The 63,058-nt window shown below is 42.7% G+C and overlaps 2 protein-coding genes across 3 annotated transcripts in view; one reads left to right on the top strand and one right to left on the bottom strand.

Moving 5' to 3' along the window:
• The window catches only part of ADPGK (ADP dependent glucokinase), a 14,071-nt gene extending 3,648 nt beyond the window's left edge, over positions 1–10,423 (top strand). The window contains exons 3-7 of one of the 2 annotated variants that reach the window (XM_075713841.1): positions 1,033–1,095; positions 1,357–1,477; positions 5,505–5,701; positions 6,520–6,618; positions 7,609–10,423. In XM_075713841.1, coding sequence (XP_075569956.1) covers positions 1,033–1,095; positions 1,357–1,477; positions 5,505–5,701; positions 6,520–6,618; positions 7,609–8,160 — 1,032 coding nt within the window. In that variant the 3' untranslated portion in view covers positions 8,161–10,423. The remainder of the gene's footprint in view (positions 1–1,032; positions 1,096–1,356; positions 1,478–5,504; positions 5,702–6,519; positions 6,619–7,608) is intronic. The other variant, XM_075713840.1, reaches the window with a different exon arrangement.
• A 7,187-nt stretch (positions 10,424–17,610) lies between these two features.
• On the bottom strand, positions 17,611–60,598 carry BBS4 (Bardet-Biedl syndrome 4). The gene is given in 15 exon segments (XM_075714315.1): positions 17,611–17,755; positions 19,180–19,390; positions 19,766–19,907; positions 23,761–23,830; positions 24,306–24,477; positions 24,607–24,759; positions 26,019–26,087; positions 27,570–27,624; positions 33,173–33,300; positions 35,115–35,168; positions 37,050–37,122; positions 37,730–37,841; positions 38,617–38,680; positions 42,576–42,655; positions 60,439–60,598. Coding segments are annotated over 15 exon segments (1,683 nt in total). The 3' UTR covers positions 17,611–17,615.
• Between the last annotated feature and the right edge of the window lie 2,460 nt (positions 60,599–63,058).

Raw genomic sequence — 63,058 nt, forward strand, 5'->3', positions numbered from 1 at the left:
CCCAAGACTGAAATGTCACTCCAAGATGCCTCTGTAAGAATACTGTTACATGTGAGTCGGATGGGGCTGATGCTGCAAAAGGCTCTAACATCTTGTAATGAGGCAGGAAGTGAGGAAAAAGAGCCAAGCATTAGGAGTTGTAAACACTCCAATCAGCTACTTAACACAGGATTTAAATTCCATCTAGGACTGATGAAAAGAAATAAATACTTTTTCTGAAGCCTCACTTTACAAAAGCGAAGTTTTGTTGCTCTAATTTATACTGCGTCTTCTGAATCTAACTTGATACATTGCTTGGCAGTTAGCTAATTTCTACAAACTGCTTAATGCTGTCTTCTATGCGGTTCGCCAGCTGCTTTTGAAAATGAGGAAAAGCTCTAAATGTTTTCTGTTGGTCAAGACTCTCCTGTGTTGACTTCTCACCACGTTTGATATGTTGGCTTTCCGGAATCACCTGATTACTAGCTGTATCCTTCTATAGCCTGTTTTCTGCCGCCTCTGAGTGCCTGTGATCATCGTGACAATCTATATTCTTCGGTTTCAAAGCTCACATCAGAGTTTTCTTACTTGAAGGTTTGACCTTCCTTACCTGAAGAAACTTTCATGATTCTGCTCACTTCATGTGGGCACAGGTAACAGGTTTAACCTTGATTTCAAACTGGAGGAAGTATTGTTGCAGTTTTTAAATGATTGCTTGTCAGCCTTGCTAAAAAACACCAGTTACCAGCTGCCACAGAAAAGTTGCACAGAAGTAGGGGCTGTTTATCTTATGAATGAATTGATTTGTACAGGGCTGCGAGTTACCTGAAGGTGACTATGTAGGCGTAAGAAAATCAGAGAACACTCAACTTGTTGCAGTCTCACAGAGAATTGTAAAATTGTTTTCCCTTCAGCCCCAGAAAGCTTTATTAACTTCTGTAATGCTAGGCCCTTGTCTACAAAGCTAAAATCTCTAGCCTATATTGAGGACTAAGCATGTATAAAGCTATCAAAGCAAGGGAATGCCCATACTTGCCTCTGTTCGTTTTACAGCTTTATGTAGGAGGAAATGCTGCTCTCATTGGTCAGAAGCTTGCAACAAATCCAGACCTGAAGGTATGTGTTCCAAAAGTTTCATGCTATTTGCTTGTCTTTAATGAGGCTCACATTAATTCCCTGTAGATTTTGGGGATCTTGCAGTTATTTCTTAGGTTGTGGTGGAACATATGGTTGGTCTTACAAGTTGAAAAGCATAGCCGATTTTTTAAAATCGAGGGTTTTTTTTTTTAAATCAGTTGTCTAGGTGATGCTTAAATGCACTGAAATGGTGGCAAGGGACACGGCAGGGGATCCTTGATTGTTTTTCTTGTTTTCTAGATCCTCCTTTGTGGCCCAGTTGGTCCTAAACTCCATGAACTACTTGATGACAATGTGGTTGTGCCTCCTGAATCCATGCAGGAAAGAGATGAATTCCATCTTATCTTGGAGTATCAAGCAGGTACCTTGCCAAAGGCTGGATGTTAGATGGGAACCCTGAACATCACTAAGATAGTCCTCGTTTTAAAGTTGGGTTTTTTTGAATCGGTAATTCCAGAAGGACTCTGTAAGTTATCAGTACTGGCAGCTGTCACTGGGCTAATCCAGTAATTCCGTGCACTTCAGGGAGCTGTGGTGAACAAACATCTAAAAGTCTTTTGAAACTTTTTTCTTTTGTGATATGGTTACTGTAAATACTGACTCATGCTGCTGTCTTGCCATCCCTTTGGTTCTGCATGCTTTTACACTATAACCTATAGAAACCAAGTGGACTTTTCATTTTGTTGTGATGCATAGCCTAAGCAGACCTGATGGATGTAATTCTAAAGCTGTATGAACACTAAAATAGTCCAGTAATTTTCTCTGAAAACAGAAAGATACCATTTAACCATACGCAGATGAAATTCGGGGTAACCCTAATGTAATCAGTAAAACAAATCTGCATGTATTTTCTTGCTGTTTTCAACCTGCATAATTCCACTGATCCTGTCTCAAGATATAGGTTCAGAAAGAGTTACACTGGTGTGACAGAAGAGGGAGTATTTGGCAAGGAGGGAAGGCAAGAACCACCCTAATTCAACTTCTTCAGCAGCAAAACTAATGTGGAGCTGCACCAAAAGCATGCGCTCTGATGGACTTTTGGCTAAAACAAGGTTACTATAACTGACAAGTGCTGTTACACAGTAGCACCTGTAAAAGTACACTAATCTCTAAATAAATCTTAATTCTTGCTCCTGGAAGCATCCTCATTGGATGATACATTAGTATATGATGTCTCCTTTTCTCAGCACCTCTGTTCTCAGGCGGCAGCTGCCCTCCTGATGCAACTCTGGGGATCTTTGTCCTAGACAACACTTTGCCATAAGACTTACCTTAAGAGGAGGCAGCACTGATGTCTGTTGATGCTGTTTTAGTGGCTTTTCCACAAATGCTGGTCATATTCTCTATAGTATAACCAGTATACAGTCTGGGAAAGCTGAGTGAACAAGTATGCAGGCTGGTTCTAAGGTGGAGATTCTGCCTATCATAGAATCATAGAATGCTTTGGGTTGGAAGGGACCTTTAGAGGTCATCTAGCCCAACCCCCCTGCAGTGAGCAGGGACATCTCTAACTAGAGCAGGTTGTTCAGAGCCCCGTCCAACCTGACCTTGAATGTTGCCAGGGATGGGGCCTCCACTACCTCTCTGGGAAACCTGTTCCAGTGCTTCACCACCCTCACTGTAAAACATTTCTTTCTAATGTCTAGTCTAAATCTATTCTTCTTTAGTTTAAATCCGTTATTCCTTGTCCTGTCACAACAGGCCTTGCTAAAAAGATTGCCCCCATCTTTCCTGTAGGCCCACTTTCAGTACTGGAAGGCCGCAATAAGGTCTCCCCGCAGCCTCCTCTTCTCCAGGCTGAACAATCCCAACTCTCTCAGCCTGTCCTCGTAGGAGAGGTGCTCCAGCCCTCAGATCATTTTTGTGGCCCTCCTCTGGACCCGCTCCAACAGGTCCATGTCCTTCTTTTGCTGAGGGCCCCAGAGCTGGATGCAGTACTCCAGGTGAGGTCTCACCAGAGAAGAGCAGAGGGGCAGAGTCACCTCCCTCGACCTGCTGGCCACGCTTCTTTTGATGCAGCCCAGGATACGGTTGGCTTTCTGGGTTGCAAGCGCACATTGCCGGCTCATGTCCAGCTTTGCATCCACCAGTACCCCCAAGTCCTTCTCCGCAGGGCTGCTCTCAATCCCTCCATCCCCCAGCCTGTATTGATATCGGGGGTTGCCCCGTCCCAGGTGCAGGACCTTGCCCTTGGCCTTGTTGAACCTCATGAAGTTCACACAGGCCCACCTCTCCAGCTTGTCCAGGTCCCTTTGGATGACACCAATGTGATTGAGGCTAAAAGCTTCACTTTCTGCTCTGTGTGTTTAAGGTTACCTGTATGGGGCTGGGAGAGGTGCAAGTGAAGAGCAGTGGTGTTCAAACAGTAGATGACCTAGTTACTGCAGGATTTTGGGCTGGTGTCCACTTTGTTATTACCTGACGAAGGAAGCAGCTGCATGGTGTATGTAATGTCTGTTGTGTTGGTTGCCCTTGTTCTGTGCCGTGGGTGGAGAAGGAGCTGTTGTCCTTCAGAAAGGAGTGTCAGTGTGCAAACCTGTTGGGTTTTGAAGTAATTGAAGACTTATGGGGGATTTTCTGCTCCTGCTTGGTGGTGGCACTTAATGCAATTGAGTATTGCCTGTTTCTATTGGTTTTGAGGCTTAGGGCATGCCTGCTTGCACACCACCTCCATGACCTAGGGTCACCTGGAGAGCAGTGGGGAAAAACATGCAGCGCACCTGATGCTGCTGGTCTCCAGACCAGCAATGAGACCTACAGCTGAGGCAAGCGAAAACTCTCTTAATTTATCAAGAAATCTTTTAAAACTTCTCATGGTGAGGCTGTTCTTACTCTACCCGCTAACATAAAATGCGACGCGGTGGTTATTTTATTAATGCTGCCTTCCATGGCATGGTGGGCATGGTGACAAGCTTTGGAGATGCTGTTCGGTTCTGCACGTTCTTGGAGGGCAGCTAGAATTTCCACTTGGTGCTCTACTGTTGGTGAAGGCTGGGGTTTTGGCTGATTAAATATTTACAGGGGTGGTGTGACATGCTGTCCCTAGATGCTGCTTTGCTGGAGCAAATGTGTTGTGCTGCTTGGTTTCAGACAGGCGTTAGCTTCCGAGCTGTTCTTTTGATGGCCCTTTGCTCCTCCGCCAGCATGTGCGATATGTCGCCACCAGGCAAAACTCTTATTCTTTGCTGTCAACTGATGTGAAACCAGTCGTTTTCCTTCTGCCTGGGGAATTTAAATATGGTCTTGTGTCACTTACACACCTGTGGAATATAGCTGTGGATGTTGCTGAGGCTTGAACCATTTACAGATGTCTGAGGCTTGGGCAAGGCCAGTGTTTCCGGAGTGTCTACTTTGATTCATGAGTACAAAAGCAATTGTGTAGAAAACTGAACTGGAAGCCGTATCGAACTCTTATTGCTGTACCAAGCCTGAAAAAGCCTCTGCAATTGGGATATAGATGCTACACTTGGGATGAAAACTGTTGCAATGCAAAAGCTGCCATGTTTCAAAAACAAAACCAGCCATGAAATGGGAAGAAACAAAATGAAGACTTGATCAATACCATGTCTCAGGGACGTGGGAAAGGATTGTGCTGGAGAACTGAGCTTAAGTTGTTCTTAAATGGTTTTTATCTGCAGTGAATGTTGAAATTGGTAACAGGAGCTTACTCCCAGCGTGTGATGAGAAGCTGAGCTCTAAAATATGTGCTTTTTCTCAGTAATAACTGCACGAATTAACCACGCAGCTCGTCTTGAGGGCTGAAAACATGAATGGATCAAGTACTGCAAACTGTCATTCAGCAAATTATGCTGCTTGGAAATTCTGATTTAAGCTAATGTCCTAATAATCTTTAATTTATAATTCATTTATGCATTTAAGTGCATCCAGGTTCCTCCTTCCAATTCGTGCTTTCTTATTTTGACAGCAAAAATTATTTAACTTAGATATTAGTGACCAAGCTTCTAGTTCAGTTCAATTCTATTAAATTAAGGGGGTGTATTTCAATTAATAATGCTGCTTTGGAGAAATGCAGACCTTTGCAGGGTTTCCCATCCCTGTTTCTCCAGCTATGTGACACTCGCCTAATTGCATGCTAAACTAATACAACTGATTAAAACATCACAAAGCTTGCAAAACCAAACAAACATGTATTGAATTTGCCTTCTGATCAGACAAGCATCTAAATGAGGCAGAGGGATTGAATGAAGAGTATGAATGAGAAAAAGAGCAAGACTTCTCTTGTGGCTGGCAGTAGCTGTTAATTGGGCACAGTCACATTGTGAAACCATGCCTTCAGATTCCAACAGGATATCCCAAAACAATCTCCAGATACATGGTTTGATTTGCTTCTCTTCTGAGTTAACTCACTTCTATTTGTTTCACCCTAGGTGAAGAGTGGGGACAAGTGAGAGCACCCAATGCCAACCGCTTCATCTTTTCCCATGACCTATCAAATGGCGCCTTAAATATGCTGGAAGTGTTTGTGTCCAGCTTGGATGAATTTCAGCCAGATCTCGTGGTACTTTCAGGACTTCACATGATGGAAGGACAGAGCAAGGAGATGCGGCAGAGACGACTTATGGAGGTAAGATACTTGAACACCACCTTAATTTCCATTCCAACAAATGCTTCATGGCAAACTTTTGGGTTCCCAGGCTTGAACTTGTAATTAGGCTGTGTCTTCACAACTCCCACAGTATTGCATGCTAAAAGAAGAATGTGAACTGTAGGAATGGCGAAAGTCTAATCCTGTAACACTAACGTTTCTTAGATTCAGTGGGTTGTCTAGGGGAAAAAAAGGTATGGTCTGGTTGTCTGGCTGGAATACGTTGACATAGTTACTGGAGCTTATCTAGTGGCTAAATTACACTTTTCCTATCCTAGATACTAAGATGATCAAGGTTACAATCAAGACTTGCATTCTTTAAGCAGCATCTGTGTTGGATAATCTAAGAGGCAGCTTTATCATCTGAGCCCAGAGGAGCTACACCAAGTTTTCTTTATATTTACAGATCATTGCCTGTCTTACAGCTGAGTGCCCGTCCTGATGCAATGCACTGGCCTTCTTTTTTTTTTTTTTTTTATTTTTCTCAGTTCTACAGCTGCTTCAGATTTGTGAGGTTTCTGAATTAGCCCATTAGAAAAGTGCTGAGTTGGGTGCAGATTAGGGTTAGATACAGTTTTGCTGCTCTGGGATTCTGAAAACTAGAAGCTGTTTTTATTTCTTCCCCTTAGCAGTATGTTCTGGCACTTGTCAGACGTCTCATTTGGAATTGTGTTTAAATTCATACACAAGAAGATTAAAGGACATGTATCTCTGAGTTCAAACCCCTTTGTTCTTTCTGTTTCTTAATGAATATGTGTTTTAGGGTGGGGTGTTTTTCTTTTCCTGTACCCCTGTAGGCTGTGGCCTCCATCTCCGATATCCCTACTGACATTCCCATACACCTGGAGTTGGCCAGTATGACTGATCAAGATTTTATGAGCAACATTATGCATCAGGTAATGAAAATGAAAGGACATGCTCTTTTTGTTTCCTTTTCTTCAGTAACACAATGCACAGACTGGTAGATGAATATAGAAATGAAAACTTAAAATTAGGGCTATCGATTTGAAGATGAATTGAGAACATGGGTTTAATGTCTGTTATTGCATTCTGAATGCTTCTGTTTTCTCTACTGAGCTTACCAGAGTCTCCTGTGCGAAGGAGAACTGTAATGCCTTAGCAGAGGACAGATTTGTTTTCTTTAGCTCAGAGAGAGTATTCCTTTTAGAAAGGTCTCTCCAGGAAGTTTCATTTAGGAGGTATCTTAAAATGCTCTCAGGTGATCGTCAGACTGTTTTCAGCAAGGAGTAGGATTTTTTGCAGACCTGAGTTTATTCAGCAACTGTATTCAGTAAAAATACCATGCAACACAGCTGGGCTCTATTCTCTGGTACAAAGATTTTTCACAGTCGTGGGAAGGTGACCCAGGGGAATACTCACAACTCCACAAATACAAGTAACTTTGGTTTAGGTTTAGCAGGCCTGCAGATTTCTAGAAAAAAAACAGGATTTGAATTTGAGCTGAGTTTATAATTTAAAAGAACCTCAATATCTTTGCAGAATTTCTTTCCTGCAGATCCTGATGGTTCCTTGTTTAGCTTGACACAGCTCTAATCTCAGTGTTATGAGTGTTTGATGTGGATTTGATGTTTTGTTACTCTTTAATGTCAAGGTGTGTGTCTAGAAAATTAATTGCACCAAATGAGCATGCACCCTTGGCTGAAATGTTTTCCTGGCTAAGTAATTCTTGCAAACTTGTTGAACTGGGGAAGCTTGTGCAGTGACTTTGGCCTGCATCTCCCCAGGAAACTGGGTGCTCCCTTCTGCCGAGCATGCTGGCAATAGAGCCAGTAACACAGAATTGTAAAATCAGTACCCTGAATGAGGAAGACCAAAGTCTGATTCTCTCTCTGAAGGAAAAACTGTTGTTCCTGTGTTTCTGTTAGCAGGTCTTTCCCCTGGTGAACTCCATTGGGCTGAACGAACAGGAGCTGCTGTTCCTCACGCAGTCTGCATCTGGTCCCCATGCCTCCCTTCCTTCCTGGAGCGGAGTTCCTGATGTGGGTGTAGTCAGTGACATCCTCTTCTGGATCCTGAAGGAGCATGGGAAGACAGCAGACCGGGCCTCTGATCTCACACGGATCCACTTCCACACCCTGGCCTATCATATCCTTGTCACAGTGGATGGGTATTGGGGCAACCAGGTTGCTGCTGTGGCTGCTGGAGCTAGAGCAGCAGGTACTCAGGCCTGTGCGACTGAAACCATTGACACCAGCAAAGTCTTTCTTAAGGCTCCTTTGGAGTTTGTGACCTCCCAGATAGAGGCGCCTTCCAAAATCTCTTTAAATCCAGATGAGCCAGTGGTGCACTGGCACAGAGAAGGCATCTCATTCCATTTCACTCCCGTTTTGGTGTGTAAAGATCCTGTCCGGACCGTGGGACTTGGGGATGCTATTTCAGCTGAAGGACTGCTATACTCAGAAGTATATCCTCAATAGAAGACAAAGACCCTCATTTTTCTCCAGTACTGTATGGTGTCTGAGGAACCATGGTGTTCTCATTAGGATTTCAGCCAGTGATGGTATAGGAACAGAATTCAGGGTGTGGTGTGTTTTCTGGATATAACTGAAAAAGAGCCAAAGAATAATTCCAGGTATAAACTGTCAGATACATTCCAGTCACTTGGCAGTGACTCGAAAACTTCACGTTTAGGTGCAGACGTTTTAGTATTTAATGTGAAAATTGGCTTTGCTTTGTCTTAAGCATGTGGGGAGGGAAACAAATATCAAAATCCCTGTTTGGCGTAGGTTTGCTGTTTGTAACTCTGAATGGGTCTTGTCTGTTAGTGCAGGGAAGTACAGCATCCAGGAGAATTTCCTGTGTGTGGATCCCAGGGAGAACACAGCAGTGCTCGGCCCTGTCTTGCCTCTGATAAATTAAAAATAAAAGGCTCTTGCATTATCTCCTCACAGCACATTGCTATGTGGCAAGAGCAAACCTTCCACTTGCTTGGTGTGATGATGAAATCTTTTACTGATGAAATTAACTCTCAACTTCGGTGCCCCCAGCACTGGAGGGAGCCAGAGTCCTGAAATGTGATGCACGCTGTACCTACTCCTTAAATGCACAGAGAAAACCTGACTCAAGGCTGCGCAGATTATTTTGGGAATCTGTTGTCTCTGTGACTAATGGTATTCAACTGAGCCCTAGTAGTCCGTGCTTAGTTTTTGGGCAACTAGAAGTGAAGATAATCAGGTTTATATCTGGGGAGACGGCTTTATTTTCTTGCTAGGTAAACCACAAAAGGTTACCTGTGTTTGCTGTACACTAAATACCAGGAGTTCCAGCTGGGGGGGCTCACAGCTGGTGTTCTTTGGTAACAGTGGGTGCTTATATCTGGTATTTTACAGAAAAGCTATTGAGTGCTGTAGACTAATTTTTTTGTTTGAGAACGGTTGTGCAATTTTCTTCATTTTTCCCTGCCTTCCATCAGAAGGGTTAATTTATTAGGGGAGTTCCCTCCGGAGGCTCAAAAGCTGCAACAGCATTTTCCAGGTAAGACTGAAGTGAGGAGGGCTTTTTTAGGGTTTGGTTTTGGTTTTTTTTCTTTGACTAGGTCCGTGATAGTTTCTTTGCTCTGGCCAGCCTTTGAAATTAAAGAAATAGAGCTGTGTGTCCTTGTTAAATGCTTTGCTTATATTTTTTTCCTCTTCATAGTGGCACGTAATCACACCTAATGTGGATTACAGAGCACCAGCTTTTTTTTTGGTCTCTTTCCAGCATGGTTTTGTCTCTTTCTGCTTCCAGGAACTTCAAGCATGTATGCATAGCTTATCATACACATGTTTTTTTCAGTATAACTGAATTAAATGCAATCAGCATGTCTATGTAAGCCTGTGCTGTACCAGAATTTGTAGGAGGTCGATTTAGGTCAGTCTTTGCATCTGAATGGAGAGGAGGAGAGTCCATATCACTTAGGCTGGAGTGATCCGTTTCAGTAATGCTGTCATATTGCTGTCAGTGATGTTCTCCAGTTGGAAAATGCCATCGTGAATGCTCTGTAAGGATAAAAATTGACAGTTGTTGTAACTTGTACTGACGTAGCACACAATGCTGTCTGTCAATGTATATTTAACTTCTGCTTTCCCTCTGAGTGAAGTCTTCTGTGTTGCACCAGAGGAGAAATACAGTCAGTGCTATGTTTTCCTGCAGCTTATCCCATCCTGATCTGCTGTTGCATCTCAGCATTTTATCTCGATATGGGATCTTTTTAAGACTGGAAGTATTTCTATCCAGATTATTTTTTTTTTATTATTGATAAATTGCAGCATGGGACTCAGAGTTCTGGTTTAGTCTTCCTACAGAAAAAATAAATCAAAAAATTCTCCTTTCAACCATCTAAAAGGTCTGAGGCCATTAGCAGGGTTATTTTGCAACGATTGATCATAGCCTTCTGGCACACCACCCCTAGGACCACCAAAGGCCATACATCCTACCAGCTGGAGAACTAATCCTTTGCTTACACTAGGTCCCACTTTCCTGACAAGCTGTGTGGATTGTTGGGTTGGAAACAAAACAAAACTAAATACACACAAGCTGTCAGCAGCAACAGTCCTGTTGCTGTATTTCACTTCTCTCTTCCAAAAATATTTGCAGGGATGTGAGGCTGATTGGACTCACGTTGCCTTATGGCCATTTAAAATCACGTAACTGCAATAACAGAACTTGTCCAAGGGTAAGTTATGCTTGGACTTAACAGGAGTGTTACAGGCCTAAATTATCTTATTCTTCTTTTTTTTTTTTTTTAACTACTTTGAATAAATAACTGATGTAAACAAGTATGAAAAAGGGTTTTGTTGCTTAGAATTCATCTGGGCCTAAAAACTAAATGCTAATTAATTACACTCCTTCTTCCTGCTGCTCCTGTTCTTTCTCACCAGGTAATATTTCTTCTTTGGCTGCTGTCGGTGTGCTGTGAATGCCTGGCACTGAGTCACTTCTCAAACAACAGTAGCTTGTGATGGCTAGACTGCCACTCTATCTATATATCTGCTTTGATCAGGCATATAGAGCTCACCTGGTCACCAAATTCACTTACCAAGGATAACTTAACAAGTGTGTCCTGTTAATCAGATATGCCATTGGTATCCCTGATTAAGTTTTGAAGCAATCTATATGATAATAAAACTGAATTGAATGGTGGGATCCAGCAGCCTGTCTTCATGTTTCACATGCTGCGAACATGATGTGCTTAGCTTCCCTCTGCCTTCCAAACTTAATTACAGTAAGGGTTACAGAGTCTCTTGAAATCCTGTGCTGTCTCACACCTCTGCACAGCTACAATAATGACAACAAAGAAAAGCTGCTTTGTCTTTAATAGACCTTGCTGAACAACAGAAATGGAAATAGCTAGTGGAGGTTTTTTGGTCTGTATAGGTGAAAAAAGCTAGTGAAATTTCTATTGATTGTGGCTTTTGTGGTTTGGTTGGTTTTGTGTTTTTGTAAAATACAGAAGTCCTTTGTAGGTAAGATATTTTTAAACAAATTTATCTAATGGATTATAAAAATCCAGATCTCTCTTCACCATGCAGAAACAGTAAAGTTGCAAAAATACCAAAGCTTCAAAACCAGGCTTGAAATGATCTCTGCCTTCCCCTGATCCTCTCTGTCTCTACAAATTCTGTTTGTTCTTATGTGATACTCATACCTTGAAATCCACAGTGATGGATGACTCAAACCTCAGCTAGCCTTGTACTCCCAAACAGAAGGGTTTCCACTGGAAATGTTTATTCACTCATAGTTTGCTGAAGATGCGATAGATGAGCTCATCATTGTGACAGTAAGCTAGTGGCTCTCTAGATGATAAACTTGTGCACGTTGGTATTTCCTCTTCTGTGTGCCTGTAGCCAGTGCAGCCACATTGGTTTTGTGTTTTTGTCTTACCCTTAATCAAAAATGAGCAATGCTTCCTATCTTTTCTGTGTATGTTGCTTACTGAAGGTTAAGTAAGTGTTGGATTATTTGAGATGCATGAATCACAGGAGGCTGGCAGGCTTTGAAAGGATACATTCCTTCTCTGCTGTGCCCTTGGTGATGTGCAATTGCTACCTGGCCATGGAAGAGCCAATCCCAAATGCAGTACTTTCCAGTTTAAAGGCTCTTTACTCCTCCCTGCTCCCCCTGCCCCCACCCTGCCTCCAGGGGAGTTTCACAGCATTGCTAAGGAATTACTTGATTTTCTCTACTGCTGTTTCTTGGTTATCTCCTGTTGTGGTATGCGAGATCCGGTTAAGTAAGTTTGCTCTTTTCTCATGAGTTCCTTTTTACAGAAATGGTGCTGAAATTTTCTTCCTTAGCCTTTATGCATTGCCTCTAGCAAAGACATCATCAACTGCTTTGACCCTTGTTAGATGTTGCCTTAGAGCCCAGCTCCACCTCTCAGCTACTGGAGTCCAAAGCTTGGATAGCAGCAGAGGACTAGGTCCATTTCCAAAACCTAATGGAAAACTGTCAGCCAAGTGTGTGTATTTGCCATCAGTTATCTTCTGCCTAAGTTTATTTTAAGACTAGTTAGCCTAAGGAAGGGGTTGCTTTTTGTAGCCACCTCTGTAGTACACCTCCCAACGACAATAACAGAAATAAGTAGATTTTAAACTGTGAAATCCGCTGATGCTAGTTGTGGCTGGATTTCTTCTTATTCTGTAATGATATACTGAATTCTTAGGAATTATGTGCCACAGGGTGACCCTTCAGTCGCGTCCTGAGAAAAAAGTTAAAATTGGTACTGGATCAGTTTTTGTGAGGATGGTACAAGGCAATGTAACTCTTTCCAGTTACCCTAAAAGTTGTTTACACTTCTGTGCTGTTGGGCTCTTTTTTGGAGCCTACAGCTTAGGTGAAGGCTGATGCTGTTGTCAACAAGAGAGCAGCTAAACTGTCTCTGCATTGATATTTGGCACTAGCTGCTGATACAAGTGCTTGGAGCAATCTGTCAACTACTTCTGTCACACAGTGTGCTGCATGGCTTTTTCTAGTGTAAGGAAACTCATCAAGTTTTTGAGTACATTTGGACGAACAGTATAAAAATGGAGGAAAATACTGAATTTACATTTTTATGGCTTTAGCTGGATTGTTCTTATGTCCTGCATTAAATCAGTATTTGAATGTGAATGTTTTGTTTCAAGCCATATTAACTACACTCTTCTCTAGTGCAATTAATGTTTCGGTAAAAGCATACAGTAAAGTTTTAAACCTGTGATCATCCCAAAGTGGTTGTTTCATGTTTAAGAAAAAATTAGATGTCTATAGACTCATTGGTTAAAACCAGCTAAAACAGACACCACAACAAAGACTCACTCACGTTCTTCATTCAAGCACTAACATGGTTACTAGAGAGAGAAAGGGAAATATTAAAGGTTGTCTTTGTTCTTTGTTTTGAAAGTTTGAGTGATAAGGGGCAGAGGAAACCTATTTGCAACAAGTTCATTTGTGTAGCATATCCCTTGGCCTGCTCTCATCACTCCTGTCTCCTTTCTGCTTCAGCAAAGCTGAGTCTGATTAAACTCTTCAGTAAAACATGATCTTAGAGCCAGAAATGATTGTTCTCCTGTCTGTTCAGAGATGTCAGATGAAGTTCTCTTCTGTAACAGATGGAGCAGTTTCTTGCATAGTTATCTCAGGTGGATCCTAAGCGCCAACCAGGCTGAATTCTCAGGGAGTTACTGATCCAAACTCTTGAGGGAGGACATTCTCTCAGCAAAGGAAACAAATGCAGGTTGGAAATAGCATGCATGGCCATTACCTTCTGTGTCGGAAGCTGGGAAAGGCATCTGTTCCAAACAGCTCGCTGTTGCTTTGAAAACTGAGCCTGGTATCAGCCTTTGCTGAGAAGATCTCATAGCAGCTGAAGAATACAAATGCTGGCAGCTAAGGGGGGAATGATCTCATTAAAATGCAAGTGGGGGAAACAAAAAAAATACCCTGAAAACATCCCCTGTGAATTTCTCAGGAAAGCTGCCTGGGTAAAACTGGGTTCAAATCTCACCTGTATCTTTCATTAAAAAACACTGATTTTTTTGTGCAGTTTGGTTTGAGAGAGTGGTAAAGCTTTCCTTGTAGCAGAACTGTGTATTCTATTATATGAAACAGTCTTAGCAGATGAACTATTTGTTAATATGTGCTTTTTTGTAGCACATTTATGTGTGGAGCTTATTATTTTAGTAAAGCTGTTTTTTCTTCATTCAGCACTGAGGCTTGTCTGTCCCTGTAGAAGAGGCTTTGCTTCCCCCAATGGGGAAATGTAAATTTTTGATGTCTTGTGCAAGAACAGGATGTTGAGTAGGACCCAAGGTCCACCTTGCTCACTATTGCCTGTCAGTGACCACAGCTGGGCAAGATCGCATACAGGAGCATGGCAACTATACACTAATACTGCCCATATCATAAATCAGCATCCAGTTGTCTCAGGGACCTCAAAACCAGAGTTGTCTGGGTTGAATACACATTGCTGGATGGATAGATCATTACTCTTGGCTGAAACAAGGTCTTGCTGCTCAGGTGTTGCTATTTGAGTGTCTTCTAGTTTCTTTCCTGTGGGGAAGTGAGGCTGCAGTCTACCTTGTATGCTGTATGATTTAACCTGGTTAATGATACACATTTTTCTAAAAGGGCGAGAAAAAAGTCCTACAGCAGATGGTTTCTACTACCCTAGAAATTAAGCTCATTATTCTTTTCCATCTTAAAATTTCAATTATGGGCAGAAAAGAGACGATTAGAATTATGGCTGATGCCAGAAACAGGTTTTGGAACATAAGGTGCGATTTCCAAAATCCCTAAATGACTGACTTAGTACAGTCCTGCTGAAAAATCCCATGCTTAATTTCAGTTGAAAGAACAGTCCGGCCTCATTCTCATCATTAGATAGCATAAAAAAGCTCTCCATAAAGATACTATGAATTTACTGTATCCAAATGCCATCATCACAATACCCAGGGGGAGGAGAGGGAACAGGACAAGGAGTTGCAGTTCTATTTATTATCCAACTGTAATTACACATAGAATCATAGAATTGTTTACATTGGAAGAGACCTTTAAGATCATCCAGTCCAACCATTAACCTAACATTACCAAGTCCACCACTAAACCAATGAACACATTTAAAAATGCTTCCTTAAGACATACATGAAGCTCCCTTCTGCTCTGTTCAAATCCACAAAGTAACAAGGTGCTGGTTAATTGTCTGCATAAGCTTTTCACCAAAATATATATTTATTTTAAATACCTGTACAGTAACTCCAAATGTAGTATACCCTATGTACTAATGTGTAACATTTACCCTATAAGGGCATCCTAACAGCCAAGAAGGTAATAAGTTACACCAGTGGGAGTGGGTGAGAGGAGAGAGATCTTCTTGTGTCTCTGGTGGGCTGTAAGTTGAGAACAGCAGTGGAACAAGGGCTGCTCCCACCTACTGAATATAGCAAAGGAGTTTCATAATGCTACAGTCTAAGGTCACTTTTCTTTTTTACAACAAGCAGAAGGCAGGGGAAAGCAGCTAGTAAAATCAAAACAAAGGGTCATGAGCAGATAGAGGGGAAAACCTTCCTGTATCAGCAATGCTGTAAGCATGCTGTTCTGGTCACTGTTCTTTGTTCCACAGCTTGAAAGCCTTTGTGGTAAGACTAAAAGATTACAGCAATCAACTGCTATCAGAAAAAACTGTCTTGAACTAAAGATTTGGGGGTGAGGTAAAGAGTTCCCATACCCGGCCTACCCTTGCTCTGCAATCTTAACCTTCTTCACAGGCACTCAGTTATGCTGCAGTAACTCAGTGTAAAAAGTTTAATGTGAATAAAAATCACTACATTGTACCCGATTTACACTGCTGCTTGTCTGGTTTGTTTAAATTTGCCAGTGCTCCACAAAAGATCCTCTGTTCTCTTCAACTCACTTCACTCACTCACTCACACTCTGTTCTCTTCAACTCACTCACTCACTCACTCACTTCACTCACTCACTCACTCACTCACTCACTCACTCACTTCAACTAACCACAAAGCACAACTGAAGGATGTTAATATATCCAGAGCCTCTGTCATGCTGCTTTTACATTGTTGCTACAGAGAAGTTGCCAGTACTAACCTTGCTCTGTTGGACTTGTTAATTATGGAGTGATACAACGCAACAGTGCAGAACTAAAAGCAGGAAATATGCTTTTAAAAGCTGGGTAGCTTAACCAGCAAATAACGCTGAAGCTTCAGTTTTGTTGAGGAAGTGCTACACATTCTGTTTGGAAAACTCGGATCAAAAGTCCAACAGCAATGTTAGCTTTGTGTACTTCTTGGTACACAGAGGGGAAGATGAGAAAAACTACACTTAACCCAGTTACTGGTTCTTTGTAAGTATGGTGGTCCTGCCTTTAGTTCTGAAAAGCAGTTGTTTTGAGGATCTGTAGCAAGCTCTGGATATAATCCCAGAGGCAACAAACCGACATTAGCAGAGAAAAGGAAGGCTAAGATTTAGCTGTTCAAGGATAGAAACTTTCAAAGCATCTCTGGTATCACATGGGCATTAAAATTTCTTGCTCTGCTCACCAACGGGCTGCTTTGCTGCCTTGCAGCTAGCCTAAATGATTTCTCCTAAAATGCAACTGTAAGGAGGACATAAGTAAATTATTCAGACCATGGCTGCTGTCATACTAAAACAATTTAAATTTAGCATTGAAGTTGAGCGTATAGTCTTTTCTGAAAAGGCTTGCTCTTTTTTTTCCTGCAAACAATCTTTCCCCCCATGCTGGGCAATACGAATTCTCAAGGAAGAACTCCAATCACATGAGCAGGGCTTCACTGAGGCTCATTTACCCTGTTTCTCAGCAAACAATTAGGAATTTGGCAGACGCTGCTGCTGCTGCAGCTAGCCTGCTTCCAGAATAGCCAGCCTGTGAGCACTTGCCTTACTGTGGGCCAGCTTTGCAACTTTCTTAGCTACCACATAGAAGCTTATGCTTAAAAATTGGCTGGATTCAAGAAATACAAAGAGTGATCCTGGGATCAGAAGATGAACAGTCCTAAAGAAGCCAGCTCTGTTGGCTGGCCAACACACATGCTGTCAGCCCAGCGCAGCAGGTCTGTTTCAGCCATCCATCCTCCAGCAGGCTGCACATTAATGGAGCGATCGCCCCGAGACAAACCAGCTCACCTTTGCTATGCAGCTCCCCCATGTTTCACAACTGCCACCACTAAAGAAAGTGTGGGCTTTGAAGTCTTCTTGTGCCCTGTGACCATGACATTGCCCTGCTCAGGAATACCAGCTCCCAGCTGTTTCAGCTTCCTTTCTTCAGCCTTGAGAAAACATTTACAAAGTCTTGCTCTTGTGAAACGGGGATTGACAAGCCCCAGTTTCACAGTAAGCCAGGCTGTGCTAGTCCCGAGCCTGGCTTATTGCTCTGCACTTGCCCTGGTGAGGTATACTACCTTCACCCCCTCTCTGAGCATACTACCACTGACCTTACTACAGCCTCTGTAGGGCTTCCTCAGGCACTTACAAGTTCAGCCACTGGAAGGGTTTGACCCTCTTTGGGATCCAGCATGCTAAGTCACTACTGCTGGCTCTTCTAAATATACTGCATGCCTCAGCATCCTTCTGGAGGATTTACACCCAGACACTGGAGACTGCCAACCCTGTGGAGAGATGGATCTCCATCCTGCAGTCTCTTGTTGTAAGCTGTGACCACACTAACAGTAGCTATGCAGAAACCTCTTCTGATTGCTGCAATGACTCCTTGGGACAAGGTAGAGACCACGTGCTAAAATCATTAACAGAAAACAGCTGCATTTAGACTGACAGTGGGACAAAGCCACCGTGGGTTGGGGGAGAGGGCAGGTCCCTTTCCCCACAAGTCAGCAGGCAGCGCTGGAGATGCTCCTGCACCTGCCTGTCCTGACCAGAGTCCGTCCTAGTCCGCTGCCTGCCGGCTCTTGTGCTTTTCTTTCCTCTGTTCCTCAACCAAGGTCTCCTCGGGGCTCATTTCTGAGCCTGGTTCTGGTTCCAGAGGCAGCGAGGGAGGCTTTGCAAGCGGAGCTGATGCTCCAGCACCTGGGGAGAGAACACAGTTATAGTTACTGTATGACTACATCTCTTTTGTCTACTCTTTTTGCCCTTCCAGGCAGCATGGAGATGCAGAACACAGCTGTTAATTACTCTCAGATTTCTTCTGTCTAGCATTAGCTTATCAATAGCACTCAACTCTTGTGAGTTATCGGGCCAGAGACCTTACTGTACCCACAGTTCTACTGAAGGGAAGCTCAAGTACAGGATCTCATTCAGCTGGGCTGCTGGGAGAAGTCAGTATAAACTTACAAATCAACTCATGCTTTGGAAGGGAAAATAGTTCCACTGAAACTGGTTTATATTCAAGCTGGAGCCAAAACCACAGTATCGTTTTTAGTTCACAGTTTTAGCAAATTCAAGGAGAGTTTCCAGGCAGTTAACATAGCTACTTACAGATTAAAATCAAAACAGGACACTACCATGCTGAAGTTGTTTCTATGCTTAGATTTAAGCTGACAACTGTTGTTATGAACCAGCTCCCTTCTCTGATGTGGATGATAAAGTCCTTCAGGTAAACCCCAAACTCCTGTATGTTTTATTTTTCAGCTTTCCTGACTAAGTCTTCCCTGCATGGAAAGTTTATTCCATGCATGAGAAGTGGAACAGGTCCTTAGGGGTGCCAAAGAAAGAGGCCTGGATTACACAACCTCTCTCCTGGTTCAATCCACATGAAACAGGACTAAGAGTGACAAAAAATCACCATGATGAGCAATATCTCTAGCACATTCCTCCTTGGAAGCCAAGGGGTGAGAGGAGGTCAGGCTATGAATGGTGGCTCAGGAGATGCTCCTACCCAGCCCCAGCAAGCAGCAGCACATACAGCTATTGGTGTAAGCCTTCTAAGGCTGATGCTATCTCCTGAGCAAACTTCAGTCCAGTAGCCCACACTAAAAGGTAATCCAGCAACATTTGCAAGGGAGGGACCTGGCTGGACAGCTGCAAAGCAATCCAGTTGCAGTTAATTTTTGTAACAGAAATGATAAAGCGCTTCAGAAAATTGTTCATCATTTCCCTTCTCTCCAGCAGCCTGTCTGCGCATGTCAGCTCCTGGGCTCTTCCAAAAGAAGACAAGAGGTCTCGTTTCTGAAACTACCTCCTTTCCAGAGCAAGATCTCAATCCCATGCTAATGGAGTCTTGCCCATCGTGGCTCAGACAGGAAGGGAAACTTTGCTGGCTTTCCACACCACTGCAAAAGCAGGATAGTGTAATGCACCACAGAGAGCATCTTCCTTCCACACTTTCTTAACTCAGAAATCTGGGCAAGTTATTACCCAATATTGACATCACTACTGTGTAAGCAAGTCAAATACCTTCCTAAACATGTGCTGTGACTTGGTACTCAAAGGAAGAGAGATTTATCTTCTCCCCTCCCACAGTTCTACTTTAAAGAGAAGCAAAAGAGAAGTACCTGGGGGAAGCTGCATGGTTTTCCCATACCCCGCAGCTGAGGACATGGCTTGACCCAGGGCCTGGTTAGAGCCCAAAGGCTGCTGAGTGCTGGAGGATTTCCCTGACGGAGCAGCTCTCTGCTTGGATTTAGACTCTTTAGAAGGCTTAGTCCAGATCAGGTTCTCCCCCACCTGCAGGGCAGCTCCCATCTTCTGGGCAACCTCCACCATCTTCTCAAGAAGCAAAAAGAGAAGACCATTGTAAACAGGAACATTTCAGACAACAAAAAAGTCAACAACACAAAAAAAACCCAGAAAACGAGCTGTACAGAGCTGGCTACTGCTTTGGTGCTTGAGGGAAACATCTCCACTAATTCATTCCCTTAATTAAGATGGAATCTTGTCTTGCTGCGTATTGATTGAAGAACTGGGCTTCAAAGAGCAGAAATGAAGCAAGCAGCTCTCAGCAGGCAAATGCTCTACTCGGAAAATCTCGTAAGCAGTATTTCTTCCTAATAATTGGATGCCAAAGTCAAGTTTCCTCCTCGTTTGTTGCCAGTCTTAGCATGGCTACTTAGTTCCTGCTGACAACTGTTAGGCACATACCTCAGGGTCAAAGTCAAGAGTACTGCTGTCCTTCACTGCATTGACCTTCTTCTCCATCTCCTGGTACTGGCAGAGGGCTCCCTTCTTGTCGCCCTGGTTATACAGCAGGACAGCATAGTTCAGGTTGACGAGGGGGTTGCACCTTCAGCAAACACACAGGATGCATCGCATTCACTGTGGGAACACTTATCCTGACTTGAATAAGCACTAAGACATGCCCAGACAGCAAAGCTGGAGACACCTTACTGTCTGGCACAGACAAGCCATGGGGTACTCTGACCCTGAAGCAGATGAGGGGCTGCACAGCCAGAGTCCTTTGGGAACACGATAGAGTCCCACATGCTTGGTGAGAGACCCAATACCTGGGCTTAGCAAAGTATCCCAGTGTCAATGACAATATAAATGACTCTGCTGATTGCCTCACCCCCTGCAAGGCTCTTCTCTGCAACAGCCAATTCTTTGCACTTTGGGACCGTCTCAGGACTGTCTTTAGTAAGTGCCTGGTCTCCCAGCCCCTTGCTCCTTGGGCAGGGAGAGCAGTGACAGGGGTTTTCACTGTACTCTGAAAGCTGGTCTCTGCTCTGCCCTGTACTCGGCGCTGGTGAGGCCGCACCTGGAATACTGTGTCCAGTTTTGGGCCCCTCACTACAAGAAAGACATTGAGGTGCTGGAGCGTGTTCAGAGGCGGGCAACGAAGCTGGTGAAGGGTCTGGAGCACAGGCCTTATGAGGAGCGGCTGAGGGAACTGGGGTTGTTTAGCCTGGAAAAGAGGAGGCTGAGGGGAGACCTTATCGCTCTCTACAACTACCTGAAAGGAGGTTGTAGTGAGGTGGGTGTTGGTCTCTTCTCCCAAGTAGCTAGCGATAGGACAAGAGGAAATGGGCTTAAGCTGCGCCAGGGGAGGTTTAGACTGGAAATTAGGAAAAATTTCTTTACGGAAAGGGTGGTCAGGCATTGGAACAGGCTGCCCAGAGAGGTGGTGGAGTCACCATCCCTGGAGGCGTTTAAAAAACGGGTAGATGTGGCACTTCGGGATATGGTTTAGTCTGGTCTACCCTTGATTAGTCTAGAGTGGGCTTGGTAGTGTAGGTTAATGGTTGGACTGGATGATCTTAAAGGTCTTTTCCAACCTAGATGATTCTATGATTCTATGATTCTATGATTCTATGACTTATCTCAGGCTCTCACAGCTCTCCCAGTTTGTGGGAGAGCAGCTTGTCATGGGACAGGGCAGTGGAACGCTCATGTTTACTGATTGTATTTTACAACCCAACATGCTATAGAACATGCTGTTTACATTTCATTTTCCTCGCCTCTTCTCTCTCATTCACCCAGTACATACATAATTGTATGTACTGTTACAGAGAAACAGTAGGTGATACCTATTAATGAAGGACTTGAAGAAGAGACCAGCACCACAGATAACACTGTTATTCTGTACGGTCCTGCCTCCCTTCCTGATGCAGAACAGCATATGAAGATTTCAAAAAGGAAGAATTGCTCTATATACTCTCATTTTCCACAGTACTCAGTTTCTTCACTAAGATGCATGACCCCTGAACAGCAACTTTTCATCCGGCATAGCCAGGAGCGTGAGCAAACCAGAGGGAAAGAGTGAGCTGACTCCCTGGGCTCTGTAATTGATAAATGAAGCTCTCAAGTGACCTGATCCTTCCTTAACTGCCTGACAAGCCACACTCAACAAACTGTTCTGACCATTCTTTAGCAGTCTGAATTTCACCCTTATTTTGGAGACGCAAAATGCATGTGTATTGTCTGACAAAGAAATGAAATGGAAGAGGGTCACTGGCTCCAGCACAGGAGCTCATGCAGACACTCAGCTCATCCAGGCTGCAGGATGAGACCTGGAAGAGCAGAGGTTGCACTTGGCCAGAACAGGGGACGTGCTGTCAAGGGGTACATGGAAGAGCACTGTCTGACTGCAGCTCCCTGCAGAGGAGCTGCATACATGTATCACTGCACACCGGTCAGCGAGGGATGCTTTGTACAGTTTGCTCAATAAATGTGAGCGAGGGACTGGTGCCCTCTCCCGGAGCCTGGCAGGGATAACTGGAGCCATCCAAGGACTCCAGCACCTAGGTCTGGGAGATGCCAAGACAGAGCGAGCATCCTTTGCAGAAGGGAAGGCTTCTGCTAACACTGTTCAATAAATAGAAAGTGTCATCTGCAGGCCATGACTATCCATCCTTGATAAGTTATATGACAGCAGTGCAAGAAAGAAGACTATTAGAAGAAATTGGATAGCATTTATAACCATTGGTTTTCCTTTAACTGAGAAACTGGAACGCTGATCCTGCCACAAAAAAACCCCTCCTCACTGTCTTTGCCAAAGCAAAGGAAGTAATGCATGAAAAAATAAATATCAAAACCCCATCTCTTCGCAAATAAAAAAAAAAACAAAAAAGAAAATACAAAAAACCAAACCCACACACCAAACACTGAAAACAGAGATCAGACAGATCTGGGAACAGACAGTTTTAATTGAACCTTATCAAGCTAATTTGCCTTCAACAGCTGAGAAGCAATACAACAGTTAGAAAAAAATCAATAGCTAAATAACCACAGAAAGAAAGGACAGCTATGAGCTAGAACCAGTACTAAGAAGAAACACCTTTCTTAGAGATTTTTCCAGGAAGCTTTCCACTCCAGAACCCAGCATGGCACCCAGGCCAAATGTCACAGTGCTGCTATAAAAGTATTTATGACAATGGAAACAAGCACGGCTATCTTCATCCCAGCCAAACAGTTCATAACATGCCAGCAAAGAAAGCCTGTGGGGATATGGATTCAGCAATTTATTCTGTTGATAAATAAGTATGAATTACTTCAGTGCCAGATGTATGCTGGCTGCACAGGGCTAACTGATTCAAGAGCTCTGGCAAGCATGCAAGCCATGTAATTCCCAGTAAACATCTGAGAGCATTTACAGCACTTCTTCGCAAAGAGAACGGCATTACAGTGTCAAACAGTTTTTTGAAACCTGCTGCCCTTTATAGTTGGTTTAGGAACTTCATAATTCCCAAAATTAAGCCTGGCCAGTGCACCTAGGTTAGAGAGGACAGAGGAAAAGGGACCAGCATCTTCTCATGCCACCTTGTGGTGGCCACTGCAGTTGGAAAGAGTGTTTTTGCCACAGTTCTGTCGCCAGCATACAGACTACTGGGCTCAGGAACACTGTGCTGGCTGCTGTAAGTATGCAAATATTCACAGTAAATTGTGGAGAATAATGACCATCTAATCACCTGCTAGTTAAAATCTGAAAAGTGAAAAAGAAAGGCAAAGAAAAGCAGACCCAGGGAGCCAAAACTATTCATAAATTTGAGATAAATTTGTTTTTCTGACTGAAACAATGAAATACTGCAAGGTTCATTTTAACATTTCTGAAACCGAATGCTCTAATTTTAAGAGCCAGATTGCAAACACAGACATTGTCAACAAAATGGAGGAGAAAGGGCTACACTGCTACCCTTTTATATGCTTTATACTAGATTCTTGCCCACATTCTCCCAGCTAAAATCTTCCCTCTGCCCAACTCAGAACAGGCTTTCTCCCAAGCCTCTCATTGCTCTGCACATTCCTCAAACTTTGGGTTACAAAATATTCTGGGATGACTGGTTTTCTTCTATCAATTCTGCTCTGCTGTGCATAAATATTCACTGGAAGGTGGCCTGGAATCCAAAGTCATCACCACTGACTCACTAACTAAACAGCAAAATAAAAACCAGCTTTGGGTTGGACTGAAACAAAATTTCCCTTTCATTTTTCAGAGCTGACCTGAATTTAAAAAAAAAAAAAAAAAAAAAAAAAGGGTGGTTTTAAAACAGCGACTTGCACAGCTGCAAGAAAAAAAAGCGTTTTCCAATCGCAAACCATTTAGGGTCAAAGTAGACAGAGGGACAGAGTATGCAAAGGAAACCAGGTGAGAGAGGCAAAGCAACACAATCAAACAACTGACAGCTATGATTAAGACTTACTTGTCCAGTGCCACAGCTTGCTCATAGGAACGTTTTGCATTCTCAATGTCTTCAAGGTTTGTCAGAGCAACTGTACCAAAGCAAAATGTACACACGCAAGTTGATGCTTCACAAGGACTTCATTTTTAGGACAATTCTGAATGCCATTACATCATAAAGTAAATAGGTGCTAGCAGGGTTGTCTGGACTGCTGCCAGGATTAACCCTACTAATGTCACCTCTGACAAATATTTGTCTCGCTTGATCCCAAAAATGTCTAGTGCTGGAAATCCACACCCACTCCTTAGGCAACCCAAACCCAAACTCTTGCATGTAGGAAGTCTTTTCTAATGTTTAATCTGGATCTGACTGCAATTTAACCTTCCTATTCACCACAGAAAGAAAACAGACTATTCAGACTTTATACCTGTCAGTGACCTGCTGGGGAATAGCTTCTTACCATAGCCTTTATCCAGTATTTGTTTACTTCAAACTTTCTGTGTCTATAATGTTGCATCCCCTAAGCTGGATATCTACTAGAGCTGGGTAACAAGAGCGCTGCATACCTGCAAGGAGCATATACAGCTCTCCCATCTTGGGTTGGAAGTTGATGGCAGCGCTGAGGAAATGGAAAGCAGATGCGTACTGCTGCATCGTGAGGTGGACTAACCCCAAATTGTACAAGATCTTCCAGTCAAAGGGAGACAAGTAGTTTGCCCGCTTCAGGCAGCTGATAGCCTTCAAAAAAGGAATGAGTGCTGTAACACAGCCCACCCAGAACAGATCTCCTGTCTCTACCACAGGAGAAATCTTGTTCTTGCATGAAGTTAGCTATAGATGAAAAAAGAAAGGAAACCAGATACTTACTGCTACATATTTCTTCTTCCCGAAGAAGCACATCCCAATGTTGTTCCACAGCGGAGGGCTTTCAGGCACAGTGCTGGCTACCACCCTGTATTTGGAGAGGGCAACATCAAAATCTCCATGGGTCTGCATCATGCTGCCAGCTGCCAAGGTAGCCTTTGAGAGAAGACAAGTGACCAGCTGAGGAACTGTGTTTCCCCAAATATAGCAAGAAGACAACAGGACAAAATTAATAAACTAAAGCCATCTCAAGAGCAACCATTTAACTTTTTCAGGTGTTTTCTTCTAGGGCCTACCAAGACCAACAGCGGGGGGCAGACGGGGACTCTAGATTCTCCCAACATACAGCAGAAGACAGGGTAAAGAAGGGACTCAAGTCCACTTGTTCCTGTGCCATCTCAATCATAAATGTCCCGGAAATACTGCAACATGACAAATGGTTTAGTGTATTTTTTGGGTTGACGGTAGTATCTCCTAGAGTCTGAGCCTCTGAGAAGATCTACGCACTAATAGTTTCTTTTTACCAACAAGCACAGATAGAAATAGTTCTGGTGCAAGTTAACCAGAGAGTAAAACATATGCAAGCAAGACATATGCAGCAAAGATAGCCTAGTTCACACCAACTGGTTGATACTGCAAATTAATGGAAATATGCATGAGGAAAAAAAGGCAAGTGATTGCAATACGCTATATTTAAACCACACTAGTTAAGTCCTTTATAATATTTCACAGTGACAAGTAAAATTTGTAAGTGTAAAGGTGTTTTCACAACAACATTCGGCTTGCATTCATATATCATTTGTCAACCCCACATTTCAATACTCTATGTCGTTAACATTGTACAGAAGGAAAAAGAGGCAGAGAGAAACAAAGTAACATGGCTAAAAAGGGAAGCAGTTTCAGAGTCAGGAATGAAACCTAGATGCCAAGCTCAGCCTTCCAGACCAGAGCCAAGGAAAACTCACACTTGTATACAACAGTTGGAAGCACAGGCAGAGTTATTAGCAGATGGGAGAATAATATAATGGAATATCACTTGTATCTGTGCTCCATGCCTAGGAGTCACAGGGACCCATGAAGAGCTCTTGGGATTTTTGAAACAATGTCTAGAACATTTTCCTTGCAAAGTAAATTCTATTTGTTTTAATTTGTTTGCAACTTCAGATTAAAAACGAAGGATCAATTTAACATCCCATATTCTGCCTCCTCCCTTTTCTCTACCTCCACACACATCCAACTCCCCACCCAGGGAAAGGTCCCAGAAATGTATTTCGGAGAAAGCTTTCTGGGCATGATCCTTTTCAGCCTCTCCAGGCTAAGACCCCGGACACAGATGGCAAAGCTCTGATACTGGAATTGGCTTTAAGGGGTGTCTTGTCATCATTCCACTGGTTCATTTCCACTCCTTATGATACCTTGTAGTTGCCTGGGTCGTAAGTAAGTGCATTTCCAAGGTGTTCAAAAGCCTTCTGGTAATCCCCAAGCTGGGAAAAGAAGTAAATAAGCATCAGAAAAAGGAAGGTTAAGAAGGAGAACACATAGGTTTTTTGCACTAGGATTTCTAGATCAGTTAAAACAAATATTCAGAAAGGTGAATTTTACAGTGCTCCCATTAAACACACATGTTCTTGTTTGATAATTTACAAACTAGATTCTAAAAATGTATTTTGCTGGGCTGGACTCACTGTTCTGACCAAAACAAAGTTTTCCATATAGCTTGTGCTCTGACTTTTCTATACAGGAGCGAGCTCTGGGTTGATACTTCTCTGCTCCTTCCTCTCTTCCAGAAAAGAGGCTACAAATTGCTACTCTGCACATCCTCAATTCCCTCACCACAACTTCCTCATTCCCCAGGGCACTCTTTTCATGAGAAAAAGTCTCCCCTTGTCTTCTAATGGACTGCAAGTGTTAGTGGGCATGGCTGTGTCCATATATAAGCACACTGAATCCCTTAAATCCTATTGTTTTCAATTGAGTTATGCCAGGATTGTACCAGTCGAAGCAGGATAAAATTCTGGGTACTGGTGTCCTTTTTTGGTCACAAAAATTGATGAGAAGCCCATTTGTCACTCCAGCAATTATACTGACGCATCAGAGCCCAGCACCTTCTGTAATTAATAGCAAGTTAGAAAGCTGTAGGAGCATCTTTAGAACTCTTGAAGGTGAGTACATATCCAGAGAGACATGACAAATTGGACAAATGAATCACACCACAGAGACCTGGGGGCTAAATTCACTGGGCAAATGTTATACTCACTACTTCTATCCTACAGACCCCCCCTTCCCACATCATACTCCCTCCTAAATCCACACTTACCTGCTTAAGACATCCAAGGCTCTTATTGAATTTCCCTATCTCTAGAGCAAGGCAATCTTTTTCAAGATCTACATTTTATTCTCAAGCATCTAAACAATTAGGGAAATGCTTAAGGATCTTTCCGAATCAGCACTCGGTGCAAGTTTTCTAGCCCATCAATCCTTTCAGGCACTACTGCCTATTCTTCTTTGCTTGTTCATTCTTTGGGAAGAATTTTACAGACATTTTGCAGACCCAAGTGATAAGCATGCCTTTGTTATTTAAATCGATTCTGATTTTCTTCTATGGTGCATTAACACTAACAATTTCATGGCTGCTTTTGTAGGACAATAACTTGCTAGACTCCTGCTCCAGAAGCAAGGTAATGACTAGTCATGTTTTGCAGTACTTGGAGGATTTATAGCAGAATTAGGGCAGTTGCCAAACAGAATTCCTGCTCTGGCTCAGGTCCAGGAAATCAACTTGCTTTTAGCAGCAAAAGGCAAAAAGAAGATACAGAAAAGCAAGCTCTGTCATGTTAAATGCAGTCTTTAGAGAAATGTGTGCAAGTCATAGGAAGGTAGATAGAAATTAACTCTATTACAAAAAAAAAAAACTCAGTCATTTTGAAAATAATTAAGTTCATGTAACAGCTAGCAGTCCTCAATACCTGCAAGTAAAGTAACCCCAGTGTTGTAAGGAGGTCTGTGTTTTCTGGAGAAAACCTGTAATACAAAACGCAGAGAGCTGCATTGTTTATTAGCCCTTCTAGAACAAGGTAAAAACAGAACATGGAATTACAATGCTCCATTATACCAGCATCACTCCAGGAAATTAACTGTTATTATTAACCGTAAATATTAGAACAATTGCCATCATGGGGACTTCCTTTGAACAATATGAAACCTAAGCTTTCAAAATGTCTTCTAGATATAAATGAGAAGTCAACATAGCTCAGTGAAATAGATCTGGGTGCATAATAAAATAATGTGGTTTTGCTAAGCTACAAAGTGAGTCTGCATCAGTGACCTGGAAATACAAAACGGATTTTTCCATCGTCTCCCACAAACCATCTGAGCTGAAAGAGGAGGTGGAAAGGCTAAGGAGTATCAGGGAGTGTGAGAGGGAGATAGATGGGTGGAGTCACACCCTACCATTCCTGAGGCCAAGGCAGCAGATGGAGGCCCCACAAGGAGCAGAGGATCCCCTACCCTCTTGCCAGCAAGCAGAAGGAGGGGATCCAAGAGACAGGGGCAGAATGGAAACAGCTCCCTGCCCGGGGTGGCAGGCAAATCCCCTCCCGGCCTCCCTCACCTTCCCAGTTGCCCCTACACAACAGATATAGGGCTCTGGAACTTGAGGGCCAGGCAAGCAAGGAGATAAGTGAAGGTCTAGCCAGGGGGTTGCCGAGGGGGAGTCAGTCAGCCCCACGCATTACGACTGGCCCTGTTAAGAAAAACAGGAGGGTAATTGTGGTGGGTGATTCCCTCCTGTGGGGAACAGAGGGCTCAATATGCCATCCAGACCCATCCCACAGGGAAGACTGCTGCCTCCCTGGGGTCCAGGTTAGGGAAGTTACTAAGAAACTCCCCGATCTGGGCTGGCAGCAGATGGAAGTCAGGTGTCTCCAAAGGGGAAAAGGATTCTCGCCCATGAGTTGGCAGGAGTCATCAAGAGGGCTTTAAACTAGGTTCAAAGGGGGAAGGGGATATAACCAGGCTCGCTAGAGAGGAACCCGAGGGTGGCATAGCAACATTGGGGGTGAAATTGGTAGCCCAACTCAAGTGCATCTACACCAATGTACACAGCATGGGCAACAAACAGGAGGAGCTGGAAGCCCTTGTGCAGCAGGATAGCTATGACATAGTCGCCATCACAGAAACATGGTGGGATGACTCTCATGACTGGAGTGCTGCACTGGATGGCTATAAGCTCTTCAGAAGGGATAGGCAGGGAAGGAGAGACTGTGGGGTAGCTCTGTATGTTAGGGAGTGTTTTGATTGTACAGAGCTCAACAGTGGTGATGATAAGGTCGAGTGCTTATGGGTAAGGATGAGGGGGAAGGCCAACAAGGCAGATGTCCTGCTGGGAGTCTGCTATAGACCACCCAACCAGGATGTAGAGATAGATGAAGCATTCTATAAGCGGCTGGCAGAAGTCTCGCAATCGCTAGCCCTTGTTCTCATGGGGGACTTCAACTTGCTGGACATCTGCTGGAAATACAACACAGCAGAGAGGAAACAGTCTCAGAGGTTCCTAGAGTGTGTGGAAGATAACCTTCTGATGCAGCTGGTGAGTGAGCCTACCAGGGGAGGTGCCTCGCTTGACTTCCTGTTTACAAACAGAGAAGGGCTTGTGGGAGATGTCATGGTCAGTGGCCGTCTTGGGCTTAGTGAACATGATATGATAGGGTTTTCAATTCTTGGCGACGTAAGGAGGAGGGGCATCAAAACTGTTACCATGGACTTCTGGAAGGCTGACTTTGGCCTGTTCAGGACACTGGTTGGGACAGTCCCTTGGGAGGCAGTCCTGAAGGGCAAAGGGGTCCAGGAAGGCTGGGCGTTCTTCAAGAAGGAAGTCTTAAGGGCGCAGGAGTGGGCTGTCCCTGTGTGCCGTAAGACAAACTGGCAGGGAAGATGACCAGCCTGGCTGAACAGGGAGCTTTTGCTGGGACTCAAGGAAAAAAGGAGAGTCTACCACCTTTGGAGGAAGGGGCAGGCAACTCGGGAAGAGTACAGGGATCTTGTTAGGTCATGCAGGGAGAAAATTAGAAAGGCAAAAGCCCAGCTAGAACTCAGTCTGGCCACTGTTGTAAGAGAGAACAAAAAAATGTTTTTACAAGTACATCAACAACAAAAAGAGAGCCAAGGAGAATCTCCATCCTTTGCTGGATGCAGGGGGAACATTGTCACCAAGGATGAGGAAAAGGCTGAGGTACTTAATGCCTTTTTTGCCTCTGTCTTTAATAGCCAGACCAGTTATCCCCAGGGTATTCAGCCCCCTGAGCTGGAAGACAGGGATGGGGACCAGAATGAAGCCCCCATAATCCAGGAGGAAGCAGTTAATGACCTGCTATGCCACCTGGATGCTCACAAGTCTATGGGGCTGGATGGGATCCACCTGAGAGTATTGACGGAGCTGGCAGAGGAGCTTGCCAAGCCACTCTCCCATCATCTGTCAGCAGTCCTGGTTAACAGGGGAGGTCCCTGATGATTGGAGGCTTGCTAATGTGATGCCCATCTACAAGAAGGGCCGGAAGGAGGACCCAGGGAACTACAGGCCTGTCAGGCTGACCTCAGTGCTGGGGAAGATTATGGAGTGGTTCATCTTGAGTGCACTCAACATGCATGTGCAGGTCAACCAGGGGATCAGGCCCAGCCAGCATGGGTGCATGAAAGGCAGGTCCTGCTTGACCAACCTGATCTCCTTCTATGACCCAGTGACCTACCTAGTGGATGAAGTAAGGGCTGTGGATGTCATCTACCTGGACTTCACTAAAGCCTTTGACACTGTCTCCCATATCATTCTCCTAAGGAAGCTGGCGGCTCATGGCTTGGACGGCTGTACTCTTCGCTGGGTAAAAAACTGGCTGGGTGGCCGAGCCCAGAGAGTTGTGGTGAATGAAATGGAGTTAAGTCCAGTTCGCGACTGGTCACAAGGGATGTTCCCCAGGGCTCTGTTTTGGGGCCAGTCTTGTTTAATATCTTTATCAACGATCTGGATGAGGGGATTGAGTGCGCCCTCAGTAAGTTTGCAGATGACACCAAATTGGGTGGGAGTGTCGATCTGCTCAAGGGTGGGAAGGCCCTGCAGATGGATCTGGACAGGCTGGACTGATGGGCTGAGGCCAACTGTATGAGGTTCAATAAGGCCAAGTGCCGGGTCCTGCACTTGGGTCACAACAACCCTGTACAACGTTACAGGCTTGGGGAAGAGTGGCTGGAAAGCTGCTTGGCGGAAAAGGACCTGGGGGTGTTGGTTGACAGCCGTCTGAACATGAGCCAGCAGTGTGCCCAGGTGGCCAAGAAGGCCAACAGCATCCTGGTTTGTGTCAGGAATAGTGTGACCAGCAGGAGCAGGGAGGTGATTGTCCCCCTGTACTCTGCGCTGGTAAGGCCACACCTGGAATACTGTGTCCAGTTTTGGGCCCCTCACTGCAAGAAGGACACTGAGTTGCTGGAGCGTGTCCAGAGAAGGGCAACGAAGCTGGTGAAGGGTCTGGAGCACAAGTCTTATGAGGAGCGGCTGAGGCAACTGATTGTTTATCCTAGAGAAGAGGAGGCTGAGGGGAGACCTTATCGCACTCTACAACTACCTGAAAGGAGACTGTAGTGAGGTGGATGTTGGGCTCTTCTCCCAAGTAGTCAGTGATAGGACGAAAGGAAATGGACTCAAGCTGTGCCAGGGGAAGTTTAGATTGGATATTAGGAAAAATTTCTTCACAGAAAGAGTAGTCAAGCATTGGAACAGGCTGCCCAAAGAGGTGGTGGAGTCACCATCCCTGGGGGTGTTCAAAAAAAGGGTAGATGTGGCACTTTGGGACATGGTTTTGTGCGCATGGTGGTGTTGGGTTGACGGTTGGACCAATGATCTTAGAGATCCTTTCCAACATTAATGATTCCTAGTTTTTACTTTACTTTACTTCTTAAAAAATAATCCAGCCACCAAGCCAGGAAACATGAAATGACTACTCTACCCTTAATTGGTTTAGTGGTAGACTTGGTAGTGTTAGGTTAATAGTTGGACTGGATGATCTTAAAGGTCTTTTCCAACCTAAACGATTCTATGATTCTATGAAACTGTAAATCCATCCCAAGCCTCTTGGGCCACACAGGACAGGCAATCCTCAGCATTTCTGATGGATCCTACACACATTCATTGCCAGACTTTTAATTTACCCTATGAAAAGATTACAAACCTGGTTTCACAGACCAGCTGTGGACTGTTCACCATGGCTTTGTGCTACACTGCAGCCCACAGACCAGAGTGCTCAGACAGGCACTACCTGTTAATGTATCCCTGGTCATACACACCACTCCATTCAGAACAAAGAAGCTTGAAAAAATATGTCCGAAGGGCTTTCAATTACTGTATGCAACTCCCAGTCCTTCACTGCTAGTATGAGGTTCACACAGCAATGTTATGAACCCTTTTAAAAGCATCGCCATTCCCAGTAGCTTTTGAAGACATAAATAGGATGAAAACAACAACAAAAAAGAAAAAGCAGAAAGAGACACTGTATTTGTGGCCTCACTGACCTTAACAGAAGTAAGTTGCAAATTCCCTGCTATCAAGATTTAAGGTATCTAATATGCACACTCACACTGGCACCTTTAAACCTTAACCAGAACAAAATGGCCTGTGCCTGATGGTATATAAACACAGAGCAACAACAGACTATCCCGGAGCTGGTAACAGCAGGCAAAATGTAAAAGGCAGATGAGAACACAAAAAAAAAGAAAAAAACAGGAGAGAGGAGGAAGGGAGGGCAGGGGAGCACCGAGATAAGATATATAAACCTGTTAAGATGCTTAGCAAGGATTATTTACGTAATAAACATTCTAGATTAGTCCAAATGTCTAACCAACCCAATATACTGTCAGCAGCCAAAAGCAGATGTGTAAGGAAACAGTATGTGAAAAGAGCCGGTACAAAATGTAGATCATCCAGTGGCTTCCAACATGCTCCTGCTTTTCTTTAGTGTTTGCCTCCACTACAAAACTACATTTTAAAAGCATTGGTAAATCAGATGCTCAGGAATGCCCTAAACCAAGATAGATCAGTAGTGAGAAACAGTGACGGGGTGAGAGAAACTCACCATGCACCAGCCATCTCTAGTCTGCCTACTCACATGCTTTCAAACACAAATCACTCCAAGTGAAAACAGTATGTAAAACCCAGCAACTGATTTTTGACAGATGACCAGGGTTAGAGAGGCATCCGAGGTTAGATCGTTTTGGTAGACAAACCTTTGGGATTTATGAAGTCAGTTTTGGATAGGTTTGCTCCCAGGCATCTCTGTCCATTTGTTTTTCCACTTTTTTTTGGCAGACCTTCAAACAGCTACCTTCTTCCCTGACACATTGTCAGCAGGAGGACTACAGCTGAGAGCAGAGACAGCTGAAGAGCTTGAAACTGTCAGCTTTGCACAGAGACACTATAATTACCATTAACTTTTTAATCATGCCCTCAATTCAGACCTGGGACACCAGTCAAATCTCTCCTGGCATAGGATGGGACATAGGCAGATAGAAAAAAAAGATATATTCTTACTCTACAGCCTTCTTATAGACTTCAATGGCTCTATCCGTCTCCCCCTCCAATAGGTGAATTTTCCCCAGCATCATGTAAGTCAGATCATGTCTGTTGAGCTCCAGGGCATTGTTTAGCTGGTCTCGTGCCTAAACACACAACCACAAAGAATTTTAAAAAAATAAAAAAGGTGATTACAGAGACCTCAGTGAAGCAACAGCCCAAGAGCAATCCCCAGCAGCTAGCAAAAGGGAACAGCTAACACCCCCTGAGCTCGGAGAACCCTGCTAGCAAAACCAGCCCAGCTAATTGTTGAAATGAGTTCTGCATCAGGAGACGCATGTTTTCAGGGACAGAAAAAGGCAATGTGGTGTGCTTCAAGCCAAGACAAGAGGCAATGACCTCCCAAGATGGAGAGGAGCACAGGCCTGTTCCTGTATTTGAGTTTGTTTGGTTTGAGGGAATCTCCAGATTTGTTAGGTTAATAGGTACATTACAGTTTATTCTTCACTAAAATGCTTATTCCAGCAATAAGCATGGATTGCCAAGTAAACAAGAGGAGTGAATCAGCTCTTGTCAGGCACACACCAATCCCCTCCAACAGGAGACACTTTGAAGCATGTCTTCCTCTTACTTCCTCAGGTCTAACCAGCAGGATAGCAAAGTATCAGTACGTTTGCTGTCTCTGAACACATGATATATTAGAAAGAGAAATGCTGACACAGTAACAGAATTCTGCAATACAGGATATTTGTTACCACCAACTACCAAAGAGACTGTCATCACCGAGGGCTTTGTTATATTTTAGATGTCCTCATGGAGGTATTGCTGCCCAGGGTGACTAGTACATCTCAGACTTATGGAAAAAATAAGAAGTCAGTGGGTTCCAGTTTGGAAGGCATTACTGGAGATAACAAATCCTACACTCCAAGCTTCTTGCTTTACAGTGATGCCTCGAACAGGGAATGCGGCAGGGGTTTGCTGCAAGGGCCATGGCACTCCACCAGAAAGAGCAGCAGGGAGCAGTTGGCCCAAACTGGGAACAAAAGTTTTCTAAATGCTGTTTTTTCCCTTACAAAGTAACTCCACAGGATCAGAGACAGCTCAGTGCTCACCACAGGCACCTAGGGGAGGGTTAAGTGAGGAGCTGAGAATGGCATGCTCAGACCTGGGAACAAAACTCTGTTTCAAGCTTCCAAGAAATTCTTTATTAGCTACAAAGCAAATAAAATTAGTGTTGCCCACACTGCAGCTATGTCCTCTTCTGACTTTTGCTCCAGGCTTGGTGCAAAAGCTGAGCTTCAGACACAGGAGCAAAGCCTTTCCATAGAGGAAAAAAGGTGCCTGCTGCACCTCCAGCAAATAAACCCTCTAACTCTTCTCTCTGAATCCTGTCAGACCCAAGGGGCAGCAAGTTTTCCTTCAGAAACTCTCTGCAGTTTGAGCTGTATGCTGGGAAAACAGTTTGGGTTGTTACCATCACACTTCTCTTTCTTCAAGAAGATGGAACTGGCCTGCTCTATGGATTGCTGCTCCTCACAAAACCAGCAGTGTTTATGGCTCTGGTTTTAAAAATCTGAGAAACAGAAGCAGCTTTTGTTGGAGCACAGCTGGTTTTCTGTCTAGAGGCAGCTCTTTGAGGTTTTTCAAACATTCCTTTTAAAAACAGAAATGCTGTCTGAAAACTCCTAGTTCAGAAAAAGCCTCCTGGACAGCAACAAGGCTAACCTCAGTTTCACTCTTATCCAAGTTCACTAACTTGCAGCTGACTCAAAGTAATTCAACATGCAAATGAAAACAGAGACAGCTCACAAACTTTTGCTCCCAGAAACAAATGCTGAAGCAAGGAACTTCCTTGATACTTATCACTGCAAATGATCCACTTCAAACTGCCAAAGAAAGTGAAATTTCTGGGAACCCTGCTTCCCATTTGTCAGGTAGAGAAGATGAGCATTTGCATTACCTTGTTGAAGTGTTTCAGGTACATGTAGCACACACCCAGATTGTGGCTGATCTCCTGTATGAAAAAAACCAAACCACAAACAAAACCAAATCAGCATGAGGTTTGAGATACATGCTACATAATCTGCCAGGGACAACAGTCATCACTGACCTGAATGGAGAGACCCCTCTGCCTGCCCACACCCTTATGGCTTTGTAGATCAAGTAAACCTATAAATTCAAGTTGCTTCAGGAACCCACAGAGCTTAAGTGTGATTGTACACAAAAGACTACAGGCCACCAAGACAAAAAACACAGAAATGATAATGGTCTCTTCAGAGAATAAGGAGCAAAGACTGGTTTCTTCACTGAGATGTGACTCAGTTCCCAGGGAGATCTCTGAAGCTAGGTAAGTTGCCCTTCTGGGTAGCTCTCAATCTAGCTGTACAGTCATTAGGATATGCACAATGCTGCACCCAGCTGGACAAAATTTGAATATGTGCCTAACTTTCCAAAATAGAAGTCAAGCACCAGAAGGGCCAATATCCCTCTGGCATCTTAAACAATTTTGCAACAGAGTAAGAAGATCACTTAGGGATCCTGAATACTCCAGGGACACTGTAGGGAACAATCATCCTCTAATTCATCGCCAATAGTTTAACAGACAAGCTTGCCACCTTCCCCACCCTGGCATATCCTGGGGAGCTGAAAAGCAAGGTCCACTAGTTCCTTGTTTCTATTCTGGTGAGCATTCCACTGCTTCATCAGTTTAGAGAGCCTTGACCTTTAAGAGGAAACTCTCTTATTTCCCCATTAACCCTGTTAGAATGATATTTTCCTTCACATAGTCTCCCCAGCTGTGGAGAACAGTAATGAATCAGTAACTCCTGGTTACTGTGGCTTGTAGAATGAGGCAGTGCAAGGGAAGAGCACAGGCTGGCTCTACTTTCAGTGCTGAGCTAGGTATGGGAAATAACTAATCAAAATACCCACTGAAGTCTGCCTGCTGTGGTTGTAAATAGGGTTATAGTCATGCCAAGCACATACTGCAGGTAGCTTGGTTAGCTAAGGGAATGCAGACTTGAAAGAAGACCCACAGTATAAAAGGTTTCCAAGTTGTCTGGCACAGGGTGAGTTGAATAATACCAAATGTATCCTTGTATCAAGCCTGAATTTTAGATGTACTGAGCACCAAAAGTACGGCTAAAGTCAGCAAGTGCCCAATGTCTTAGGGAATGAGATGACATGTAGCAAGTCTGTCTTAGAAACAACACTTCCGCAGCCAAAACAGTCACCTGCAGAAGGCTGCCCACAGCTAACTGCAAGCCATGTCCTCTCTGCTCTCACCCACTGTCACACATTTCCCTTTGCAATGCTCTTCCTTCACTTTTTGTCTTCTTACATAGAAGAACTAATTTAATTATTGCCCCTGTAGCTATTAGCCTACATTTTGCCAAAATAGGTAATGCTTAGTAGGTAACAGGTAACCCTTTCAGCTAGCTTGAGGGTAATCTTTTTCAATGGTGTTTTGCATTACAAAAAGATTTGCAATTATTCAAGCAAGTTTTAAAGATAACTGAGGGTTTCCAAACAAGGAGCTACTTCCCATATTTTCCTTAATGTAATTTAGCTCTTTGTGCTATACACGGCTATGTTAATACTGATACTTTGCAAAGCTCAAACGTGTTGCTCGAGGCTCGTGCCCCAAGACAAGGTGTGGGATTTTGCAGTAGAAATGATGCCTTGATCCTGTGATCTAAACCAGATGCTGCAGAGGCTCATCCATGCTCTTGAGCCAGTGCTAAAAGGCAATGCCTCTCAGCCCTGCAGCTCCTCGTCTGCTGAGACTGCAGGCAGCGTGAGCTCACCTCTGCTTGTAACAAGTTTGCAGCTGTCTTCACAAAACTGCAGAAATATCTGCATACTACAATAATCTGCAACTCACTGAAACACTTACCCAGTCCTTTTCATCGAGTTTAGCTGCTTCATTGTACACTTCAATGGCTGCCTTGTGCTTCCCCAAAAGAAACCTGTAAAAGCATTTAAATTTTTCTTTTTTCTTGCTCTGAAACCCTGCTGTGCAACCACTATCACCTTTGCCAGTGAGAAATGATGCTATTTGCTAGCTCTCCAGAGACCTGCGTAAGAAGCCCTGAATTTACAATCTCAGCCATATTACAACCTGAGCACTGTTCCCTTTCAGGGCCAAGGTCATCAATCCTGCGAGATGCTGAGGCACTCCCTGACATTACTGGAGATGCAAGGAATGAATTCACAGGCTCTACCTTTATCTCAAAGGGAAAGACAGGTGATCTAACCGGACACTCAGAGACAGAAAGGGGTCTGTAGGGCAAGTTTACACAGCTCAAGTCAGCACCCTTAACTCTGGAGCTAGAAATCAGTGTGTTACCTGTCTTGTTTAAAGCACAAAGACAAAGAAAATACAACAGCAGCCAGGCAGATAACAGAGATTCTGCTTTTAAGGGTAGCCCGTGCTTCTGGAAGCCAACTCAAGTGTTGATAAGGAGGAAGCATGTTTGGAATTAAGCAGCCTGGGATTTCACTTGATGCCTGGCAGAAAAAACAAACCTGAAACCTGGGTGGCACAAAACCCAGAAACAATAAAACACTACTCACAGTGATCGTGCCACCTGCTTGAGGTTGTCAGTGCTTCGAGGGTTCAGAATGGAACATGTCTGAAAAAGTTCAAGAGATTCTTGAATTTTCCCCTCCAAGCGAAATATCAAAGCTGTAAGACAACATATAGCAGGCAAATGAGTCCATTATCTGCAGGAAAAACGTGCCTCTGACAGCAGGGAAAGGAGAGGAAGTACAGATGTATTATAACAACATTCATTTGGTCTTTCACCCTGAAAGGCAGAAGCAGTGTCTGAGGGCAGAATGACAACGCATGCAAAGGACTTGTGCTTGCTTGGAAAAATCTTTGGTTTTCAGAATAAGGGCAGCTTTAAACTGGGGCTAATTGCTCGTTAAGATGCAGTTTAGATTTCCCGCCCCCGCCAACTTCTACAGCCTACAGTATGTCCTTGGCCAACAAATTTCAGCTGTCCCCCACCTCGGCACTTTGAATTTCAATGCCAAGTTTTGGGGCACATTTTTTAGGGGACAGAGGGCAGGACAAGAAGAGGAAGACCATCCTTAAAGCAAACAGTAAGACAACAATCACCTGAGGCAGATAGCTCTAACAGAAAACATGCGTCTGTAATACAATCAAACACACAACCCAAGCACACACCAACACATTGAAGGCCAAGAGCCCATAGTCCAAGGAGGAACCAAAGACAAACTCATCGATACAGAGAAAACAGAAAATCTAATCTGCCCTTCCATGTGAAAATCCCAAACTTCAAAACTAGACCTAGCAAGCAGAAAAAAAAGCCAAACATTTTTACATATCAATTTTATGTTTCTATCATGTTTCCTTTCTTATTGTTCATTATATCTCAAATCAGAAGTAACTTGCTTTAGCAAAATTAAGACTTTCAGAGACTCCTGCGACATACCTTGAACGTAGACTGCATATTCGCACAGTCCATGAGACTCCTGCAGCTGCTCTTTGATGACAGCCTGAAACAACAAAGTGCACAGAGTACATACCAAATGGAGCCTCCCTCACTGAAAAGCCCGTTAGCTGTTTCATTATTACCCCTTTAGTAAACTGCAGCATGACAGCTTTCAGAAGAATATAAACCCTTCAAATATTTTAATAAAGGTAATCCCTATGAAAGAAAATTGATTTCTGACTGACCAAATACCTTCTGCAACCTTGATTTGGAGAATTTTTTGTATGTGCTACATACAGCTGTGCTGTATCTGTGCTCCTTGCAGAATGCCCTAAAATAACTTGAATTTAAACATCATGCAATGTGTTGATGGACACAGTACTTCCTTATGTGATGGTAGCAGTGGTATCACACAGGACATGAGAACTACAAAATTCATTTAATCAGAAATTGTGCTTGGAAAAGTCTATTAACACAGAACTTGTAACTAGTTGCTACAATATACTGTATTAAAATGCTATAAAAGTTGTAAACTTTCATCATTTTAACAAAGCTAATGACAGAGATTTGGTTTCAGCTACAGAAACCACAATGCCACATCTAATAAAGGCACTGGACTGTGGCTGGGACAACTACAAGAGTGCACAGAAGAGTGCAAGCTCCTCACCATGTGTGAAGAGCACTGTGCCAGGAATACCATAGCCCTTTTAGAATTTCTCCATTCATTCCTATTACTAAAGACAATTAGATATTACCTGGGGAAAATGCCAGAAGGAATCTATGAAAGCATCCTCTGCTGATAAGGGTATTTACTCTAGGCCCTTTGTGAAGAAATAAATTGAATAGGAGCAAGTGCAGCTGAGTCAATGAAAGCCAAATGAAAAATGAAGAGTACATGGGAAAAGGAAGGGAAAAAAAAATGATGAAAATGTAAATTCTTGCTGGCTGCACTCATGCAGCTGACAGTTTGGGGTGCAGATGCAGTTTGGCTATATTCCACAGTCGCATGTGACCCGAAATTATAGAACTGGTTAAAAGGATTGACCTTTGGGAGGACGAGCACTGTGGCTACGAACCAAGTGCATTTCTGCTCTGAGACTCCTCTTTGGCTTGGAAGTGGAAGAGACAAAGCAGGGGAAAGAAAGATTTCTGGGCTAGCAATAACCTGGTGCTCATCTGGCACTTCTGTCAATTGTATGAACAGTACCAGCATCCCCTGCCTCCAAGACGAACATAAATGAAAGACCTGAAAACAAGGAGGAAAACAGCCTCAAATACAGCACATAGAAGGAAAGCGGGGTGAAGGCAAGGAGGGCTATTATTGAGAATCCTCACGTGTAAAAAGAAAACTAAAGAGAGGAAGGAAAAGGAAGAACAAGTCTAGGCTGCTCTTCCCCTCAGATCTGTATCTGGTAATATATCTATATTATACTCTTTACAAAGTACATTATTATAGGACATTCAACTCGGACATAACCAAGTATCTCCTGAATACAGATACTCTGTGTTGCTCTATCTACATAAAACCAGTTTCTCAGAGCAAGAGAGGGCAATAGAGAGCTATCTTTTAGAGACATCTGATTAATTCTATAAGCCCTAAAAAATCCCATAGCAAAAGGCCTTGAGCTGAGAAATATGATCTGTATTCCCAGCTTTTTCTTCCCGAGTTTATTTAGCTCACCAACAGAATTTAGACATACCAGCAGGAGACCAACCAGCATGAGCAATTTTAATTAATTAAAAGCATCTGGTAATTTTAATAATTCCTTCCTCACACATAACAGAAGCAGAAGATTTCTGTTGTGAAAAATGGTTAGGGGCCAGGGCTGGAATTGATGCTGCAAGCAGAAAGCACAGTTTATTAGCTTTGCATGTGAAGAGCGAGAGATGATCACTGCTTAGCAGGACCTGTCCCTCCTCTCCCCCAACTCCTCTCTGCCTGTGCGATTGCAGGGGATGCTGCAGCTGTGGGCTCTGGGGGATGTTTGCTTTGCATCCTGCTGGGTAGAAGGAGAGGTGAATCAAACGGCCAGCATTATTAATCTCTCTCTGTAATGAGCAGCAAAATTTGTCAAGAGCTTGGCAACACCAAAATAGATGCAGGAGTGGCACTGTAAGGGTTAAAATCAATGTAATGCCTTCACTTTGGGGAGCTAATTTTGGTAAACAAGCAGTTTTTCCTTGCTCTTTTACATAATTGAAAAATACAGGAGCTTTTAAAACCATGTTAGAGAGGAAGCACTGAGTGGGAAAGAGGGTCTAGCAAGATTCAGACCAAAATTAATAGCATCACAGGTCACTCATTTCTTAGCTGAGTCTTAAAAGAAAACTAAGGGAATTTAACGAATGCCCAAACTATACTGAAATCCAGGAGTTAACAGCAATTTAAGCCACTTGGGGTACTGCCAATACCACTTTCATGTTTGAAGGTATTAGCCCCAAATAGCACATTTGGGAATGTCTATGCTTATCACGAAGAAGCACCCAGGGCATCCAGTTTAGATCTGTAAACCCACATAACACCAACAGAGAGAGAGGGAGACTACCACAGGGCAGCTCAGCCCACCTAAGATCTGAATTGCCTTTTGGATGTACGTATCAATCCTCAGTGACTGAAGCAGCATCCTGGCATGCTGAGGTTCCTATCTTCTTTGGGACAAATCCAGGCCTCTGAGCACACATCCATCACATCTGGGCAAAAGGATGGAAGAACATTTAACCAGCTATGGTCTGGTGCCAAACTCCTCCAACTGCAAAAAGCCTGGTTTTTTGAGCCCTAAGGAAAGGCTTTGCTGCCTTTGACAGCTACTGCAAAGCTGGTCTGCCAAGCAAAAGAGTATTAGCTGTCTTTTCTTGATTTTTTTCCCCGTATTTTGCTTGTTTCCATGACTGATGAAGATGTGGAGAAGTCAATGTTGCCATTACATCATCCACTTGGTTATTTTCTCTGCTTTCCTGAGCCGTACATCTTTTCTGCACTCTGTGATTCTACATCCCATCACAGCAACAGTAAAAGCACACAATCAGAGACCAAAAAAATGCAGTCAGATCAACAGAAAAGGGAAACAATTTTCTATTTAGATTGCTAGTCCAACTTTTGTTTATATCTATTTAAACCAAGATATGAGACGAAATCACTCTGCTGATGATACAACCCTCTGGCTCCATTAATTAAAAGCTAAATTAATTTCCTCCAGCCTGCCACTTTCCTAAGCACCCCCAGGAGTTCTCCAACAGAGAGAGACAAGTCCTGACCAACCCTTGTGTTTCAGAAGCAAAAAAGTCTTTTCAGATCTTCTTTGCACGTGACAGAAACAGAAAGGCAACTCTTATTCCCCTCCTCCTGCCCCATAGGTGCATCATGTTCAATTGCTCATGTTCATTTTATCAGGATAACACACCATTTAATAGCAGATTTGCCATTTCCTTAGCCCACTTACTGTTGTAATCCCAAACCAAACAATCACTTCCAAGCAACCCACCAAACCCAGGACAAATGAAAGGGCGCAATGTATCATGTGTAAAATGAAAGAATTTTGTTCAAGGGTAACCAAGATAAATTTTTTTTTTTAGACTTGGTAGTAATGTTTTACTCAACTGAAGTGTTTTTCATAGCACCTTTGTAGTACCATCAAGAGACCTGCACTATGGAACTGCATTATTATCAGTTTAGAAGACCCTATTCATCACTTGGAACAGGAGAGGTTTGCAATTCTTTCCATTTTTCCACTCCCAAAGACATACTGAGCTCACAGATTGCTCCACAGAACTGCACACATGAATTCTGAAGGTAGCCAACGATTTGAGAACATTAAAGTTATTTTACTTGTATTTTCTCCAGGTCCTCTTAGTCCAAAAGAAATCAGGAAAGAAGGTGGTTTGAAAACTGGTATGAAAACTATCATTTCATAACGTTAGTAAGATCCTTCCTAATGCAGAGTCTCAAAAGCAGCTCTTACCTTACACTCATCGTAGTCTCTGCGAACATACAGTAGATAGATCAACCAGTTTTTCCTCTCCAGAATTGGTAACTCCAGTGCTGTAAATGTAAAATATTAACAGAATACAGGAAATCAGACTGATCAGCAGAGAAACTGGGCACAGCACAGAGATATTCTGAACCGTCCAATCTGCAAGCACAACTAATTCAAGAACTGCAATTGCACCAGGCAGTGCAATTAATCATTTGACTTGAAGCCTGGAGTCTGGACATACAACCAGTGTCCAGTTTCATTTTACTTCTCAAACTGATGGATAAAATGCATTGTTCAAGATAGACACTAAATAAGACTTCCTAGCAGAAAACCACCACCTTGAAAGACTTGAGGCGTGGGCTCCTTCTGATGCAGTTACTGGAGCAAACAGCTCCAAGCACCAACTACGCACACATTTTAATTCAACACCAATGCTGGTCTGATGAAATTGGTTCTTCCAAATATGCAAGAAGCAGCTTGGGGGAAACAAATTGGATTCACATTTTGGAACTAGGGCAGAAGAAGCAAATGTCTTTAAATTTCTGGGAGTGAATGAGAAGGAAATGGGTGATACACACAAAAGGAGATTTTGGAGATGTTGCTGGTCTGAAGGTGTGAATAATTTAAAGAAGTCAAACTTAGTTCTTTGAAACTGTGAAGGGACTATGAAACATCAGAGGTCTGAGATACTGTGAAGCTACTGGCAGAAAAATGTATTTGATGCAGTGGAGGAGAAAGACTTGTGCTCTGGCATTTCAGTTGTAAGGAGCTTGCAGCAGTAATTATGGCAAATCACGAATGGATATTGCTTAGTGATATTCACGTTGGGTTTAAAAGTTTAACACGCTGCTGTGCATTTCATTAAGGCTTGAAATGTATTGCTTGTTACTCGTTTCTACAGTTCAGATGCTGGTAGCTGAGACGTAACCATAGCAACTGGCAAAAAAGCTATATGTTTGCAAGTCAATATTATGATGGAAGTGCAGAAGCAAAGCAAGGCAAGGACCATCGCAGGAGCCAAGGCAGCAGCGAGGGCGATACAGCACCAGGCCCCCTTCTCCCAGGCCCGTGCAGCCCAGCACGGAACCACACCACCAACAGAGATGCAGGCTCAGCTTCCAGCAATCCAGAGCAGAAGGTATTATTTGAAGTGGCCCACTGTCCATGGTCCCCTCTGCCAGCCAGCAGCACAGGTCATGATCAGATGTAAGAAAGAAGACACTCTGCAGCTGGAAGGACTGAATCATGTTGGGAGATGTTATCGGTGCAAAGTATTATTATCTTTTAGAAACACTGAGCTTTAATCATGCAAGGACTGCACCTGCAGCTAGTAGCAAACACATCTCTCAAGCATACCAGGCTCTCCCCCACAATTCACACCAAGTCTAGTATCACTGAGAGCACTTAAAAACAACTAGAATTTCTTCTGCTGATGAAGTTGAAAAAACATTTCTAAAGCTATTCTGGTTTTGTTGTTGTTTTTTTTTTCCTTAAATCCCAGAATATCCAGCCAGATTTATACTAAAGCTGAGATTTAAGTGTGCACACCAGCAATTTAAGGTCAAAAACCTTATAAAGAAGGTTCAACTACCCTAAAAACAAACAGAAAAATCATGATCCAAACAAAAAAGTAATCCAAACAAGCTAAGCTTACAGAAATGCACAGATCAGGGATATAGCTGTTCTCAAATTCTGCTTTACTGTGCAATATCTGGATCTTTTTAAGTAAAGCATTTTAATATATGTGTTTGCAGATCAGATTAACTGATTTCTGATGACTTCATGTTTTCCATTTGTCCTTCTTACAGTGAAACCATGAAGAGAAGAGTTAAAAGGCTGCCTAAATAGCTACAAATTGATTGACAAAACACTATTTCATAAACAGTCTGGAGGGCTGCTGTTCTGAAGCCAGCTGAGGGGTTACCTAATTCATTAACAGATTTGTAATGACTTCCCTGTGTAAGTTATTACAGGTGCCAGCATTTGACAAAACTTTCTTTTCCAAGAAACACAGCACTTGGGGATGCTAGAAATGCACTGCAGAAAGGGGCCAGACTCACGCGCTCTTCCTGCTCAGTCTCTCCTGGTGCCCCTATGTGGTACAAAATACTGAACCAGACATATCTCTTGGGCACTTCACAGTTTCTTTTATAAGCATGGATTTAAAAGCAGACATTGTGAACTCTATTTAACCATAAAGATTTCAATTACAGTCAAAACTAAGGTATACTTCACCATTTTGTGCCTACTAATACAGCTTAAAATTCCCAAATTCTTCACCACTACATACAATGAAAACTGTTTTAAATAGAGATTAATCAGAAGACCCTCCAGACATACCCACCTGGTCTCCTACCTGATACCACCTGTAGTGCACACCTTACTGGGAGGTTAAAAAGAAACAGAGAGCACAATAAATGTTAAAATATACAGAAAAGCTAGCTGGCTGGGGTATGTTGCCAGCTGAGATGGGAGAGACCAAATTACATTAGAGCCTACACAAATGTTTTGGGCTAAGCTAAGAGGACAGTACATCAGTGAGCGGATGGAAGATCAGTTGTTTAATTCCTGAAGGAAAGAGCTTTTTCACACTTTTAAAACCAGACGGACATTATACTCCACTCCCACGCTACGGAAACGCCTGCTGAGAACAGGGTTGGGAAGGAAGAAACACTGAACGTCAGAGTGAGTGCTGAGCAGCGTATCAAGCTGCAAAAGAAAAGGGTAAAACAGACACCACCTGCCTTCTGGGTCCAAGACTGCAAAAACCCAGAGGAGTTACCTAAAAGAGTTGGGCTGGAGAGAAAACAGAGACATGAAAGCACACCATGAGACACAGAAGTGAATGGCGTTCACATCTGCAGAGATAAAACAGTTTTGCTTCCCCTGGCGATACACTGAGCTAAGGATAACTATGTGGATTGGGAAAACACATGGAGTTTTTACGTTCCTAAAACTCATTTGGAAATAGCAACACACCTGATTGAAGAGACATTACTCTCCTTTTTTTCCTCTTCTTTTTCCCTAAGACAAGCAAACTGGAAAAAAGACAAACAATTCTGATGTCTTTTGAAAAAGATGTCTAGATTAATTCATAGACATAAGTGAATCTTATATCTGAATAAAAAACAAACACAAAGATCCATAGAAGAAAGTTGACAGACTCCCTGAATTTATTCCAGAAAGAAAATGGGAACAGTTTGACCCCTTCTCTGAAGAAATCCAAGATAAACACCACAAACCAAACCTGGTGTGGAACCCACAGAAGGACATAGGAATTGTGAGGAAATTAATAAATTTGACACAGAAACAGGTCTGATCCCCCAAAAAAGGTTGTGGGAGGTAAAGGATTACTAGCAGGTTCTATACTCTATTCAGATGCAGAAAGAAGTAATGCAAATTATTTATTTGCTCCAGAGCCACAACCATCTTAATCTGCATTTCTGTTTTTCCATGAAAGCAGTGAGATACCTACTTCTGGTGCATTTATCTCCCTTAGGTTTGCTCCCCCAGCCTGCTGATAAGGACTGTCCCAGTGCAAAGGGTGACTGTGTTTTTCTGAAGAAGAGGGAAATACAAATCCCTGGCTATTTGGGACTCTAACTCCAGAGAAAGGGAATAAAACAACTCCAGAGAAAGGGAATAAAACATTCTGTGTCTTCTGAAAGTACCTGATTCAATCATTGCAGGTCCTAATATCCATGTATTTTTCCCAAGTTTAATAATTACCCACAGAATACCTAAAAAACACACACACACAGATGATGTGTGTCACTCAGCTCTTGCTGCATCAGCCTGAACAGCAACACACAGCTGGATCCAGCCACAGGGACTGCTACAAGGGGCAGAACAACAGAAAGAAGTACCAGCAGCACGCCTCAGTCTTCTCAAGTACAAGGATGATGGGGAGCAGTGGACGCTCCACATGGCATATAATGGTTTGCAATCTCACACTAATTACAGCCAGGAACACATACTGCTGCAACCGGTCACTCAGAAGGTTTCTGCACAGGGAAAAGCCACCAAATTTGGCCTCACCAGGAGGAGCTGAGCACATTCATCAAATCCCTCAGGCTGCATAGACTGCAATTTTCCACTTTTTTCAATATATGGACCTTCAGAAGTTCCTTATATGTAACTGCTGCAGATCATATGAAAACGTGCCTTTCTTCGTCACCTTTCACAGAGCCCTCGCAAACTATCCAGGCACTGCAGAGATGCAGGGAATACAGATTAGAAAACAGTAGTTAATACCATTCTAGCAGTGGAAAAAAAAAGCCATTATCTTCTGTAAATCAATCTGCTCAAGGGCCAGTCCAAGAAAACACAATTATCCAAAAACTTGGTATCTACAGTGAAAAGGGTTTATAACTTGCATAATTATCTTTTGGCCTCTCTTTTCTGGGATTACAAAAGTCTAGTCTCATTAAGCAACTGCAACAGGGAGCCAGGCACCAAATATTTGATTAAATACCTCAGTCGAGAGACATGCCAGTTTCTTTCAAGTGTTTTGATTGAATTCAAAAGGGAATCCATCCGATCCCCCTCTTTCTCGGTGGCCAGTGATTGATTGCACAACCCACTTCCAGCAATGTGATTTTTCTTTCTGACAATGCTCCTTTAAGAAAGCCACTGGAGCAGAAACCCTGACAGAATCGGAGTAAGATCATCAGGTTTGTATCTGTGCTGCGCTATCATCATTCTTCACTTTATTCATCCTCTTATAGATTTTCTCAAAGGACTGAAAAAAAAAAATAATCAGTTATTCCCTTTTCTGTAAACCTCCCTAGGAAATTATTCTGCGCTTGCATCTTCATATTGGGTAATTATAGCTTAGATATGAACTATCAAACAGTGGGTTTTAGATTTAATGAAAGGGTTTTGAAATTGCTGTAAAGGGAGAGGAGGAAAAAAAGCCCCAGAAGGCTCCTTCATCAAATTTCATGGAGGAAACGATTGCTAAAGCACCAGCCGTCCTCTTGAAGAAATTGCCAGATACAAAGAGACCATTTTCGTTGTGGGTATAGCCAAAGTAAAGTGGACTTCAACAACTCTAGCCATCAGACAGCCTTTCATCCATCACCTTATTTTCCTCCAGTGTACAAACCACCAGCTGCCTGGAGCACCTTAGCACTCCTCCTGGGAAAAGCAGATCAGCTATGGCTCTCTGAGGTGGAAAAGGAGCTCAAATTCACATTTCTAGTACAATAAGACTAAAAAACAGGTCAGAGTTCTTCCTCCACCCCAGCTTAGTGGAAAGAGTCTGACACAGAAACAGGTCTCTGTGCCTCCAGCTTTGCAACCCAGCTATCAGCAAACTGAGCAAGAGCAGCAAGAAGAGCCTGGAGGAGATGCAAAGCAGCAAAGACTCAAGATGACACAAAGAAGAACCTGTTATCAGACCAAAATCCTTAATAACCTAAACTACACATAAGATACAGCACAAGAAGAGGGCAGAAAATCTTCAATAAAGTAATTAAATGCAAGTATTTTATTTTTTTTTATCCTGCAGTAGCCTCATGAGCCATGGTCTGGATCCATTGTGGTAGGTACCATGTACATGGGTAAGATTATCCAAAAGGCCTAATTTGGATCCTGACTCAACTGTCTCTTTTCAAATTCTAATTAAAAATTGCATGTTGTAAACCAGCATTCAAGCACATAGGTATTTTCAAAATTAATAAACAGAGAGGCAATGACTCAAGTCTCTGTTGTAACATTTTGCTATTAAGAGAGCTGCACTAAAGAAGAATTTGGTAAAGTGCATCTTGCTCTGAAGAAATCAAAGCGGGAAGCTTTGCTGCGGCGAAGCCACAAGGGAGCAAGGTTATCTCCCTTCATCAGGCAAGGCTCGCTCTAACGCACAGAAGCAGGATTGATCTTTTTTATTTGAGATTAATTTCCCATTTTAAAGTAATTCTGGTCATCAGCTTAACAGCAAACTCACAACGGCATAAATACAATTCACCTGCTACTGGAGGAGACCGTCCAAATCTGAGACGCAATGCATGAAAGTCTTTCAGGACCAACATCCACCCCATCCCTCAATTCCCAACTCAGCCTCCTGGAGACATTTTCTGACATTATTGCCAGGGTGACAATTATTCCCACTTGCAGAGCTTGGGGAAGGTTTACTCTTGGGCATAGCTGTGCTTACAGTCCAAAATGAAGCTTGGCACGCTCACAACCATGTTAAATAAACATTGATAGGGAGAAGAAGGCTAGGACGAAACCAGCTGTGCATATCTCCCTTTTGCCTTGAGCTTCACAAGCTCCCAATGCGAGGAATTACACTCCCGTTTGTAAATCCAGTGACAGAGAGGTAATGAGTATCTTCTAAATAAAAATAATATTAAAATAATAAGGCACAAACTCAAATAGCTACTATAAAACAATGTACCACTTCCAGGGAATTGTATGTTCCAAAATAAGGTATGAATAACGGATAGAAATAATTTTTAAGCGCTAATATCAAGGGGTTTAGATTTAAAAATAACAGACTGCTTTGATATCAGAGGAGCATCCTACAAATTCAAGCTCGGCTGGTGCACAGACAAATTTAACAAGAAATCCTATTCCTTATTCAGACACTCAAAGGCTTTTATTGAGACTGTAGCAATATAAATACATTATAGCTTTGAAAGAAAACTAATATAGGAACATTGGTCTTCCTATGCCCAGATCCATCCTTGGAGTTTGAAAACTGCATAAATGGAGACATAATACATTCAAACTCAGTAACGATGAAAAAACACCACCCAGAAGAGGTTGTTTATCCTGTATTTCACTCATCACGTGTGAGTATACACCTATGTATATATGTGAGTATACAGGTGTTCGTGTACATAAATACCTGTAAAATGTATATAAACACCAGAATAAAGGAGAGTGCCCTTTACTGTAGCCATTCTCTCTCTTTAATCCCCTTTCCCCTGTTTTTTCTTTTGCAAATTGCTGCTGAAACACCTTTAAATCAAACAATAAACCTGTATGGCTCCTCGTTATTTACAGTCAGCTGGGGTTAATAAAACTCATCATATACAATTCTGGTGCTAGCAAGAAAGCCATAATTCATAGCTGTGATCTTACTATCATGTATTAATAGCTTCACAACATGCAGAGAAAACTGGAAGGTGACTGAAAAACAGCAGCAGGTTTAAACGAAAAAGCAACATTTCTGACTCTACACCTCCCCCTGCAGGAAAATTAGCCAAAGCTATATAGAAAAGCTGAAAATTATATCTTCAAGCTGATTTATACACTAGGGCAAAAGAAAAAAAAAAAAAAAGGCCATTTCTGTTGTTAGTTTACACTGCATAAATCTTAAAAAGTTGCTAGCTCAGACTTCAGTGCTTTTTCTGTTTTAAGATATTTAAAGTTCTAAGTTACTCCAAATAAAAATGTTTTTATTTACAAGACAGATACCTACACTGATTATTCAATATAAATGTCTTCCAGTATGTGCTGCTCAAGTTTAACCTTAAGGTAAAGTGGGAAGATCTGTAAATAAATACACACTTGTGAACACTCCAGACTTCCCAGCGCCACAGCAAGGTTCCCAGTGGTAGAACTGGCCTGGTTACTGGGAAATCTCCGTTAGCAGTACAAGGCTGGCAAGATACCACTCTGCAATCCTGACTCCACTGGATGAGAGAGGGGGGGAATTACATACATTAGCACAAATTGGAACAGGCTGCCCAGACAGGTGGTGGAGTCACCATCCCTGGAAGTGTTCAAAAAATGGGTAGATGTGGCACTTCGGGACATGTTTTAGTCTAGTCTACCTTTGATTGGTTTAGTGTGGACTTGGTAGTGTAGGTTAATGGTTGGACTGGATGATCTTAAAGGTCTTTTCCAACCTAAACGATTCTATTCTATTCTATTCTAAATACATTAGCCTGATCATTATGACAAAAAATTTGATTCAAGACTAATATTGCTTGATTCAAGCCTAAAATTTGATTCAAGCAAATAACATTGGGGTGAAATTTAGTAACAAATGCATACTTTAAAAAGGAAATTGAAAACATATGATCTTCTTCATTTGCTTAAAGAATCAAAACTGAAAGTCTGTTTCCTCTGCACAAGCCAATTTTGACCATCAGTGCTGACTGCTGAGCAGACACACATGCTCTGAACAGAAGAAAAACAAGGATCTGAAAGAGCTTTTGCTATTTTTGCTTTTAAACACAAGCTAATGTAGAAAAAACCCCAGGCTGATCTTCACAACGGTTCTCAAATCCCTGAGGATGCAGACTTTACGCTTGGAGATCTTCAAGGATCCAACCCCTGGTATAGCACCCCAACTGTTATCGTCTCCATTTAAACCATTTTTTTTCTGGTTGCTGCCGTGTGCTCAATATCCTGGTAGGCAAGAAGGAGACCAAGCTCCCTCTGAGTGTCTGTTTGCCAGTGCTGTTCCTAAATAAAGGAGGTAGAGTACACCATCACAGAGGGCTTCTGAATAAAATGGCTTATAAATACCACAGGAGGTCTGAGATATTAACTAGTGACTACCCACTGCCTCCTTCTGCAGCAAAGCAGGGATGGAAGATATTTCCCCCACAAACAAACCAACATTGGCTGCAGGCTTTCCCAAAATAACCTGCGTAACCAGCTTCTCTTTAATTCCAGTATCAGGAGCACAGTAGCTTTGGGATTTCCAGTCTAATCCTTCCTTTAGCTTAAATTCTTATCCTTAGTCTTTTTCTGTCTACGGCATGAGGTATTTTATATGGAAATTGAAACTAAAATCATCATAAGGCATTTGTAAGAAAAAGCTTTCCTCTTAAAAAGCAAAATAAAATTACAACAGGGAGAGCACCACAATCCAGCCCTGACAGTCTTTGAAACTTCCCACTTAATAGGGAGTGGAAGAACCTAGAACCTGTCCTCATTTCACCCACTGCCAAAGAAAAATATCATATTAGAAGCATATTATATTAGAAGCAAAAAAAAAAAAAAAATACAGAAGTTGGTCTTGCAAATGGTTCAATACTTCCTACTCCGAGACCCTATTTTTTGAATGCGCAAACTTCTTCCAGCCTTGCCTCAGGATCAAGTTTTCCACGTAGAATGTCCGTCCCAGGATGAATATTTGCCTGTACAGCCTTCACTTTTCCCTACTGCACGAATGTCTTAACGATACAGTCTTTAATTACACAAGCACATCTACAATTACAGGAGCACACCAGTATTTTCACCAGGTCCCCTGCCTCCTTCTAATGATTATGAGTATAAAAATGAATCGAGGTCAGACAGTAAATGAAGTTGTTGAGAAATATGAATAAACCGGTGAATAAATGACAGCACTTCTGCAGCATCTGTTATGCAGTTTAAAATGTCTGCAGCAAAGGGGACACAGACCCTGGAAGGAGTGAATGACCAAGTCTCTTTGTTACACAGAAGCTGTAAAGCTGCTCATGAGACAAGAAACCTCACTTCAATTTCTATTACAAAGCTGGAAAAGTCAAGTAAGCAGGCTCCCCAAAGGCAGCCACTACATGCCCATCCATCATTTTTGGCTGTACAGCTTGAAAGACATGAGAGCCAGTATCTCCCAGACAACGCTCGCTCCAGCAAGCAGGATGGGCAGCAGCCATGCTCTGGCCATGAAAGTGTTGCAGTATACGTGCTTGGTAACTCTGAAAAAGCAAGACCTCAAGCACTGGGGGACCCAAAATGTCCTCTTGACGAGCAAGTATTGTCTTTTAAGAGACTTTAATACATAATGCATGGTTTGAGTATGACACAGAAAAACCTTGCAGCATCAGGGAATTTATCTATGGGATTTGACAGCTGAAGATAAACACGACAACTGGCTATACACTGAATAACGGAGATATCTTTTATTTAAAAAGCCCTCAGTGAGCTGTTCCTTTTTCAGTGAGTCCCATCATTCCAGTGCAATGGATGATGTTGGAGAGCTGGTCTAAAGCCAACGTGCAATTATGTCACTAAAGACTCAAAGGCTCAAATTCAGGTTCCACAAACAACATTAATTCTGACATTCTTGAGTAGGATGCATCTCCTTTAACTTAAGTGTCTGAAAATTAAGGCATCTGAGTTATTTGCCTTGGGCTGTCTTTAAGGTAAAGGAGCGGAATATGCATCCTCAGGGAGTGATTAATCGTATCCCAAGATAGGTAGCTGGGAGAGGTCAGAGGAATGGCATTAGACAGGCTTTCCACTGACTAAATATGGAGCACAGGTGATCTGCTGAGACTTGTTCTACGTCAGAGAGAACTCAATTCAGAAGGATGAATCCCACTCTTCCTAAATTTGTTACTTAGTATTTTTATAAAATCATTTTTAAATTCACAATAGGAGATGCCATTTTATCTGTAAGCAGCATGACAACAGACAAACAGGAAGTTGAATGCTCTAAAATACAAAAGAAACTTGCCTAGCACCAAGGACTTTCAAAGGAACTTAAAAAAATAAATTTACCATAAATGTGATCCGAAAGTAACATGTTGCAATTGTACGGTTAGATCCTCTAAAGCTGAGCTATTGTACTTCACCCCCTCCTGATCCTAATCCAGTGTAATATATTTCTTAATTATCAAATTAGCAAAAGACACTCAGATTATACTCGCTTTCTACAAGAGGTGGCACTTCTATGGCACTTCTCATCGCCTAATTAAGTTTGCAGCAGGATTAAGAAGCAGATACAGATTTTCCTCTTTACAGAGAGGAAATGAAGTAGGTTGACAACTGCCAAAAGACATAAAGCTAGAACTGAAACTATGAGTCTTACAATTTAAAAATTAGCACTGAAATTTTACAGTGATACTAGACAGAAAAACACACCTGCTATGCTGTCTGCAAAGGATTCCCTGTTCCTCTAATCACAGATATTAATGTACACACACAAGAGGGCAGAGCTGTGCTAGCACATTCAAACCTAAATATTTCCAGTTCTTTGTGGTGCAGGGATTACTGGGCTGTTATTTTGGGGAGAAGAGGATGAAATGAAGTATATTATACAATTTAATTACCCCAAAATGATAATTTTTTTAATCTCACTATTCAAAACTAACAGCTCTATCAGATCCTGAACAAAATACACACAGCACTACCCACTTATTGCAGAGAGGTGAAAATATCAGATTCTCTTACATAAAACAATGAGGTACTTACCAACTTAACTATGTTATCTAGAAACCATTTTCTTCCCACAAGGCTGTAGGTTCAAATGGGCTAAAAAGTCTAGCTTGCACATGGCCAAATGGAAACAATTTGGTATGTACAGATACGGGAACTGCATTTCCTCCCCCGGCCCCTGCCTCCCCCGACATTTCCACTAATGTCTTTTCTTTTTGACACACTTAAAAGTATTAATTAATTTAACTCAAGGGGGTTGTTTTTTATCTGGGTTTCTCAGGCAGCTTCACTGTTAAAAGTTCAAAGGCAGCTTTGAAGCTGGCTCAAAGAATGGATTTATATTGATTTAAGGAAATGTATCAGGAATTCAGAAATTATCAGCTCTGAAAGTGCACAGAATCAGCTCCTCAGGGTACTAAAAAGTTCTTGCCCCTCAGAGTGCTTGAGTCATTAAAATACTTGCAGGATCCCTTGAAATATCTACAGGAGCAGGAGGGATCGCCATCGCTTCATCTGTATGAGCAGGAGCCGCCCGGAGAGATAGCAAGATGCATTTTCACAGGCCAGATCATCAGAAGCCACTTATCTACTTCTACATAATCTGAAAGTTATTTATTATCTAACAGTCCCATTTTGAGATTGCTTATTGTCATGAGCACTTCCCAAACAAAGTCAATACCAGATAAAGGGAGCTTTACTGCCCATCAAAACAGCACGTGCAATTATTTTTTATCAGAATCCATTGACTACACCCTTGGCTTCAAGGATGAGCACCCACATGAAAAGGATGGCACTATCAGTATTTCAGCTAGATACTGACATGGGGTTTAGCTGGACAAGAATAACATACACTGCTTTGGATTATTTCAAAACTCAATTAAACAAAAGAAACTATCTTGGTAAAACGCAAAATACCGTGTCATTGTCATCTATCCAAAACACAGGTTTCTGTGAGGTAAAAGTGTGGTAACTTTGAGCCGCAAAGAATAATACCCTCATTACCGCAGAGTTTAAGAACAGGATACAACCACAGCTTTAAAACACATATTTACATTACACACTTCCCTATTTCTATTATCTAATTCATCTGCAATAGCCAAATCTGATGGAATTTTGCTATTACTTACAAAGGGACACAGAGCACTTGTGTGTTTATCACTGATAAAACAGTTCATCAGCTGTTTTAATCTCGGGTCAGTAACTTACTTTGTCTCTGAAATGGAAAATGTAGTAAGAGCAGAGAGAACTTCATTTCTTCGCTTTCAGTGACTCGCCATGGCCTTACAAGACATTTTTGCTAGTTATGCTCATAATCATATAAGACAGAAGTGGAACTTGCGTAAAAAAAAAGATGAAGACTCGCAAGCCTTGAAACATCCAGACACCTGGTCTATTTTACAGAAGTACTCTGATGTGAAGCATTGAGTATGTTAAAATGCCCAACAGGCAGACCTGACCACAAGGTATGCTAAAGTTTCTCCCTATAAAATTTCTCCCGTATATCTTGCCTGCAACCTTCAGTACAATCTTTAGGAGCACTCAAACAGGCCATGTAGTACATTGCAATACATGCATTTATACAATATTTTGCATTTAATGTCTCCAAATCTTTTGTTAACTGAAAGCCTGCAGCATCAAATCCTGTCATTGAATATTAGACTAATCTTATGGTTGATAAATAGAAAGAAACAAAAGTCAAAGCTCTTTGCCAAAGGTCACAGTTAAACCAAGGCAGAATTCCTTGCTTCAAACCTTAGAAAAAACATATCTACAAAGTATCAAAAAAATATCCCAGTGCCCAGGACTGGGGAGAACACTTAATCCCTTTTACAGTTCACAAGGGGAAGATTTTTGCTTTGAAAATTATCTACCTGACCCTTCCTTGGGGAAACATGGACGTGGTTGGTAACAACTCAGAATTCTCCTTCTTCACAGTGACTCAAGCAAAATCTATTTTATTTTGCTTCAGTGTATTTATTATAATATATATTTTTTTAGGATTCTACCCTGTTATTAAAAAGCCATCACTGTATTTCAGAAATTCTGAGGTCTAATATTTGTGTAGAAATCCAAATGCATTTAAAATTCTTTCATTAACCTCTGAACTGTTATCAGACTAACATGAGCCCAGAACTTCCTTTCTAAATATTTTTTTCCACGATAAAGGGAAATAAATTCAAGTTATGTTCCACAAAAATCAACAATACAAGCTGGTAAAAGTGCTTCTCTGTTACAGTACTATCAGTTACTATAAAATGGTTTGATTGGCCTGTGTGGCAAAAGGAAAGCAGAAAGATGGGAGGCAGCCTATTTCAATTCAAAACCAGTAAAGCATTTTGGAAAACATCTGATTAATTTAAAATGCAGCAGGGAGATTAAAACCCTATCTCAGCAGGCTGATATAACTCTACATCGCTTCAAGGAACAGAGCTCCCTTTATTCTACCCTCAATTGCTTGGGGACAAAATATCAACACGGGGAGAGTTATGGATCTTGATGTAGCAACAAAGGGAATTGATTTTCAGAGCAGCTCTCCCCACAGGGGGTAAAGGACAAAATAATGAATGGTTTTAGCTACTAACGTGTCAGCTCTTGAATAATGGGTGTCACCAAGTGCAGCTACAAGATACTCCAAGGGGTTTGCCTTCTGCCGGTCCCTTTAATTTAGATTGCTAGATGTAGAGATTTCTAACCTGGCTGCTGTGTACAACGCCTTTGCCCACCACCACCACAATCTGCTCCAGACCCTTTATATGCTTGTTGAATACTCATCATCTTCCCTTTGGGCTGACCTGCCTGCAAGACAGACTCTCTTAAATCCCAACCTTTTGGGCTTTTGCAACCTAAAAGCCACATGATGGATCAGCCCTGACAGCAGCTAATTCAAGAGCAAATTCTGCCTCTTAACTCAAAGTTATTCTTGTTTAAGAGCCATAAAACCATATAGTATATATGGAATAGCCCTTTGGTCAGTTTGGATCAACTATTCTGGCTGTGCCCCCTCCCAGTTTCTTCTGCACCTGGCAGAGCATGGGAAGCTGAAAAGTCCTTGACTAGCATGAGCAGTACTCAGCAACAACTAAAACATCAGCGTGTTATCAACATTCTTCTCCTACTAAATCCAAAACACAGCACTAAGTCTGCTACTAGGAAGAAAACTAACTCTATCCCAGCCGAAACCAGGACACTGACCAAAGGTCTATTCCATACCATATGACATCATGCTCAGTATATAAACTGGGGGGGTTGGCCGGGGAGCAGCGATCGCTGCTCAGGAGCTGCCTGGGTATCGGTCGGCAGGTGGTGAGCAATTGCATTGTGCATCACTTGCTTTGTATATTATTATTGTTATTATCATTATTATATTGTTATTATTATCATTACTATTTTACTTTATTTCAATTATTGAACTGTTCTTATCTCAACCCAGGAGTGTTTCTCACTCTTACTCCTCCAATTCTCTCCCCCATCCCATCAGGGTAGGGGGAGTGAGAGAGCGGCTGTGTGGTGCTTAGTTGCTGGCTGGGGCTAAACCACAACACTTGGTCATACTCTACTGCATTTGTGTACAACACCACTGTTTAGTTATTACAATGCATGCTCTATTTGGGCACAAATTTTATCCACACCAAACTGTTCACAGGAGAGGGGCCCTACGCTGTTACACCATATGGTCTCTGTATTTCATAGACCTGCTTGCACTAATGTTGGTTTCAGTATCTCTCTTGCATCCTACTCAAAAATACAATGCAAATATTGAAAGGCAAATTGCTGCAACAGGAAGTTACCCTTCACTGTTTAAAAATGTCAGTTTAAAATAAGTTTAGCAGCACTCTTCTGTTCAAACAGAACTGGTGTAGATTTGCCTGGCTCCTTGAAGTTCACCATAATTCTCCTCAGCCAAACTAAAAAGGATGAGAGACTTCATTAAAATATTCTAGAAAAATCTTATTTAAAAAAAACCCAACCTGTCACAAGAAGAAGATGCTATTCTTTCCTGCCAAACTCCACAAAAGCATATACAACATCACCTTCGTTCTATCCCCTCCTCTCTTACATCCCCCCAGCATCACACTCACACACAAAGGACACAGTTATATCACTCCCTATTACAAATCTTTTTGCTGCCCTCATTTCCTAGAGATTAACGATCAAGCAGCTCAAATCAGCTTTTGCCCACTGCACTAAAGGCAAGAGTCAAATGTAAAATGGCAAAGCACAAAGGCTTCCAAAGCATTTCATTTCAGAACTACCCAACGTGTGCCAGGTACTGGAGATGCTTCAGTTTACCTTAAGAGACATAAAACAGAATTATGTAAGTCACGGGCTAGATCTTTTTTTTTCTTCATCGTAGTTAATTTTGAGTCAAGGGTCATATCAGTATAAAAGGGAGATCCAGAGCCATGAATAACTGGATTTCATTTACTACTTTCTCCTCTCTGGCATGCAGCTGTGTGAACACCAACACCAAACAAAGGAGGTGGAACATTGGCTGGTGACAGAGACAAACCAATTCTTTCACACGACCTTTGGCCAGCCTCGGACTTGCAGCCTTAAAACCTGAAGGAGCGTTGGTGGCTCTTTTCAAAGAAGCATCCAGCTGTGTTTCAGGACTGGTAATGCAAAATGCTGAGTAGGAGAGAAAATAACTCCTTGGCAGCCACAAACAAGCTTTATCAAACAGGAGGCAGGATCTGGAGAAGCAGTCCCATTAAGAAAGTTGCAACTGCCACAGTTCATTCTCACAAACAATCAATATTAAATTGTGCACACTTAGAAGCAGGAAGGCACTTGACGGACAGTTTAACAAGCAGGCTGACAGAGGCACGACAGCTTCTACCCAACACACCTCCGCAGCTTGTTTGTAAGGCTGATGGCCCCATCTTTCTTTTTCAGCTATTCTGTTCACTCATGAATTATGCGGAGTTGATTTAATAGACCTCAGCCCAACAGGAAAGAGTGCTGGAGTGATAGTCCATCTCTTGGCAAACACCATCAGCCTGATCCCTTTACAGATGTTTTATTTAGAGAACTGCAAGTGCATGCTGTTCTGTAAAAACAGATAGAAGATGCAGCCTCCCAACCCACACAGTCAGCGCAAATATCACAGATGGGACATGCATAACAAGGCAGAACAAGGTGGGGGTTACTGAGGACAAGGAGATCAGAGTCATAATCTTTACAGAAAAGGATGCAGATGGACCATCTCGCTAAGGAGTGGATCAGTGCCTCCACAGAAGGCATGCTAATCGGTTCAAAGTAACAGCAATCCTTGCTCTAAAAGAGTTGACAGTCAAGATAAGAGTAAACTTTGGGTTTATTTTTACTTGCATACAGGCCTGAAGCAGTAGCAATCTTCCTCTCAGCTCTGGGCAATGTATAAAAGAGGCTTGCACTTGTGCAAGCCAATGGCTGTAGGTCTGCTGAAACAGCAAGCACCGTCTCCAGGACAGCCATATTCTGCTCAAGTGCTGGAATTCTGCTGCCAGGAATTGGGACTACGTGATGTTAGCCTGACCTCCCCAAAACAAAAACAAAGTGGCTCTTCCAGCTTCCCAGTGCCTGCATCCAAGATGAAGAACTTCACCTTTAGGCAGAAACTATGATGTAGTATCCAGTTGCCAAACAAGCTCCTTTTTAATGCCAGCATTATCACCATAGCAGTCTCCATCACAAGGAATTTAGAAATAATGGCAGATTTCCTCCCAAAGCGTACTCTGACAGGCACATCACACATTCAGGGTAGAAAATGTCCAAAGTACAGTGCTCCCCAACTCAGCTTCCCTGAATTAAAAGGTAAGGGAAAAGGAGGACTGCTTCTGACTGGCACTGTAAGTATGTTGGGGTTCTAGCAACACTACAGAGTTCACTCTTAACTATAATCTGAATTGATGGGGCCCTCTGGACACTTGAGAAAGGGAAATCCACAAAAAAACCCCCAAACCTCACCTTAGGCAGGCACAAAAGTCTCTACAGTGAACAGATCCATACTAGGAATGTGGGCACAGCACAGTACCACAGAGAAGGAAATGCTCATCATGTGTGCTGGGACAAGTCACATCACAAGAGCGAGGGAAGAGGGGAAAGGAGAGGCTGCAACATCAAATTGTGCTGCTGGCTTTACCGGACCCCTTACAAAATATTTAGTCAAACATTTTGAACAGGTAACTGAAATTGTTCCTGTTCCAGCTCAGAGTCAAACAAGATTTCAAAACAACTCAGACTGAGTTAAGTAATTTTCACTTTCAGTATTAAAAAAAAAAACCAAAACCAAACAAACTATAGTTAAAACCAGTTACAACATAACTGGTTTCATCTCACTTGCACATCTCTTTTTCTTCAAAACTTAGAAAATATGACATGAAAAATCAATGAGACATGATGTCATTTTCCCAAGATCATTTCTACAGCAAGACATTAAACCAAAGAACCTAAAATGAACAAACTCCTCTTATTATTTAAGAGGATAAATGAGTATCAAACTCATTAGCAGCCCAACAAGCATGTACATAATAAAATCAACAGTCTCAGATTATAAGCAAACATGATGCAGGCTATAGGTACAGTAAGTCAGCCAGCCATTAATGGCACTGAGCTAGTGATCATACAGATCCAGCTTACAGTCTAGATAGTCTCATCTTTTCCCAGTGGACATTTATTTCTTACTAGACAGCTGCACACACTATAAAGAAATGTTAAAAATCAACCAGCCTAAGAAACACAATCATATCTTCAAAAAAACCTTTTTTAGGATGGGGTTTTGGAGGTTCTGTAGCTGCTGGCAATGAAGAAACCTGAAAAGACAGAAAAGAGGAGCATTAGATACACCAGGCAAGGTTTCTTCAAGATCTATTCCACAAAATAATCAGAAAGGACAACTGGCAAATCCCAAAAGAGGGCATAAAAATAGCAACATTGATGCTAGACAAACTCTGCCCTGCCAAGCACTGCTCTTCGCTAGCCATAGCTAGGCAGAGATTTCTGTTCACCATGTGGATTAAATAAACCCACTCATTTTACAGTACATTCCTGTTCCGTAGGCTCACTGCCATTTACTAAGATTCTAGAAAGTGTTCATTACCTTGTAAAAAACCAAAACTCAAGCATTTAAGATGCTAATTAGAGATCACAGAGGAAAATGTCAAAAGCATTTCTTATAAAACATTTATGAAGTTAATTAGAACAAGTCATTCCTGGGGAACCGTCAGAGTCCACAGGTGCACGAGTGCAGCAACGTCCCATTGCATGGCGGGCAACAAACCTCGACCTGCAAATATTGCCCAGAGCTCACAAGCAGGTACCCAGTCCATGGAAAAGAAATGCATTTGATACTTTTTTTCCTTACTTTGCATCAAAAATCAAGCCTTCACAGAAGAGAAACATGATTACACAGGGAAGCATTTTTCTTTTTGACTTCCAGTTTCTTGGGGAAGAGACATTCCTCACTCCTCCTCCCCAGACACAACACAGGATTTTATAGACCTGTGCTGCCTCCCCTCTCCTTAATAAAAAATTTTTTAAAGTAGACATTCAGTCTACCCTTGTTCCTTGTAATGTTTTGGCAACGCTTTCTAGTTCTACTCTCTTTTTTTATTGAGCACGGCGAGGGTCAGAACTTATACAGTATCTGATTCATGGGAACACGCCAGATGTATACAGGAAAGGCTTTTACCAGCTTTGTTTCTTAATAATTTCTAACATTTTATTCACTTTTCTGATTGCTGTTTTAAAAAGCTGAGTTGATATTTTCACAGAATTACCCAGCTCCCAAGAACTTGTTCCTAAGTGCAATAACCAGCACAAATTTTTTTTTAAATATATTTTCAATTTTTTTAACCTATACACACCGTTTCAATTCTGAGACCTGCCACTTAGCACTGTTAAGACCTTCCTGTACTTTCTCATATTTCCTCCTCACCTGAAAAACTTTCTAGCCATCCTTTTGTTCAGATAATTTCTAGATATACTGAACAACACAGACTTAGTACAGATCCCTGCAGGGCTTCATTAACGGCCACCCTCCACCACAAAAAAAAAGAGCATTTATTCCTTCCTCCTCACTTTGCAATCAGATACTTATCTATGAAAGGATTTTTTATTTTGTCTTATTCCAAGACCATTTATTTTTCTTAAGCGCATTCAATGGTAAGAAATCATGTTGCACGATACAGCCTGCTCAGCACGCAGAACAAGGCCAATTTTGCAGGAGCACCAAATACATGGGGGAAAACGAGCTGTGATGGACGTTGAGCAAGGCTTCGGTTTCACTAGATTACCCCAATAAAAGTCCGAATAACTCTGAATTTCCATTATGTTTTCAGTACCAAGCATGCAAAGACTAAAAGCTCACTCTTAAAAGCAGCTCCCGCCGCCACCCCGGCCTCCCCTCACCCCCCAAGCCCCACCGGCCCGGCTCGCCCGGCAGGAGGACGGACGGCGGCTCCTCACCGGCGCGGCCTGCGGCTCCGCCATGGCTCGAGCAGCGGGAAGAAGCGCCCCGTTACCGCGGTTACCAACCGACCCACCCCCCCCCCCCCAAGCACTTCCGGGACAACCATAGAGGCGCCCAGCCCTGCGCCCGACGGGAAGGCGGCGGTAGCGGCGGGAGGACCCGGGACGCGCCCCCGAGTCAGCCCCGGCCCCTTCGCCCCGGATCCGCCGCGGCTTTTGCCATGAAAAACACCAAAGTAACTAATAAAATAATAAAATATAAGTTTATTAGGAAAGGTTTATTCCGTTCTCCCCCGGTGTAAGAGGGAACAAGGCCGCGAATAAGGAGGCCTCGGCCCGCGGGAACGCTGAGGGGCAGCCGCCCGGCCCCGGCTACCTCCTCACCCAGGCCAGGCTCCCCTAAACCCCCTCACAGAGCTACAGACCATCTGGAGGGGGGCGGGAGGGATAGGGCTTTTTTTCTTTATATTTTCCACAGAGGAGGCTGCAGAGCTGCAGTGGGGACAGTCTCCTTGTAGACATGTAATTGCTGTGGGAGTGCTTGAAAGCTGGAGAGGAACATCAGCAGATTGCTCCCACAGAACAGCGTTTTAATCATCATTATCTTAATGCTTGCCAAAAGCCATCAAGATTGGAGACACCATGGACCACATTTCCTCCGGGTTGGAGCCTGCCCACATCCCTTGTATATTCAGTTTGGGGAACATCGAGTTAAAACCCAACACCGCACAGAGTCCATGCTTCCACTCGCCCAGCCCACCACATTCTGGAAGAGCATGTGGCTTTCAAAAGCGTTTTAATACATGGACGGGGACTTTTTGTGAGCCAATGGGAAGCCAAAGAGCCCCTGTCTGCAGGCGGACACCAACAAAAGGCAGCGCTGACCTGCTGACTCCGTCCCACCCCTCGCA

This window comes from Pelecanus crispus, chromosome 7 (genome assembly GCF_030463565.1).
Source record: "Pelecanus crispus isolate bPelCri1 chromosome 7, bPelCri1.pri, whole genome shotgun sequence".
In the NCBI taxonomy this organism is placed as follows: domain Eukaryota; kingdom Metazoa; phylum Chordata; class Aves; order Pelecaniformes; family Pelecanidae; genus Pelecanus; species Pelecanus crispus.